We start from the raw sequence: 72,089 nt of genomic DNA on the forward strand, positions 1-72,089 counted from the left end.
TCAATTTTCGTTTAATTAGGTTTTTTATGTAAAATTATGCAATTTTTTTTGTATATTAGATCAATAGACTTTTCATGCCAAAAATCAATTGCAACTTGAATTCATTTTCCTCTTCACTTCTTCGATCTTTATTAGCAACAAATTAGATTAAACTTAATATCTTTGGGTTGTGTAACCGATCCCAATATTATTGTTGTTCTTTCTGGCCGGATTGTGCTAGATATATTTATTTATTTATTTTACAGGAAAAATTGAAGAAAAATCTCAAAAATGGGTAGAGGAAAGATAGTAATCAAAAGAATTGATAATGCAACAAACAGACAAATAACGTTCTCAAAAAGAAGGAGTGGATTGTTGAAGAAAGCTCGAGAACTTTCTATACTCTGTGATGCAGAACTTGGAGTGATCGTCTTCTCTAGCACCGGAAAACTCTATGAGTATTCTAGCACTAAGTAAGTAATTAATACAAGAATATAATTTTTTTTGAATTTTTCTTACATGTTGCTATAATTGTTTAATATATACTCTCTCCTATTCACCCAATATGTGTCATTTGACTTTTTACCATTTTTTAGGTGGTCAAATAGAACTATATGTGAAAGAAAAAAGTATAGTATTTCTAAATTTTAATAGGCGTAAAGATATGAAAAAGTTAAATTTAATAGGAGAAAATTGATAAAATTAACTTTCTTAAAATAAAAATGAGACATTTAAGGCGACCTAACCAAATAAAGAAATGAGATTGTTAGCATGAATAAAAGGAGTATAAGTCTAGGATAAAAATTAGGGCTTTTAAAGTTAATTTTGAATTTTGTTGCATGCATATTTATTTATTTATTATATTAAATCTTATATGGTTTTGGAGGTAGGTTTTATATATGTGATCATAAATTGATTATGTTCTTGTTTTTATCAAGTGATACTATAACATTCTGTTTGATTAATAATACTAATTAGGCGGTAATGAGAATAACTTTTAGTGTAAATTCTCATGATATATATCATGTCATTACCATGACAATGAAAGTTTGATTATAAAAAGGCTTTTTTATTCACAATTTTTCATTATCATCTAATATCATATATTCAAGTGGTAATGTATTGGAATGAATTTTGTGAAGAAATTGAGCTTGTTGAATGAGAATAAGTATGGTCATTAAATTTATCAAAAGATATTTTACCATAATTATATTAATATTTAATTTTCATTCCCACCATCTAGTACCGGTTTACCAAACGAGGTATAAGTAGTATCCCATTTAACATCAAGTGAAATCTTATCATAGATTCAACTCGATATTTAAAATTTATAAAATTAACTTTATATAATAATTATCCTAGATGATTAGAAATATTTAAATTCAAAGTTGTTAAACTCTTCTTGGAAGGCAGCAAAACAAAAACTCTAGTTTTGGAAAAATCAACACCCTAATTTTAATGTTTAGTTGTGCTGTATTATATGGCTAAATGGTAATCATAACAAATTTAATTTGTTTGTTTATAGTATGAGATCGTTGATAGAGAGATACCATGATAATACATATGATTATTATCAACCATCAAAATCAGCAGATGATCTTAAGGTACGTATAGCTTCTCAGTTCACGCTCTCCTGTCTTTAATTTGCTTCCATCCAGTTAGCAAATCTAAGGTAAACGGGCATGCTAAGAGCGTAGAGATGTTTAAAATAAATCTGACAATTTAATATTTATCCGATTTTATAATTAAATGTGATTTGACATAACTTCAAAATAAAGTTAAAGTTACGCAAAAATCAATGTTGACACAAGATTCGATTTTGAACGTACCCGAAACATTTAACCTGAAATTAACCTAATGATTCGAACGAACACCTCTACAAGAATCATTACATTTCATTTTCGATTAACGTTTGGTAGCAAATGTTATATTACTACAATGACCTGTTTTGTTATTGGTACTAATTGCTGGTATTAGGAATGATTTGTAGTGTGAATTTTTATTATATGTATCATGTTATTCCCGTTGTAATGAAAATTTGGTCATAAAAAAAGTTTATTTCACAATTTTTCATTACCATTTTGTACGATATTTCCAAATGATAATGCGTTGGAATAAACTTTGTGAAAAAAATAAGAATGTTAAAGAATAATAAGCATGATGATTACTTGTGAAGGGATATTCTTAGCAAAATTCTACTAACTTTCTATAATAATTCTTATCATTTAATAGCAATTACTATATCAGCAGTTAGAGTATATCATCATAAGCTAACTAAAGATTGTAGCCCCATATATGTAATATACTTTCACGTCTCTTTATATGATTTGAACATAAGTGTGAATGCAGAAAATTCATTACTCATACTCAAAGCATACATAAAAATATTATTAACCGAATCTCATCAAACGAAGTAGAATTTAAGGAGACGGATGATCAAAGGTGTGAAATCTTACCTCTTGGATATATATTTTTTTTCTTTTATCAATTCTTAATAGCAAATGCAATTTGGAAGCTAAATCCACGTAAAGAAGTATACATATTTAGATTTATTTCATAACTCTATATACTTCATATTTTACTATCGTAACTTTCCGCGTAAATATACAAAATATTTAAATTTAATTATTAATATTAACTTCTTATAAATAGCAAATTGATATTATATCTTAAAATTCAGTATGTATTCACGATAAATAATAATTTATACTTATTGTGATGAATATATTGCTTAGTATTAATGGAAATAAATATTTACTAAGTACTCTCTTCATTCTTTAAAAAGTTCCCATTTGTCATTTCGGGGTATTTTAATTGTTGTTCCTATAAAAAAAAGTTTTCTATTTATATCATAAATTTTAGATAAAATAATTTTATTTATCCTTATTCTAATATTTTAATAATATTTATGGTCCTTACATATCTTCCACTAACTTCATTGTAACATTTTTATATTTCTTATTGTCTTCATATGTTTCACACTAATCTTTTAAATATATTTTTTATTAGTTGTGGTCCCTATTTTTTCACTAACTTTCTTTTAGTATTTTTTTTTAATATTTATGATCCTCACTTTTCCTCAATCAAATTTATTATTCAATAAAATAATAATTCATTATCTAAAAGATTCTATTTTTCTTATTCCAGTAAATATTTTTATGAAAACTTTATTAGAAAACTGAGCGAGTAGTTTGTTGAATATTCATCTTTTACATACTTGAATATTAATTAAAAAACTATACATTTTTATAGATTGAAAAGAAATTAGCTAAGGTTTCTTGTAGACAATTTCTTGATTACTTGATTAATTTTCAGTTTTGGCAAAGCGAAGCAGCTCGATTGAGGACCCAATTGCAGCTTTTAACACAAAGTCATAGGTAATACATTCTCTGATTTTAAATAATTGTTACAGTTATATATAATAACTAATGTTCATATAATCATGTAAAATTTTATTTAATTTGTCTTAATGTATATTTTTAAAATACTAATTTTTATATGTTTTTATCATATGAAATTAAAATTACATATTTGAAAGCGTGAAAAAAAAATAAATCTAACTATTAAAACCAGATGAAGTATATTAATGTAATAATGTTACCCTATCATTATTAAAAAACAGATGAAGTATATTTTAAAAATAATAACTTTTATTTTTGGGTTGTTTAGTTAGGTGAATTACAATTAAAAAAAAAACTACATATATTCCATTACATCGATGTCGTTAAGTGGCTATCACTTACAGTCAAATTCAGAAATTAAATGTACGCAGTCTTACCTTATTATAAATTGTAGGCAACTGATGGGTGAAGAACTTTCAAAGTTGAGCATCAAAGACCTTCAGAATTTAGAAAACAATCTGCAAACAAGTTTGAAAGCCATTCGGATTCAGAAGGTCTGCGACCTCCCATATACTTGCTCAATATAAATATACATAATAATCCGTACTTTTTAATTTGCAATATATATTTTTATTTATTAGCTCTCAGTCTCTCACATTCAAAAATTAAAGAGAATTAGCAAAATGAGTGAGACTTTTGAATATATGCTATACAACAAAAAACATCTTGTCCAAGTTTTAATTTCTTTAGTGCTAATAATGGACCTGTATATACGGGGTATTTGAAATGACAAATAAAAATATAATAGAAGGAACTAATGACATATAATATAAGATTATTATTATTATTAATTTTTTTTTTTGGAAGAAAGAAAGATTTCATTAATTTCAATCCAAGACAAGTAAAAACTACAAGAAGGCAAAGTAAAGCCTCAAGAAGAAATTAATTTATTCTAACAAGTCATGATATAATCTAATAGCCTCAGGGTTGAGACCTTTGAAACAATAGGTAATATTAAGCTTGAGCTCCTTCATGACGTAGTAATGTGCATTTGCCAAACACAAGTATTATTATTATTATTATTTATTATTATTATTATTATTATTATTATTATTATTATGGCAAATAAAAATTTCCAAGAGGGGCTTACTGACCTTGGGTTGCCCCATACGGCATTCACTAATATTATATGGTCAAATTGAGAACATTTAGCACACCAAATTGGTAAGCAGTCATAGTGTACAACCTGTGTGATCAGAGTATCATTCTCATTGAAAAAGAATAACTCCTCTGGAAATCCATCCTCCACATTCATAACCACCAATACCCTAGCAAACATCATCCTACTCTTTGTAATAGTAGCATCATCAACCTTAAGCAAAGTACCAAGATAACCAACAATAATGCGCAACATATCCTCCGTCCAATACCTAACATCCAATTTAGGTAATTTAACTTATAGAGGAATCCTAGTAAGGCTAGACTTCTCATAAGAAATGAAAGATGATCAAGGTTTAACAATGAAAGGATTCTTATCAAACAAAATGTCGTTCATATCACAAGCTTTTTCCAGATGGTCCTTATGCAAAAACTGAACCAAAAACATTCCCCGATTAACCATACCTATTTTATCAATCTCCAAGTCATTCCAAATCCTCCTTACAAACCCATCTATAACATAAATGGGGGGATTAGCACTAGTAACATAACACACCACAGAATTCTCTCAGTACTTAACTTCCTCCTTCACATCAGCCTTAGTAATTTTACCATAACACGAGAATGAGAAGAATAAGAGCCATAAGAAATACCTGACTTACATTGGGCATAAGCACTTCCCGAAACCCTTAAATCGATCGCCAAGTTAAGCACATTACAACCAGAACCAGAACCGGTCTTATTCTGGGTGGACACAGTACCAGTAGCCTTCGAAACGCCATCCATAGCACCACCAGGGCCACCTCCGGTAGGAGTGGCTGAACTGGACCCACCTCCCTTTAATACCGACACCCAGCTAAGACCCACACAGTTATCGGCCACCAGAACAAGTGTATTTGGATTCACCAACCCCGGAACAAATAATTTCGAACCAGACAAGTGCAAACAGGGAGTCGATGAAGAAGAACCACCCTCACCATCACTCTCACGCGAAGAAACACTCAGAGACGGCTTCCTCGGCACCACCTTCACCTTCGCTGGCCTATCCCTCCTGCCCATGGCTGGAAGAAGGCACAGTCACCCCTTACCGAGAGAAAACCAAGAGAGATTATTATTATTATTATTATTATTATTATTATTATTAGTATTATTATAATTATTATTATTAGGGAAATTCCATGTGGTAGCATCATGAAATGCCAGTGATAGCACTTTTGTAAGATTTTTTCACATGGTAGCATCTAGTTTATACACTATCTAACTGTCGTAGCATTTTCCGTAAAATTCTTGTTAATTTCCGTTTAATTCATCATTTTGTAAGATTTCTCCACATGGTTGCATGTACTTTTTCTCTCAAATATTTAATTCACCATTTTAACGCTTAATTCGCCGATTAATTTATCAACGCCCTTAAATGTTGTAACGATTACATAGATATGTATTAGTGCTTGAAATGCACCTTTTGAACTTATGAAATGCACCTTTTTAGCTTATAAAATGCGCCTTTGAATTATTTATTAGTGTTTGTAATGTACCTTTTGAACTTTATATTGTCAATAATTTGAATGAAAATAAAATTATTATTACATTTAAAGGCGTTGATAAATTAATCTGTGAATTAAACGTTAAAATGGTGAATTAAACATTTGAGAGCAAATATTGGATGCTACCATGTAGAACAATCTTACAAAATAATAAATTAACAAGAATTTAACGGAAAATGCTACGGCAATTAGATACTGCATAAACTGGATGCTACCATGTGGAAAAATCTTACAAAAGTGCTACCACTGGCGTTTCATGAAAACTAGATGCTACCATGTGGAATTTCTCTTATTATTATTATTATTATTATTATTATTATTATTATTATTATTATTATTATTATTATTGTTGTTCTATTTCATAGAAAGAGACTTTACATGAAGTTGCTGGGGAGTTGAGCAACAAGTTGAGCACCCACACCCTTTTAAATACTAAAAGCTAGTCTGTGAAAAATGTAGACCCTAGATTATAATAATAATAATAATAATAATAATAATAATAATAATAATAATTATTATTATTATTATTATTATTATTATTATTATTATTATTATTATTATTATTATTATTATTATTATTATTAATTCCACTTGGTGCAAAAATTTCACTTGAATTTTAGAGGTGGTTAAAATTCAAACTTGTGACCTCTTATCACGTTGATTTCTGATACTATGTTAAGAAATCAACCCAAAGCTTATGTTGATTATATGGTTGAGGGTTCTTGATTTATATGTTATAAAAACTTTGTTAATTAGAGCCAAAATACTAGGAGTATTTACATATTTTATATGGTATGTATATATAAATTAATTATTATAGAAATTTCTTGTAAACATAAAAACCCTATAGATAACCTTTCTAAAGGAGAATTCATAAGTTTGTATGATATCGAGCCTAACCCAGTAACTAAAATTATACACCCTCCTATTCATAGATAATGGGACATTTGCATTTTTACACTATCTAATGTACTTATTCAATGTTTAATATCTCTTATTATGCATAACGAAATATTATAAAAACTAGATATTAATAATCTTTGCATTAAGACGAATTAAATAAGATTTCACTTGACTATATTCTAATTTATAGATTAAGAATAAAATACAAATTAAGAGTAATAAGTGGATAGTGTCAAAAACTAAATGTCCCATAATCTATGAATAGAAGGGAATATATTCTATTATTTTTTTAGTACTCATTAAAAATAAAGATGAAAAGATTCAAAAAAAAATACTGCTAACAATTTTAAAATTGGCAGACAATCCATGTATATGTTTATATACAAGATATATGTAATTTATACGTACGTACGTATTCTTATATATGAAGGATATTGAAATGTGCATGCAATTGGCAGGTTCAAGTATTGGCTGATGAGATCAATGAACTGAAGAGAAGGGTCAGTCTTGAGATCAAAATTTATTAAATTTAAATAAAGTATAAAACATTTAATTTCTGAGTATATTAATTAATTACCTTACTTAATATTATACAGGAAAGCCTCATTGACCAACAAAATGTTTATCTTCATAATAAGCTTAATCTTGCGCAACAAGGAAATATGTATCTCAGAAAGCAGGTAATTTCATATCATTATATCGACATTAATAAATTATATAGACGTTAATTTTTTTTAGTTATAGACTAGACTAAGAGAAGAGAAATGAGATTAGGTAAGAATCAAGTCCAAACTTATTCTGAAAAGTACTTAATATTTGCTCTCAAACTGAGACAAGACGTAATTCTCTAATCGTAAACTTTATTACGATTCTTATGTGACCAAACTGCGTCCAACATTTTTTGCAACCACTTCAACTGCGACCAGCAGCTAGAGTCATCGATTGGTCGTAATAATGACCAATCTATGACCAAAGCACTAGTCACAGTTGGAGTCATCCGATTGGTCGTAATAATGACCAATCTATGACTAAAACATGAGTTTTCAAATGACTTTTAAAAATATGAATTATTAAGTGAATATAATGATAATTTGATTTTTAAACGGATAATGAAATTTATTATTGTCAATGACTGTAATACGAGTATTATTAAATAATCAATATTTTCAGTTGAATCAAGCCTATGAACAACCACTCAATATGTCAAGCAGTGTACAAAGAGAATGCCGTGTAACACCGCTTTATCTTGAGCTCCAACCACAATCAACGAAGAATGATGCTTCAACAAGAACTATCAAGCTAGGGTAACGTTTTGCCTTCGATAAGAATATTGTATTTTTTCTTTTTTAAATCAAACCAAAACAATATTTATTACTATTTAATTTTTTGAAAGATCTATGGATAGAGGTACAGGTGTGTTAACGAGTCGAATTGAGAGTAAGCCTGATCTCAATCTTGTTTCGAGCCAAAAAAACGAGTTAAATTGAATTGAGTTACAGTCTAAGCATATGTTTTTAAGTTTCGATTTGAACTTTAACTTTAATAAAGATCAATTGAGTTAGCTTTGTATAAGTCGAGTTTAAGTAGCTTAATAAGTCCAACCGAAAAGTTTGTGTACAAATTAGATACAAAGGTGTTTGTAAATCAATTTTTGCCCGTTGGCTGTTGGGTAATTTAGCTAACTTGTTTGACCAATTAGCTAGTAGCATTGGTTTAAAATAGTTGTTAAGTTGGTTCTATAAGTCAACTATCATGGAATTAAATGTTTGGAAAAAATTAATTGTGATTGTTGGTTGTTTAATAAGTACAATGTTGGCCGAAAATCAAATATTCAAAAAGTCAATAAAAAAATTACTTAAAATGAACTTTTAATTTTAGTTTAAAAGTAATTAACTTTTTGAGTTGGGTTAACAAACCATCCAAAAGCCAAACACAAACTATATGAATGGGGTTTTGATAAAATATGATCCATATAGATAGATATCATGAATGTGATTTGATGAATAACTTGCATTCCACGATGAACAACTTATCCTGCTCTCAAACAATTATATGTGCTTTCTGTATATATATGATGACCAAATTATGTTTGAAAACAAAATCTTTATTTCCTCACAGTTAAGGCGTATATCTTATAACATACTCCCTTCTATTCACTCTAATAGTTAACTTTTGACATTGTTCATTAATTACTCTTAACTTGTATTTTATTTGCCCTAATTTACTATCAGCTTAACTATTTATTTTATAATAATTCAACCTTTGCCCTTTGTTTGCTATCAGCATATCCTATCAGTAAGTCTGGCAAAAGCTGACCCGACTTGTTAAACCGACCCAAACCTAATCCGAAATAAATGGGTATGGGTTGAGACTTTTGACCGAATTAATCAAAAGGGTCGATTCGAACTGATTTGTTTATTGAATGGGTTAAGTTTAGGTCAACATTATAAACCTGAAACAAACCTATATAACAACTTGATTCCGTGTTAAATCAATAATTATAACCTAAACTTAATTCATTTAATATTTTCTTAAATTTCAAAGTAAATACAAAATAAACAACTTAAAAATAAAAAATTTAAAATTGAAGCCTAAAAGAATTAGATATAATCAATGTTAAAAACCTTAAAATGACAACAAAAAACAATTAGCGGGTTAAGTGGGTCAAAATCAAGCCGATTTGATCTATTGCAGGTCGAATCAAAGTTGTGATTTTCGATCCAATTAACTAAAGGGGTTGGGTTAAGGTCAATGGTTTTCTGACCTGTTTATATATGACCCGAACACGAACTCGATCCAACCTAATCTATTTGACAAGCCTATCTATTAGTATGCTGACAGCAAACTAAAAGCAAATGTTGGTTTATTAAAAAATAATCTAAATTTAGGATTATTCATAGCGAATAGGTGAAATATTGAGAATCCAACCTTTTTGATTATTCATTAGGAAAATTTACCCGAGAGAATCCAACCTTTTATTGATTTTCCTACAATAATCCCAACTTTTGAGTAGCCATAGTAATCGGAATTTAGGTTCACTTAGCTGAGAATAATATTGCCCAAATAATGACTGGTTTTTGCAAGTTAATTGCCACACAAAAAATAAAATAAAAAATATTTTATATTCAAAGTTAAGATCAAAAAGTAAACTTACTTGATTCTCTTTTAAAATTTTTATAAATATTTTGATTTTTTTATTATTTAATTTTGTATCTACATTTTTATTTTATTATGCAAAATGATAATTGTATAGGTAAAAGGTTACTTTGGTGCATTCTTGCAAGTACTTTCTATAGTTGAAATTATTCATGATTAATCAAAAGTTTGGATTATAGTAGAAAAATCATTAAAAAGTTGGATTTTTCTAGGTAATTTTTCCTTATTAATATTAATTTTTCCTATTTTTAATCTATAACTTATAAATAGTCAAGTGAGATCTTGTTTAATTTGTTTCAATGTGAAGATCATTAATTAATATCAACAATTTTTTACAATTTTTAAATGCATAATAGAGATAATAATGATAAAATTATTACAGTGGCAAATATGCCCAATTAAATGAGACTATTAGGATGAATAGAAGGGAATAGTAATTATCACTTGGCTTAGACAAAAGTTATTATTTGATTCTTGAGATTCTTGAATGTTGTTGCTATAAACTTATTGGTTTTCCTATGAACTTATTATTAGTGACTCTTATATGAGATTACCCTTTTAAACTAGAATTAATTTAAACATTTTTATGATATTCCAATCCAACTTGAAAATGATCTAGATTCAAAAGATAATTAGATTATCAATGTTTGATCTATTTTAAATTACGTGTCATTTTTAAAATATGAAAACTTGACATGGACAATTAATTTTGATTAAAATGATATTCGAAGTAAATTTTTTTTTTAATTAAAATAGTTGACATCATTTTTTTTTTCTAGATATATCTACCCCTGCATATATGCACATATGTCTCCATCACGAGCATGAAATCGATCCTTTCAGAAACAAATCAAAGTGAATATAGATAGATATCATGAGCACACATTTGTTGTGTAAATTGGTAAAAAAAAAAATCAAATTTGGTAAATTAAGTCAGATAAAAAAAAAATCACATTTCAAAGAAATGGCCAAAATTTGGTAAAAAAAAAAAAAAATACATGCCCCTTGCAAGACACATCTTGTATTTTTACATTGCAAACTCTTTTTCTGAAAACTAGGCCAACCCTACAAAACTAAACGCATTATACTGTTATCTACAGATTAAAGGTAATCGAAACTAGATAGGCAACGATGTATGTTGCTTAATCGAACTTAAATTAGACGTGAAAAAATCGTTGCACAATCCAAAAAACGTGAAAAAAACAAAACAAATAAAAAGAAAAATACATTCATTTAATTAAATTGTTATCTACAAGACCTAGGTTTGATTTTTACTAGAACCAAATATATAATAAATAATACTTTCGTATTGCTTTTTAATTAAACACAATTGAAATATATCAAATCTTACCCTGCTTTGTGATTAGTTATAGATTAATAATTAATAGTCAAACTTTGGTATTTACAATAGTTAGATCTATAAAAAATCGTAAAATACTTATATTTATTATAATGAATCATAATACACACTTTTACATGCATATAATTTTGTGTGCTGTGCACAAACTCTGCACCAATTGTACAAGTTCACGGATATCAGACACACTATAACGTATAACTATAACGTATAAGTACGATCATATATATATATGTGAATATTATACCACCCATATACGCTACAATTCACACCAAGAATAACAAGCTATATATGATAGTACATTAAAAGAAGTCAAGGTGCAAAAAAAAGCTGCTAAAGTTGCTCAACTAAAAATAGAGCCAATTGGTTAACCATAACATTGCCATACTTGCAGACAACTAATTAGATGGTAAGGTAGCCCATAAAATAGGCTAATTAAGGACATAAGAAATATGTTGGGTTCTCTAATTAGTACTATAATTAATTAATTATATACAAAATTAAGGTTATGGGGTCCATAATGACTAATAAATAATGCTTAATTAATCAAATTATTATGAATATAATTAGTTGGAAAGTTGCATCAACTTTGGCCAAAACATAATGGAGGCAACTAAAAACAAGTGGGTTTAGGAAAAGAATTATTGATTATTTTAATCTACAGGAAAATTTCCCTGATATAGAAATAATACTATAATTATACTAATTTTATATTTAGTAAGTCCGAGGTTTAATTAGGAGTACTTGGCAATTATTGAAATATTAACTTCATAAAAGTGCATAGTTTTGCTACAATTAGTTTATGTATGTACTAAGTTGTTTAGCCAATAAGGTGAACCAATTTACTTGAAATTCGACCCAACAAATTCCCTTCCTTTGGACTTTGGATCACCTACAACTTGCTTAGCTAAGTGCTAATTTTCTATTGGGTAGAATAGATCCTAGCCTTATTTTTTGTCCAAAGGAATCATAAACTTGTACTATTGAGCATGGTGAATAATTTAAAAGATGTTTATTTTCAATGATAAGAACATTTGATGAGGTATTAGAAGGGTAAAAAGCTTTGATTAGATTGATAAATGTGGTTATGGTACTAATAAGTGATTCAATCGATAACTTATTTAATGTCTTTTTCTGAATTAAATAAAGTGTTATAGTGAACAGATGCTGCTTGTTTAAAGGATCTTATGTGCTATTATAGTTTTGTAGTTTTTTTTCCTTTTATTTGTGTTTTTGAAGTTTCATAATAAGCTTATTCGTGGTTTTGATCTACGTGCCTGTCATTGTCAATTGTCAAAGTCATATACACGTAAGATAATTATTAGTGCTTTATAAAATTTGGCCGTCCAGCTGTCCAGTTTAATTAGAAGGAATCTAATAGAACACTTATTGATATAAATTAATTATACTTTATTGTACGTCATTTAAGAGAGTTTACAAACGGTCTCCTTTTGAATATGTCAAAAGCCAACCAATAAAAATATAAGTAAAAATTTATAAATATATATGAATGCTTTTAACATGAGGGGAAATAAACACTATATATACAAAAGTAAGAATGTACTAACTACTTTTCTTGATATAAAAGTAAATAAGCATCTCTTATATAAATATATTTAATAATAAAACTTAAAATAAATACTTTATGAAAAAAAAACTATATAAACGTCATCTTGCTCCAACTTTTTTTTTGTATATTTATTTATACATGGCCGCTACTTTTATTTATTACTTACTCTAGAGATTTTTATTGAATGTAAGCCATGAGGATACTTTTCTTACTAAATAAAGTACTTTTGCTCATTGATATTGTCATATATTGAGCATCTTTTATCTCTACATTATATATAATTTTTGGATAGCAACACAATTATTTATTAACATATTCCCCTTAGTTACCGGCCACATTAAAATTTTATCCTAATTAAATTCAAAAACAATAATGAAAAAAAAAATTATTAGTGAGACTCTAATACATATATTGTCTAGCTTCTTTTATTAGGTAAAATAGGATAAGGAGAAGTAAAACCAACCTAAAACAAAAGTAACCTTTTACTTGTCAAAAAGTGGATTAAATCTTGTAAAATCATTGCTATTGTTATATTTATGCAAGAAATAAACATGAAAATAATTAAGTTCAAGATAATACATATTTATGTGATTTAATCAATAATATATATAATTGATCATTACTCTACTTTCATATAAGATAAAAAAAAAAAGTGAAATGATTTTAAATTAATTTGAAATGATGGGATTAAATAATAACAAATAAAATTATAAGTCAAGAACCAATAAAAAAATAGATAAAAAAAAAAAATTCACCTTTATATTTAGTAATCCAATGGTAAAAAGTAAAAAAGTCGTTCAAGTGTTTCTCTCAATAAGTAATCCAATGATAAAAAGTAAAACTTTTATCTTTTGACATACTTTTAAGTTTCAATTTCGTAAATTATGTATATTTCAATTTTGCACCTTCCAATTTAAAAATCCCAGCTAGGTCTTTCGGACTACTGTTTTTCTCTTAAAGAGTGAATTCTCTAAGTAATGAAGAGGAAGAAGAGTACTATATATAATACTTGTGCTGTTAGGAGAGTGATTAATTTTCTTGCATCTAATTGTATTTCATAGAGAACGTCTTAGTAAATAACGGTTATTTGTGTTGTTAGGAAATCACTCTTATGTGATAGGATTTAAAAACGGTTATTTGTGGTTAACAAATCACCCTTATTTGATACTCCCTTCGTTTCTTTTTGTTCATCCTATTTAAAATTTTACACAGTTTTCAATGTAAATTTTAAACCTCAATATCTCTAAATATACATAATAAAAAATTATAAAAAATACATAATAAAAAGTATACATTAAGACGAATCTAACGAGATTTCACATGGATATATTTTATCTTCTAAAACATGTGTCAAAAACTAATTAAATTTCTCTCTCATTAAAGTGGAATATTTCAAATGGGAAAAATATTAAAGAACGGAGGGAGTAGGATTTAATATGGTGTGGTTAACAAATATATATAATACTAGTGTTTTTTTTTACTCTACTGAAAATTTTTTATTCTGCTGAATTAAACTACTTATTTTTGCCAATTGTTATTTAAAAGAAGAAAATATAGAATCATTTCACCGACCTTATTTTTATATTTAAAAATTAACTAGCTAGACTTATTTTTGCTAGATTGAGGTTATTTTTATCCACCTAATACTCTTCTTTTCTCCATCAATTGATCTCAATTAAATATCATTTTGTTTTAATGTGAAGAAATTAGTTCTCTCTCTGTCAATATGAATTTGTCAAAATTTTCTATTTCGATTTTCTCTCACTTTTATCTAATTATATCCCCCACAATCTAATTGTCTCAACTATTTTGTAATGAGTGTGCAATGGTGTGTTGTTGTAAATTTTTGATAACTGAGGGAATATATAACTTTTTTCGGGATTAGTATTCTCTCTTATTTTAATTAAATGTTTCATTTAATTTTGTATGTTTGTTGATGTAATATTTTAATCTTAAATATCTTTTGTTTTGCTTAGTAATTAAAATTATAAAAATTTGACATTAATAAAATTTACATTAAGACAAATTAATTTAACAAGATTATATTTAACTATTAGTATATTTCAACTTATAGATTAAAAAAAATTACAAACTAAGTTTGATTCATAAATATATTGCTAAAAAAAAATGAGACGTTTAATCAAAATAGGGGTAGGAGTGGTTTTTGATTGGCCAAGATTTACTAACAATTTACTTGATTAATCGATGACCAACTAATGATCATGTAACACATGCTAAAGTAAATTAAGAAATGTATTAGTGGACTTTTCTCTTACTAATCATCCATTAATCCGATGATAAACTCCCCCATTTAGCAAAGAAAAACAAATTTGATTGGATGCCACCAATTACGTTTCGACCATTTACTCGCCCGACAAAAACATGGTTATGCCTCCATTTCCCTTTTTTTAATCTCATCCTCTTACCTTATTTTAAGGATCTTTCTCTGACCGTTCTACCCAAACCCAACCTTACATTACCTTCTTTTTATTTTTTGTTTTTAGATTTAATCAATATAATCATGATAATTGATGTGTTTGAAGTAATAATATAATAATAAAATTAAAGCAAACTCATCTAATTTGAAATAATTTTTTTTTTAATAAACAAATTAATTACCAATAAAAAATAAGTTTGACTTTTGTTAAGTTATAGTAAAACTATAAAATGAATTGATCTAGAACTTAAATAAGTTTTTATAAGAAAAAAGTTTCGTGAATAATAAAAATTTTTGGTAATTTTCTTTTAATAATAATAATTTTTGATTAAACATGAATAATAATAACAATTTAGAGGGTTTTTTCCTATAGAATAATATCAAATTTTGTTTAACTATTAGTTTACCTAGCTTTATTTTCTTGTTAAATAACCTACTATAAACAAAAGTTTTATTATTTTATACAAATATTTTCTAAGTTGGTATTATTTTTAATTAATTAAAAATTAATATTATTGTAGAAAATTCAGTGAAAATTTGTATTATTTACGATAACTTTTCCTATTTTACGCTTTATGCATCGTTTAAATTTTTATTTTACAAATATTATAGTCATAATGTAAAGAAAAGGAAATAATGGAAAAAACCTAGAGTACATGTGGAAAAAAGACATTTTATTGGGGAACGAATTAACTTAAATATAACGGAAAAAATCTGGAATACATATGGAAAAAAGACATTTTATTAGAGGACGAATCAACTTAAGTATAAGGAAGTTTAAAAATCAAAATAGTATAGAAAGTTATGATTTTAAAAAGGAGAGTGAGTATAAATATTATACTTGTAAAACTTGCTATGTACATTACAATTATATATGGATATTATTAATTATTTATGTTTATTATATATTGCGGCTAATTGATAAGAAAAAATATAGTCAAATGAGATATTATTTGAATTGTCCATTATGATATTAATTTTCTATGATTATTAATTTGCCATGTTTTAAAAAATAAATTATCAAAATAACGCAATTGATTGAGCAAAAAACCATATATAATATAATTGAATTGAGAAAATATATTATTATTATAATCTACATGTTTTCTCCACTTTATTTTCCAGCCCATATGTATTGTGCTTGAGTAATTTTTTTAATTAAGTTACGTTAACCCGAATGTATTTAATTTCTGATAAAATTTACGAATATAGAATTATTAAAAATATTAATGGTTAATTAAAGTTACAATACCAAAATCTAATGTATTTACTAATTTGAGATGAAAATAAAGGTACACACGTATTAAACACGGAAAAAAGTTAAAAGCCAAGAATACTAAAGTATATTAAATTAATTTTTGTCTAAAGGGATATTTTGCCCTTAATTTACCCTAAATATAATATACTTTTTGTGGGATATATTTTGTGACATTTAATTTAAATGTTACTACTTTAAATTTCTAATGATATGTATAATGGATTTAGTGATATTTTTTAGAATCTTTAGCCGCATAATAAAAATCATACTAAAGATTTTCGTGACATTGTATTTAGTAATGTTTTTCAGAAATGTCAATATAGACTATAGTGACAGTTACATATGTCATTAAAAGTCAAATAAAGTATCACTAAATTATTTTATAGTGAAATTCAAAATAAAAGCTAACAATTATTACACTAAAAATATAAATTAATGAATTTTTTTCAATGTCACTAAATATATGCCACTAAAAGTTAATTTTATTTTAGTGTTAAAAATAAAAAATAGAGTATTAGATCTCATTTTAAATTAGCTAGATTAAGTATTATTTTTTCTAAATAAAATTTTAAATTCGATTCTGAACTGATTTTCATCTTCTCTCGCCTTAGTTTGTCAAAATAAATAGGATAATTTATTTAATTAGAAAGCACCAAACAAATTAAGAAATACAAAAAAAGTTACAAGTAAGGAATCACGTTGTAATTGGTGTCGCATATTTGATGCCAAGATTTGCTGGTGATTCTCTCGACACATGTCAAACGAATAGGAAAGAGAGTGAGTAAACTGTACAACACTCGCGCGAGTGGGGGATTCCAAATCCGGTAAGCGGTTTTTAGGGAGCTTTATTAAGTACTAAGCGCTCCTTGTTTTAGGTTTTAAACATATTTTAATCCCTAATTAGTACCAGCATTTCTTTGCGTTTTTTCTCAAATTAGTATTAGTATTAATATTAGTATTAGTAATTCATTATGTACAAAAAATTAATTATGAGTTATTATTGTAATATTGAGGATTTTTCATTTTACCCTTATGTAAGTAGTTTAATTTTTTGACTATTTTATACTCACTCATATTCATTCTAAGTGATCCATTTAACTTTTCACCATTATTTAGGTAGTCAAATGAAATCACATGTGTAATTTAAAAATATAAAATTTTTAAATTTTGATAGGTGTAAAGTAGGGTTAATAAGTGTAAAGATGTAAAAAAGTTAAGTTTAATAAAGATATATTATTAGTAAAGTTAACATACCCAAAATAAAAATGAGACATTTTTTATGATTTGACACAATAAGAAAAATTTACCATAAAAAATGGGACGCTCAAAATAAATAGAAGGGAGTATAAAGCAGAAATTTTCTTTGTTTTTAAGGGTTTAATATAATTTAATATCTAATCTTATCATCCAATAACAAAATAAGTACCAAAGTTATTAAAAAATATGACCCCAAGGCACAAGGAGAATTTTAATATTACATTTTAAAGAAAAAATTAGAAAATGAAAAAAAAAGAACTTAAATTTTAAATCAATTGCTATTCTAGGTAATTATAATTAATAGTTATATAATTCTATAATTAAAACATTTCTAATTTGCTACTTAAAATTCATTTTATATGCTCATTTTCAAGCTCTCTGAGTACATTCCTTAGCAGAATTCAATAGAAAAATCTACAAAATTGATTGATCGATCATCCAAAATTTTAAAATTTAATTAATTAACAAAAGGTTAATAGTTTTGTCAATTTGATAATACGACATACATATAATTATTAAATTGAAAATATTTTTTCTAAAAAATGATTAACCTAAATTGGTATCTAGCTAAATATAAGTCTCAGAATATATTTTAAGTTACATTTATTAAATTAAATCAATTTTATTAAGTTTAATATATTTTAAAAATTAAATATTTACTTTTAGAAATCCTAGTGTGCCTTTCCTTCTAGCTTTTTAATACTTCATTCATGGTCCTTTAAGGTTATATTATCATCCAAAGAGAATGTAAGTAGTGAATTAATTAAGATCCAAAATGTGTGGAGATCACCTTTTAATTAATTAAGTAACAAATACAAAATTAAAATAATTTAATAATATTTATTACATCTAGCTAGAATGAAGTTATGAGATTTTCAATATAAACAAAAAAAAAAGTAGAATATGTACAAAATATAGATTTATTGTTTTTATTGGACAATTTATTTATTTTTTTTATTTAGACTTAGACCAGAGAATCTTTATAAATAAGAGTAAGAAAGATGTATCCCTCTCTATTACTAATTAGAATTAGACCCATATTATAACTTACAATAGTGAAAGAAAAATTCATTAACCAATAGACCAGCTAACACATGATTCTCGTATAATTGATGCTAATATTATAATTATAATATCTATTTAAAGGATCTAATTTGTTGTAATACTTGTAAATATTCTATAACTCTAATTATTAAATTAAAATTATTACTTTATTTCCTGATCAAGTAAAAATAAGTACTAATGATGGATGTTATTGTAGCCTTCTATTACTAAATGATAATAAAAAAATAAAGAAAACAGAGAATTATTATTTATATAATACTAATAATAGAATAATGAATACTACTACTTAAGATAACAAATAAATTTCTACAAAACGTCAATAAAAGAAACACAACAAAAGCTTCATCTGAGGAAAGCTTCTTCTCTTAGGTTTGTTCCTCATCATCAAAACCTGCTTAGCAAGTATTAGCAACTCTTATAGTAAGTCAATCTCTTACCTATTTTCTCTCTCTAGCTAATTTTGTCTTTAATTACTTCTAAAAGTAAATAATATTAATATTTTTTCCATCTATAATTAAAATTATTTTCTTTTTTTATTTCCTTTTTACTTTCTAAATTAGGTGAATAAAATGATATATATCTAGCTTCATCCACATATTTTTCTCCGTTTTTCTATATAATCTTATAATTTCCATAATTTTTGTTAAATATGATATGATAACACTAATTAAAATATCATGCTAGCTAATTCCAATATTATTGGATTTTGAAGAAGATATTTTTTTTTGTCAATCCTTCACTTTAATTTTATTTTTTAGCTAATTAATTTGTGATTTACTTCTATATATTTTGTTTTAGGGGAAGCAACCTAAGATATATTATTAGCAAAAAGAGAAGAAAATATGGGAAGAGGGAAAATAGTGATCGAGAGGATAGATAATTCAACCAGCAGACAAGTAACTTTCTCAAAAAGAAGAAGTGGATTGCTTAAAAAAGCTCGAGAATTATCAATTTTATGTGACGCTGAAGTTGGTGTTGTTATATTTTCTAGCACCGGAAAACTCTATGAATTTGCAAGCACCAAGTATGTTTTTAATTCTTAATTGATTAATCAGCCGTTAATTATTGTTATTTTTTATAATTATTTGCATAATATTTGTAATTGTCCTGGTCCTTATTATTATTAGCTATGTGAATAGGTGTTACCGATGAACTAGTCCTGAATTAAATCATATCATAAGCTAGGTTTGTTGATTTTTTTGTTTTGCTTTCAATCTTGTATTATGCGTCTCACACACCAATGAAGGATTATTAGAAGAAATTTGTTTTTATGATCAAAGAATTTCATAGTTGATGATGGTAGAATTAATTTTTTAAATTTTAGGGTTTTAGAATTCAACAATTAATTACGTTTTTTGTATTGTAATGCAATTCTTTATAAAGAAATTTATAAACTGGTCTAAAGATGTTTGATTTGACGGAAAATTGTGATAATCAATGATAATTTTTTTTATTTGATTGGATGAAAACTATTAAACTAAAGAGCAATGAGGGAAATGGAATATGGTAGGAACGAGAAGGTGAAGAAAACAATGTACTCTTAACTTGGTTTGTTTTAGTATAGATATATACTACTCTACTAGAGTATGGTAAGATTTATTCCTACCTACCCTTAAACTTAGTCCTCAAAGAAATGACACAAAGATAAAATTTTGAAATAATAGATATTTTAGTAAGATATTGCAATTTGCATGTGGAGTCATATCTAGGATAATCATATATTTTTATATAGGAAACAGAAATAAATGTTCGTAGATTTTATGAGTTGTTTGGTATAAACTTTTTAATATCAAGTAAGGGATTTAATTACCATTACTTTACATTTTTTGTTTGGTATGATATTTAGGTTAATCCAATCCCTTTCTTGAGGGTAATGGAGGGTAATGGATACCCTTATATTGTTACTACTCATTTATGTCATGTAACAAATTTCCTTTCTAAGATCAAGTAAGTATTTTCCTTATATTTTCATACCAAACAACATATAACTACAACTCATACTCTTACCCTTACTCCTCTTTATCATTTCCCTTTCCATTACATGTTATGTTCCCATACCAAACACCCCCTTAATAGAGTATTATAAATGGGTCGAGACCAAAAATAGTAATGAGATAACTCAATGGAACAAACCAAAATAGTATATAGTATTAAGTGTAAAATCATGGGCCAAAGGGAGTATGTTAAGAAAAACATCACTCAAAAGACATCATAAAACAAGAATGAAAATATACAATAGTTGTTGTCATAGTCATCGACCCAATATTCCTTACAAGTCGGATTTTCGGGGAGGGACAAAGGTAGTGAACAAACCATAACCATACTTCCTCCATGGAGAAGGTAAAGAGGAATGTGCACATTGAGATAGTCTCCCAAATAGATGGGTCCTGCATAAAAGAGAGGTGAGTGACATACAACTAACCTGAAGAGGCACCTACAACTTCTAGCTTGTCTTGTGGGATTCTAGATCAAACAACATCGAATCGCTTGGATTGATTTCAAATATATTTCTATCTAAATACGAAACATCACACATTCAACCCCAAATCATTTATGGCATTCTTCTTAGTTAACAAAAAACCCTAATTAAAAAGATAAATCTAAAGGAGAGTCTAAGATTAATTACGCCCTTCCATAGTTTGTAAACGATATAGCTATTGATATAGACAAGATTTGATCACAAGTTTATTCTCTTAATAATTTTCCTATTTTAAATAAAAGAAAGATTTGAATTAGTTCGAATATTCGACTTATAATCATTCACACATACCCTTGCCCTAACCTATGATATCGTAACCTTTTACCGATTGGTTAGTCTTAGAGCACTAATTTTAATATATTATTTTATTTAATATTTGAGGTTTCTTATTTTTAAGAATTTTATATAACTATCTATGTAGAACATGATAATTAACCCAATATGATCTTGAAAATAATAAGGCTACTAGCAAGCAATCGACCTTGGAGGATTACATCTACTTGTCCATTGTTAGTACTAGTGCAATAAGCTTGTCGCACATTGAACATCATATCAATAAGTTAAACTCATATGATCTCGTGAGTAATATCGATAACAATGTCAAAGTCTAATCGTTAATGCATAGTACAACCTTTTTGCCCTTCCTGTGAAACTATATTACGATGTGGATTTATTCTCCTTCTTTAATCTTCATATTATTCATTACTCTTGTAATCCAAGTCTTCTTTAACCCACATTTTCTAGATCTATGCTCCTCAAAGTTTTAAATATTAACTTTCTAATCGACATATTTTTTTTTTTATGTTATATACACATGACCAAACCATCATATATGGTTTTCATTCAATTTATCTTTAATTAATTTTTACAACTCTAAGGCTCTTTGTTGTGCCTTCATTTGTATTTTGTCAATTAGGGTATATCCACTCATCCCCTTAATATGTGTATCACAGCTACTTTGTTGTTTTACAATGCTCTCTTTTGATCTATATTACAACGTGGATTTGTTTGTTAAAAAGCTTATTTATTACTTACATGTGAGTTGTGCCACATCAGAGAAAGAGAATAATATACTATCAATTGGTTTTAGTAGTGAACCTCCTTTAGGTTTATATGTGTGGGTTATCTCTTTTCCTCTTTGTTTCGGTTGCCCAAACCCATTTTCTAAAATTTTGTCATGGTATCAGATGCTGATTTTTTTATTAGGCCTTTATGATTGCGTATTTAACCTTACCAATAGTTAAAAAGGCTTTCAATTGGATGTGCATTTCCAATAGGCTTTATAATCCTTTTAGTGGACTAAAATTCTAAAGTAACTCACATGTGAAGGGGTGTTAAAGAGCTCATTTGTAACCCATATGTGAGTTGTCCCACACTGAAGAAAGAGAACTTCTTCTGAGTAAATCTTCTCCTCCTTATTTGGGTTTTTCATATCCATTTTCTAAACACTATCAGTATCAAAAAACGATACATTTTCCCTTTAATCTTAGTGGGCACACTGTAATCACATAATAGTTGTAATCAAAACTCTCCATTTGAGTCACCCACACGTCAAGGTAATTGAAACACACTGAGATAGAAGTTTTTTAAACAAATTGTTATATGAGGTTGTCTCACTGTAAAGAACGTCTCATACATAGGTTAAATATCATAATTAATAGAAATTATGAGCATATAAGCTCTTTGTTTCGAAGCCGTCTCACGTTTAGAAGGTCTCTCACAAAAATAGTTGCTAGTTGTATCTAACTTTACCCGACCTTCGCTATGGTCCTTTTTGCAAAACAACATTTCATCTCTTAATCGACTTCGTTAAATTTTTTTGATTCCAACGCATGTCTTCCTCATTTTCTAGTTTCATCCATGCAATATTACGGCACACAACATGCATCTTAAAACGTATCCCTACGTAGATCTTGTAATCTCAACTAGGACCAAAATGAATCTCAAAGCAAAACAACGATGAAGAATGATTGTGTTTAAAAAATCTTCTGTATCTGTTTGCTCCTCCACTTGTATTGACATTGGTTTGTAGTTCTACATAACTATATATGTTTATATACTTATTGTTAAGATTATTGATAAATTTTAAGAAAATTAATCACATATATTAGTGTAGTTAGAAGAGGACGACACATCACTCCTTTGTGATTGGTTTGTTGGGAATCAAATAGTACAATATACTACTAGTAATATAAGCTTTGACATGTGAAGGTTGGAGTGCAAGAAATCAGTCCATATATCAAGTGTAAGAGTATAGAAGACCTTTGGCATATACAAAAAGGAAAGGCAATAAACAGCAACACTGCCATGCTATTGAACATTGCTCGACCCGCTGCTCGCCTGATAGGTGGGTCGAGCGAAAACAGTGACTGCATTTCGTGACCTGCTGGCAACCTGTTGTTCGCACTTGTTACTGCCCCATTCTTCACATGTATTTCCCCTATAAATGCACTAGCCTTAGGTCATAGCTAACGGCACCAAAACCTCATTATAGTGAGTTACCTTCTTTGTCTTAAGTACACTCCCTAATTAGCTTTTCTTCTCCTTACATTATTCTCCATTGTAATTCCTTCAAATTTTGTATTTCTCCTTTAAATACATTAATATTAATCCTAGGCTAAATGGTAGATGTAATCCAAGATTGGTGAACCACCTTAATATCTTAGTTTTGATTATTTCTTTATTATTGTCATTCATCACGTACGCGAATATTTGATTTTTACACTAAAATACAACACAAACCATTCACTTAAACCTTATTTTATGATCCTTGAGTAAGATTTATACCTCCCCTTTCACTTATGTAATTAAGTACTTATATATTTGTCATAACCCACCACTGTTTTTGTCATGCACTTTCTCCAAATGAATAAAAATAACGTGAAGATTTATTTTGGAAATCCTTCTACTTTAATGCAAATATAGGTAATTAATTTGTGTGAATAGATGAATACGGCCTAAAAAGTGATAAAAAAATATTAAAAATTGAATTAATACATTAACAAGTGTACAAAAGTATATAAGACACATATACCGGAGAAAAGGGTAATAAAATTAGTCTTCATAATTCGAAGCTTTAGACAATGGTGCAACTCTATTGCTTTTGTAGTCGCTCTGATAGCGTAATTGGGCTCTTACTAATACAAATTAAAATTAAACAATACAAAAAGTGGATGTTTTAGTACAATGATGTTTATATGGACAGTAATATGATGTTATGAATGGCAATGTTACTTGCAGCATGAAATCGGTGATCAAAAGATACAACAAAATGAAGGAGGAGAACGACCACAACCCTCAACTGTCGTCTGCTGCTTCCGAACTCAAGGTACGCAACCAATCGTTGTGATCATAATCATAAAGTGGTTGTTTCCAATTGAACTTTGATAGCATACATCATCTGAATGATAAATAAACGATGAACATGATTTAATAAACCAGTTTACCATACTGCATTTTAAAGAATAAGATTTTCACTAAGATTTTATTTTTGTTGATAAAATCGGATTTGAACTCCGATCAGTTTAAATCAGTGCTGATCATTAAAAATAGTTTAAAGGATAGAAAACAATAAAGAAAACACAGCCTAGCATCAAAATCAATCCAAAAGCAGCACTTGGTTCCTAACGAACTCAATTCAGACAGATATATTATAGTTGAGCTACAATCACACGATTTACACAAACACTAAGCTAAGCTAAGCCAAACCAAACCAAACAAACTAAGCTAAGGTAGGTTCCTCCATATTCTTAATTGTTGCACTTCTCTTTTAAAAAAAACTTACATAAAAAGAAGTGTAACAATCTCAAAATAACGGAGGATAGTATGTCATAGTATACATCATCTATTCAGAACAAGTATCTCACTTCATTTCAGTACTAATCCTTGAACATTTTCTCTCCTTTACATCTACCTTTCCATCTTGCTTTTCCCCCCTCTGAATATTTATATGATACTCTCTTCCTAAGCATAGTACAAAATCTTAAATGCTGTCACAGTGGTGATAATGATCACAGACTCTAAACTCTCAATAGAATTTAAAAAAAAACTCAAGCTCAGCCGAGTCAGCGAAAATTATTTCCTAAAGGAAATGGAACCAAAGGGGAAGAACTAATTCGGGATCATTCAACTCAATTGCTCATTTGGGATTAAAGTTAAGTTTGGGTAAAGCCTCAATCTTGTGGATTTTCATTTGGTGCAATCCTATTTGAAAATTCAAGAAGTATAATAGCATTCAACAAACAAGGGTAAAAGTGGGAGAAAAAAGTAGGCAAGGGGAATGGGAAACAAAAACAAAGAGCCATAATTTTCTAATCTCATGTAAAATATCTGCTGAGAGAGGGTTGGATCCTTGGATCTCTTGTAGCTGCTCCATCTTCAGTCAATTATCCGATTCGAGATGTCGATATGTACTTCTCAACCCAAGCTCCAGCTTCATACATATAACACCATCACAAGATCAAGGACTCCTTCAAAAATCCTATGTCCAACAAAACTAGCCTTTTCTCCCATCAGAAATTCTACCCGTCTTCAACAAAAAGTTTGTTCATATGAACACAAACATCTTTGTCTTTACCAAAGTATCACTGCAGATTCCTGCTTAAATATGGCTTCAATAAACCACCAAACGCATAAAACTCCGTCCCTCTGAGTTTGCTACAATTCTTATTTTTGTTCGTCCCACCCAGCTTGCTACATATAATCTCATTTACATTTTTTCTCTTTTCAAATTCTGTTTTATTCTCCCAACAACTAAACTACTCTTTAATATTTGTGTCGACATACTAAGAAGGTAACTCGGGAAGAGGAGTACAAAATAAGTCATTTAAACAGTAGTACTTACAGCTTACAAAACACGAGCTTCAATTCTTTTATGAAGTAGCTGTAGTATACTCCCTCCATCCTTAAGAGTTTGCTTCATCGTGAGCGAAAAACCCTCAAACCCATAAAGTGGGGGAGCAAACTTAAAGGAACTGATGAATAAACATAAAAAAGCTCCTCCGAGCAAGTATAGCTTATCATCTTGTGTTTCATTTGCAGAAAACACCTGCAACTCAGACACTCCTGACGGTCCTGCAACAATCACAAACTTTCCATTAAAACATAGTTCGTTTATAGGATAACAAGACAGATAACATGGATTCAACACAGAAGTAATATGAAGTATTTATAATGCAAGGGGTCAGTAGGAAGCAAGGTCCTCTGTGGAAAAGCAAACAATAACAAATCTTTGACAAGTATAAGCATAAGCTCAAGCTTAACGAAACATATCATATATATTCATGAGTTTGTCTCTTCGACAGAAAGAACGACAGTCCAATTTTGAGGAATCTCTAAATCATCGTCCATTATCCACTCATACAAAATTACTTCTTATTCCTTCTTTTCCAAGTTACTCTTCAACATAACATTACTTCAGTAATTGCCTCAGCACCACCAGCACAATTAGACAGTTCCTTGCAAGACTGGGGATGTTAGTATCTTACCCCACAAAATCGAGACCATTGCCAAAAGGAAGTAAACAAGGTTCCCAAATTCATTTAGACAGCAGAGATTCATATTCGTAAAGTAAGAAAACTCAAATTGATAAATTCACCTTAATCTCAAGATTAGAATTAGGTGACAACCCAACATTATTTCTGGACTTGTACACAAGAGGTTAAGGGTTCGAATCTCAACCACCCCTCATTTAAGGTGGAATATTCAGCATAAGAGGAACTCTGCTGCACCCACACTCTCGTTTGAGAGAGCCTGTTAAAGTATATAACATATCTTGGGGCCTCAACCATCCGTTTGGTTCCTTGACAAGAATATCTCAAACAAGGCTTCTATAAAGGAAAAACAGAATCAAGCAGATGGAGTGATAACAATGCCTCCGTGTCCAGTGAGATCTTTAACATTAAGATTACGGCTACCTTTTAGGATAAAAGTCGTCAGATAAATTTCATACTGATTTTACTTGGTATACAAGTGCAGTGAATTGATGGACAAGTGACAGATTAGAATTTTCTCGTCTCTCCTAACGATAGCTTACCTTATAGCAGAGCCTTGTTAAGTTCAAGCTTAACTATTCAAATACGGACAAATCCCTAAAATCCATAGGTTAATACATCAATTAACTCAGGTAACACTCCGAGAGAAAGGTCTTTCTCAACCACATAGGCAACAAAATTCCTCTGAGCAAGGGCAATTGGCCAATAAAATGTAGTAATTTCCTATTATAGACTCAATTTGGCACCATAATTTAGCCTCTGTTATTCTGCTACCAATCCATTTTGGGTTCTGTTCTGTTCTTCTTACTAATTTTTGGTCTTTGTCTATGTGTTGCATTTTGTTCATGTTATAATAGAAGGATGTAATACCACCACCAAGAGCGATAGTTCTTCTTCAACAGGATCACACGCCACCTAGATTTCTCAGAAACAAACACAAGCAATGACATTACTAGGAAAGAAACGACAAAACAGCAACCAAAAAATAGAGCGATGACAATTTCGATATTGGCGAATATATTGATAAATATATCAAAACCCAAAACCAAACGAAAATTTGTTCTTGACAAAAACTCCAGTTTTCATAACATCGTTGTACAAGTTCCAAGTAACAAAAGTTATATATTACAAGGTACAGAAAGTAACAAAATACATTTTTTCAAGAAGGCACTAACAAAAATAACTAGTCAAGCCCGAGAAGCGTCCAAGTCCAAGATGCAAGTGTAAGAGTATCCAATAAATGAAAGAAACAACCCATCAAGATCTACATTCATAATCTAAAGAGACAAAAAGACACCACAATACGGGCTATAGTTCTATATTCCTCTTGATAACTACAGAGTAAAGAGAGAGACCACTATCATGGGGAAAAATCAAAAAGCGTACCCATTTTACTACTCAACCACTAGTCTACCACCAAATGTTTCCACCTTGTCAACACCATGTCCCATTGATACAATGAATTGCACTTGCCTAATATGGTGTACAATGCCATATAGACACTCTAAATTCTGACAATTAGAAAACAAAGGGATAATAACAACATTCCATCATCACAATGCCATTAAGTGGCTCTCATCTAGGGTTGTTTCCGATTGACCGTTGGTAATGATAAAACTAACAAAAAGGTTGTTTCCGATTAACCTTTAGTAGCACACGTCATGTACAACTTCACATAAATAAGAAGTGCACATGATTTATTGAGTTATTTACTTTACTCCAATATAGTCCGAAACCAAAGAACGCTAGATCTTTGGCCCCATCAAGACAATATACTAATTAATTTTACCACAATACAATCAAAGTTCCAGTTGAGGGGCTTTAATAGTATACCACAATTACTCTAGGCACTAGACTCTACATGTGTGAAGTTTGTATTATGTAGCCCTCCTTGCTATGAATCATGGATAAACCGGGATATTTAAGCATTTAGTCTGCCGATTTGGGCATGTACACAACTAGTACACTAGAAAAGTAGATATAGAAATTGCGTGAATAAAGTATTACTATCTGTTTAAGGGAGAGATGACTGACGTTAAGCAATAGCAACACTTTGACAAAATATCAAAATTTTAAGAGTTCCACATACTTACCTCCTCAGTTTTATCATTTAGTCCTTGCCTTTGAGCTAATTCCCTCGCAGTCTCTTCCATTCTCTCCCCCATTATGTGATACCTTAAAAGTCACCCTTTTTCCTTTGATATTTTCCTTTTGTGTTTTAAAGGCTTCTTTTAGTAACCTTTTCCATCGCAAACCAGTCTCTTCTGACTTCCTAAGCAGATTTTAATGCTCTCAGGTTAATATATGTTCCATTCTTGATGGAAAAGTATGCTAGTTCAGGATTGATGATGAACTATACACCTAAGAAGATAAATTAAGCCAAGTTTTCATAAAGGAGAGGAGATGATGAAAAACAGAAAAATATAACTTGCAGGTCCAATATCAATATGAAATATTCTCGAGAACCATGATCGCTTTCTTTTCCTTGTTTACAGTTTTGGCAACGAGAAGCAACAAACTTAAAACAACAGCTGCAGTATTTACAAGAAAGCCACAGGTAAATAAAACTATGATCTTCCAAGTTCGTGAAAAACAAAATTAAGAAATTTCCAAGAGAGATCGGCATGCAACTATTTGCACAAATTTCATTTAATATTTGAATAAATGAATATTCCAGTTGAATAACAGCAAGAGGCATCATGATCTAATCCCTAAATAAATCAAATTCTCACATATCCCAGCATCAATTCCCTTAATTTTCTAGATAACTCTTATAGCAATGATCTTAAAGAAACCTATCTCATTTTCCTAATCTCCTTATTCTTCACATTTACAAATGCAACAACAGCTTATGATCCATTTCTTATTTTGAAATTCTGCATCTTTGTTTTGTCAAATTTGTAATATAAATGCAAGTTGAAATAGAAAGTTTGAATTAATACCTAGTTTTTGAATCAAGTATAAGATTTTCCACTTTGAGAGACCATTTCATTCCATATTTCTATAACCCCAATGTCATTAATGGCTCCCACCTATGGGGGTTTGAGGAATTGGATATATACAACCTTATCCTCGTGAATTAAAGAGGTAGTTTCTGATTGACCCTTGGTACATCATCACATGAATAATAAGTGCATATAATTTAAAAAAAAAGTTCAAGAAGGGTAATTTGGATCAAGAATTAAAATTCTGGTTTTCCATAAACACATGATTTGGATCTAAATGCCTGGGTTTCAGTTCTGAGTGTCGAATTAAAATTCAAGTTTCCAAATACGACTATGAGAAATAATGAAAATTTCTATCTGTCCCCAAAAAACCAATAAGTCAAATGCAAATCAAAATCCACCATATTAAAAAAAACAACAGTAACAAAGCCACATATTAAAGCTGCAAAAGATACCAGCTCCAAGAGGGTAAGAAAGATACTTCATCAACTTGCAGTAACCTTTGAGTTTTATCATGCAAATACTTCCCATGTACATGCAGAAAGTTGTGTTCATATCTTTGAGAATCCAGTTTAATAATTGCAGACAACTTATGGGGCAAGAACTTTCGTATTTAAGCATCAAAGACCTGCAGAATTTGGAAAATCAATTGGAAACAAGTTTGCAAAGTATACGAATGAGAAAGGTCCAAAGTATTCTGCTCCAAAAATTCAACACCCATCAAACACAAACAATACCCGAAAATTTGGCCTCTAAATACAATACAACAACTAACATTTATGCTATTTTTTGCAGGACCATCTCCTATCGAACGAGATCAAAGAACTAAACCAAAGGGTCTCTCCGAAATTATATCATCTACTAAATTTCTTTTTGAAAACTATGACAAATATGCTAACGGCTGCTGACATGTTGCAGGGATCTATTATTCATCAAGAAAATATTGAACTCTATAAGCAACTAAAAATCGCACAACAGCATCATTCGGAGCTGCAGAAAAAGGTATTAATCAAGGGCCTTTTACGGCAAACGGACCAATCGACTAAACAATTAAATCAGCAATAAAAAAACCAAATCAATTTTTTTATGACTGTACGTGCTTCGCTAGTGAGTCTAAGAAAATTTTTCACTCTCAGGTGTGTGCAGCAGAGGAAACGAATCAAATAGAGCAACACCCACATATCTCGTATAATGCTAAAAACAATTATCGTTCGAACACGATAATCAATCTTCAGCTAGGCCAGCCAGACCAACAAAAGAATGAAACATCCACCAGAAATATGCAACTCTGGTATTTTGTACTCCTTGAACTTTGTATCTTATCATTATTATCGCGGAAAACGTGATGAGTAAGACTGAACAGACCAGTTCTTTCTTGTAGCTTGCAATAACGGCAGTGAAGCTGGTCGACTCCAGTGCCACATCAAATGCTCACGTGGGGATTACGATGAGTATATTTACTTAAATGGATGAAGGTGCTTGTAAAGAAAAAAGCATTCAGAATCACCCATATATTTGGTATGATTTGATACATAGACATAAATTAGTATAGCTGCTTAATGACCAACACTAGTCGCTTGTAATAATGGCAAACATATGTGCTTGACTGCTTGTTCAAAAAGGTGTGTGACTGTAACTTAGAATAGCATATTTCACCAATTCAAATAAATTTCTAGCTGTGTGATATTTCCTATCCAGAGACCAGATTTGTCATTATGAAGTAATATATTAGGCCTATATGTTTCAGTTTAATAAAATTCTGCAACAGAAAGCACTAATCCCGGTTTTGTTCATAAAAAAGTCGTTAACAGTTAACCCAATGCCAAGTGGCCCCCGCCTAGGAAGTGTTGTTTTGTTCATAAACCAACAAAAATTTAAGTTATTCTCATACACAGCAGGAAACTTTACCATCATTCACTCATCACTTTGTACCTCACATTTTTTTAAATCTAATCTAAAACCAAAAGAACTAAGAACGATGGGTTAGAATGATACTAGCCTACAGAAGGGCCAATATAACCACCAAGCATAAAAAGTAAAAATAAACAAAAAAAATGAGCAAAAAAATTTAATTGTAACATATGTACATATAGTATCCTTATATATCGCTTAGTTTCTTAATTTAAACGGAAACAAAGTCAGTCCAAAATCCAAATCTTTGCAAAAGCTCTCATTTTAGTTTTACAGACTGGCTTCATCAAAGTTTGAGCGTAAAAATCACACAAAAGGTTTTCACAAATCATTCCATTAGGTCTCTAAACTATTGATTAGCAATATCAACCAAAAGGAAAGATTATCTACAATATAAGAGGACGTAATAAGAAGATCATAACATAATAAATGCCAGAAGCCCAACTTGGTCCACATGAGTGAAACCTGCTGCAACATTTTAGTTCTTATTTCAACCAGAAATATTCCATATGACGCCAAACACACAAAAACACATACTAAAGGATCCTAGGAAAAATAGCAATATCAAATACCAAATGAGAACAATATACCACCTGATAATGATCATGGATGCCAAACAAACTCAAGGCCAAAATGAAGAGCTGCAATTCACAAAGATAAAGCTCAAGATTCAATGCACGGCTACTATAACATTAATAGGGCGTATATGTGAAAAATGTGGGTCATAGCACAAAGCAATCATATATGGGATCTTGAGTTCTTCAAGAAGGAATAGGAAATGTTAAAAAATAGAGAATAGGTGGAAGTTACATGTTTGGTAACCACAAAATACAAGTTTTACTCTCTTAACCCAGCTGCCATAACATCTCATCAAACCCTCAGCCATAACATCACAAGAATGAATCTTCTTCTCAATTATCAAAAAATCCTATTTCCAAAAAATAGAAACCCAATGCTCCTACGTATAATTCCACAATGACAATTGTTCAATAGCAATCTTTTAACTTCATCACCCTAGCCTTTTTACACCATATTTGAGCTTGGTGGCATTCTTCTGCTACAACACCTTCCCTTCATTTGCTAACCCATAAGTGACAACTAACAAGCTACTTTGTCTTAAATGATTCATTCTAAAGATCAAAGTTATACAAGCGTAATACTATGGTCTCCATCACACTCGGGGCATCATACATAATCTATCTGAATACAAGTTGGATCGGATTATCCAAAAAGGGAATACTAGCAGTGAAAACAAGAGATAGTGAACATAGACATAGAGCAAGGAAGTTTACTAAATAAATGTTTCAAAATAAAATATATGAAGGCATGTGGATAGTTTGCTATTGTCCGAACAAAATAGTTAAGGTCTATTATAATATAATCCTTAGAACCAAAAGTGAGATCAAAGACTAAAAGATTAAAAAGGTAAACTCAAATGTGAGCAAATCCAAAATTGTACAAATAGCCAAAAAAGAAAGAAGAATAATGAAGTGTCACATGTCAACAACCATCAAACTCTTCACAGCAAAAATATTATACAACACAACTAGAACTGTTCAAAACAGACCCGACCCGAAAATCCGACCCGGAATCGAAAATTATTCGACCCGAAAAAATGTAAGTTTTTTAGGTTTACCGAACCGCAATTACCCGAACCGATACTTCACTCGAACCGTTTGATAACCGAAAAGGGCAAAATCGAACTCGAACTGCAACCGAATTTTATAACCGACATATAAACCTTAACCGATGTTACCCGAACTGAACAGTGATCGACCCGAGTCAAATCCGACCCGAATTATGCACGTAACCGAATGTAACCTGACTAAAACCGATTAAGATCGAACTGTTTTTAACCCGAACTGATACAAACCCGAACCGATTGTAAATTGAACTGTTATAAATCCGAATCAAATTTTCACCTAATTTTAGCAAATTAAGTCCAATTTCAGTTTTCTAATAATACAGAAAAAGGAAGAACACAAGTTCTATACAGAAGAGATTGCATACAGAATATATATATATATATATATATATATATATATATATATATGTATGTATAAACTAATTGAAATAAATTGATTTGCCTATTAAGGCTGGCAAAAGCTGACCCGACCTGCTAACCTAATCTGAAATCGACTCGAAATTAGCGGGTTTGGGTTTAGATTTTTGACCCAATTAATTAAATGGATCAACTCAACCTGATCTGTTTATTAAATGGGTTAGGTTAAAGTTGAATATTTAAACCCGAAAAAAACCTATTTAACCCATTTATTAAATTTAAGACGGATCAACATTTGCCAAATACTTCGTAAAACTAAGATAATACCAATTACCATGTATTGAGGGATTTGACAGCTGAAGATGACTTTCAATAAGAAAGGAAGTTGTCCCACATCGACTAAGGGATTTGTCAGCTGAAGATGACTTTCAATAACAAAGGAAGTTGTCCCACATCGGCTATGAAAGATACTAATAAAAGAAAAATCCTTTAAATCACTTCCACAGATCTCATACCAACTTACGCAGCCACGCAGTGAGCACAAAGCGAACTATTCTTTCGCCTTTTACTAAAGAATACCGTGTGCTCGCTGCATTAAGTGGCATACGTTTATTTTTGGAGGAAGCCTTTAATTAAGGTTAAATGGGTCAAATGACCTCAAATATATGAATTTAATGACCTAAAAAAAAGTAGGTTAAATGGGTCATTAGCAGGTTGATCCGATCTGCTACATATCAGGTTGGGGTTTCAATTTTTGACCCATTAATTAAATGGGTCAGGTTCAGGTTAAGGGTTTATTGACCCATTGATATATGATCCGAACCTGAAAATGACCCAACCCGACCTGTTTGACACCCCTATCTGCTATATCAAATAAAACAATTGGTAATTATTTTTTGTAAGTAAATGAGCATACATCAATTAAAAACCTGACTATTAACTTATTTCGATATTGATCCGATCAATAGTTATCCGTAACCGATAACTACTCGAAAAATAAAGCTCGAACCCGATCTGTACCCGAAAAAACCGAACCAATTAGTAATCGATGACAACCCGAGACCGATTGACACTCGACACGAACTTCAACCGACACCGAACTGATGCTAACCCGATAGCTTGAATAACCGATCTCTAACCGAATCGTGACTAACCGACTCGACCCGAGTGTGACCCGTTGTAACACACAGCCGAAAAATAACCGATCCAAAATGCAACCGAATCGAATAACACCCGTCCGAAACCGACCCGATCAACCGAATGAACACATCTAGAGTGAAACTAATCTACGTCAACAAGGATAAAGAATTCACAATTGTCGGGAAGTAAATATTTAGGAAATAACATTATTCTGTAATTATTCTCTTTTATTTAGTTTCCTAAATTAGTTTACCCATTCTTATATAAATAGGGGCAATTGGTTTTTTTTGATCAATTAATACAAAATTAGTATTTACTGACCAAAACCTATTTTTCCCGCATTATTATTTTCTTCAACAATGACATGCTAAATCTTTTTTTTTATAAAAATATAGATTGGCCCTTTATAAATGAAAAAATATGTATTTAACAATTTCCAAGTCTTAAAATTCTAGTATAAAGACGGCAACACTTCGACACAACGTAACAAATCATGAAAAAGATATGCCATGACTCAACAATCAGTGAAGTACCCAAACAAACAATCATATTTCGTCAATAAAATAATATCAAGATAGATTATTATAATCTCATACATAGTTCTTTTGAGGTTGTGCAGGTATTGCCTTATCTGGAATGTGGGTGCATTTTCAAGTTGCTAACATCACCTTCAAACTTTCAGAATTTAAGAGTGGCTAAATGCAAGCTTGATTATTTTGACGTATTATAGTTGGAAAGCAATCAACCTCCTCAACCTCCAATTATAAGATCTTTGTTTAAAAACTTGATATTGTTTAGAAATTGATATTTGTTGGAAATGAAATGACCAAATTCTACAAAACATGGTGAGTCTCAACGTGTACATTGGCATTTCCATTCTTATCAATGGAATACAAAAAGAATTAGTATCCAACCTCCCCCCCCCCTTCATTATTTGGAAATAAACATTGTATACATAGTTGTAAATAATGTATCCCTTGATTTTTAGAGCATTACAAGAGAAGATGTATGTAATTCATAAAGGGATCGAATTTATGTCAAGTTATGAAGCCAACAACATTGAGTTTTCCTTCTACCAAAAATTTTATGTTTATGGTTATTCATTAACATCCCTCCAAATCTCTACCTCATCACACTTGTTATCCAAACAAAGGTTCTTTTATCCCTCTAAAACCCTCCCCTTCCTTTCCCTCTATTTTCCTCCATCCATACAAAGTGTAAACAAAATTTTAACAACCCAATTATAAAATCTCGAACACTGCTTACAAAATGACATATGATCTTCCATTCTAAACCCACGCTTGACGACCTATCACCATCTCCATGACAACCTCTTTTCTCTCATTAATTCCAATAAACCTCACCACCTCAACCACTACCCCATCAACCAACCAAACTTCATTTTTCCCAACACCAACCACATCCTTCATCAATAAACATTCTCTTTGTACTCTTCAAAGACGAATATGATTCCAATAATACCAAAAGTAGTTAAGGAAAGCTTGAAGCCATCACCACCAATTCCATATTTTGACAACTTCAAGTAAGATTTACGTAATTTGAACCTAAGTTTCAAACACAAAAAGATTTTCCCCTTGCAAAACCAATTTCTCGATGTCATTTAGTACCGATTTCCAGTGGATGAAGATGTCACGATGTGAGAGTGATTTTGAAACTATGTCTTCGTGGTAGTTGGGTTGACCAAGGTTCTTCTTCGATTTTGTAGCTCATCGTAGTAGAAGTGGTGGTGGACTAGCAATGGAAGTGGATTAGGCAGGGCTACGATAGTGTGTCCAATACATGCAAAACTCGCCCCTTTAGTGAACTTTAAGCGTGCTTAACACAAGGAAAAAGTTACTTTACCTTGGTACAGACAAGGCAAAGTGATAAAAACAAAGAGTATGAAAATTATGTGTGTGCATGTTTTTTTAGCATATAGAAAATTATGACATAAATCCACTGGTAGATGACAATGTATACAAACACACAAGGGGCACTAAGGCAATTGGGTACTCCAACTTGGGCACAAAGGCCAGGCACGTGGTATTAAACTCAAAAATATGGTGTTTAAGACAAAAGACATTGAATGTGGGAAAAAATTTTGGTTGCACCTTTTGTCCGCCTAAAGGCCACCTTTCTACTATTGTGCACCTTATTGAAATCAACTTGCCTAGCAAGGCAATGTTGCCCCTTTAACCAAAATACTGAAGCAAGCAAATAGTGGTATATAAGTAGCCAACTTGCCTAACGTTTTCCGTACGAAAGCTTCCAACCGCAAACCGATACAACGACCCGTGATCCGCGCTTCAATGAGAATGACATTGCCCACTTCAAAACTATCCATAATCACGCATATTCATTGTTTCTAATAGGGAAGACTCATACATTCACAAGATATTCCTTGCCTCCTATGTCAATTTCATTTCTTATTTAATTTAAACCCTTTTAACTCTACACAAGTTATACCCTCACTTGGTTATTATATGACAATGTTCACACATAAAAACATGTACAAAAAATGCATGTCGTTCCTTATCACACAAATTTGAGATAATATGAGCTAGTTAGCGTGAAAATCGCAATAAAAAAAAACTCCATCATTAGTCCCTCACTAAAAAAATTCCATTTTTCCCAAAACTTCCATATTGAATTTCAAACACCTCTATAAGTAAAAACTAACAGTTTCTTCATATATGCTCACCCGTCAATATTAATTACAATCAAAAAACCAAAAACAAAATTGAAAAATGGGATATTGCACTTGATGCCACTTACTAGCAATTTGCATACCATTATAAAGGAAATGGAAGGTCCACACATTTTACAAGATTTCACTCCCATACACTTATTTGTTGTTGGTAAGGGAAATTTGACCGAGAAATTATGGGAAACAAAAATAGAGAAGTTACTATATTCATCATCCACAAATAAATCGGGAAAAAAATTGCATGAAGTTGTGAACATTTGGGCTAATTGGGACTTCATCAAATAACAAGCAAACCAAGAGGCAATCACAGCAATATAAGGCATGGACACTTACTAAGCTAGATGTGTGCATCGATGAACAAGCTACAACTAGTTATTAACACACCACTCAAAAAGTATCAATCTCATGACCTAGTCAAGATAATGATACCAATAAATATAGTTGTATATGCTACAACTAATTATTAACACACCACTCACAAAATATCAATCACATGACCTAATCAAGATTATGATACCAATACATCAAAATCCAAAGCATAGTATGCAATGAAAATGTTTCCATGAATGCAAAATGAAATCATCTATGAAATACAATATAAAATCATCTACAAAATACAAATCTCAATGGAACAAGAAGCAACTTGGATAACCCACTTGCATGATGATAAAAAAAAGAACACATACTAATCTCAAGGAAAACAACTTGCAAAACCCACTTGCAGTACAATATCATTACTACCTAGATCAAAATGTTATGGCAACCAAATACAGTGCAAAAATACCAACTAGGTCAGGCCGGGCGGCTGCAGCACAACCCACTTGCAAAAGCACACCAAACACACAAGTAGGAGTTATTCTAACATTTACTCGAGAACAAACTCATCAAACGTAATGAATCCACATGATTCATGCATCAAAGTACTTAAACCTAAATATGAAAAAACTATACCTTCATTGATTAAAACCCATATCACATAATAAGAGTTATTATAATTTACAACATCATGGAAATCAAGAATAACAGCCATCATAATCAAAATTGTAAAAATAGATATCAAATAATTTTAGTTTAATACTGAAAGAAATGTAAATTTTACCATAACTTTAACAACCCATTTTGATAATTACTGCCAAAGTCTCAATCTTTATTCTTTACCTGAAAAAAATGGGAAATGTTAAGCATGGGTGCAAAAGAATATAATGAAAAAAAATTGTTCATTGTATTTAGGAAAGAAATAAAAAGAATTACCCATCTTCGATGAAGGAACAACAAGTCTAAAAAAGAATTACCCAATTATCCTAGAAGGAAGATGAGAAGACATCATATGACAAAACATGGTGAAGAAGAAGAAGAATCCAACGCCATGGAAGTTGGGAAGAATAAAAAATTGAGGAGAAAGTACAAAATACTCCATTGATTACTGAATATTTTAATGTGGGAAACTAGGTTTGGAAGGGAGAGAAAAATATCTAGAGTCACTATGCATAAAAAAATAATTTCATCCAGCAACTAGCAAGGTAGTTTTTGTTGTGTGGGGACGGAACCATGGTTGAGACTTGAGAGAAATCAAGGGCGTGTTATACTATATAGGAATCGGATGGGTCTATCTATTACGTTGTTAGGTTGGTGTTTGATTTAAGTCGGTGTTTGATTAGCGATCGTCTTGTATTGGTAATGGCAAAGCGAATTATCGACTTATCGTTGAGATTTAAAAATTTTTTTGATTTAGAAAATTTTTTAAGTAAAAAGTTATATTAATTTAATGTAAATTTAAATATAATTTATATTTTTTAATTATTACTTAAGGATTATGATATTTGCAGTTTTTAGAGCTGTACATAAAAATTAATAAATTTTATTTATTATTAATAATTTTAAATTTTCAAGAGAATCTTATCTTGAAGTTGGAAAATAAATAATTATTTTTACTTTCCAAAAAAGAATAAATGTTAAAGTAATAAAGTATAATTAAATTTTGATGTTTTCAAAGCAAAAATTATAGTATTAAATTACATTAATAAAATACAAGATTCTATCTTATATACAGCTCTTAGGGCTGTATATATCATTTTCCATTAATTATTATGTCTTAATTTTCAAGAGATTATTTTTATCTCTCACTTTGAAGCTCAAAATAAACGAGACAACCTTATTTGTAAGGTTAAGATCAGGTTTGGCGTTTCGGTTTAAGTTGTGTTTAATGGGTTAATTAGCCCAAAAAGTAGTAGTTTTAGTTAGCATCATATGATTGCTCACAAATCATAATATTAGAGCAAGAGCAAAAGTGTTTTTATCAATTTTTTTTATCACACGGTAGATTGAGAAAAAAAGAAAGTCTATAGGTCTATGCCAGTGATTTGCAAACTTTTATAATACTTACTATTCCCACCTACAAGTCAACTGTAATCATCACGAAGTGAACACTTTTCAGCAAGTCAACTATAAGCCTTAATAATCTTCTTATGTTCATTCCTAGGCTTTACTAACACTAATGACATGATGTACTTGATCTTCATGAACTCTCATATTATGTCACAAAACTATTTAAGTTCATCATTATCAAAGGCGATAAGCTATTTCACCAATGCGCTCAAGAATCTCGTAGGGTCCCACGAACCTAGGACTAATTTACCGTTCTTCCAGAATCTCATTACTGCTCTAATTGGTGAAACACGAAGGAACACCTTATCCTCAACTTGAAACTCGATATGTCTATGTCGATGATTTGCATAGCCCTTTTGTCTATTCAAAGAACTCGAATATCAAACTTTTATAATACTTACTATTCCCTCCTACAAGTCAAGTATAATCATCACGAAGTAAGAACACTTTTCAGCAACTCAAACTATAAGCCTTAAGAATCTTCTTCTGTTCATTCCTAGTCTTTATTAACACTAATGACATGATGTACTTTATCTTCAATAACTCTCATATTATGTCACAAAATTATCAAAGTTCATCTTTATAAAAGTTGATAAGCTAATTTACCAATACGCTCAAAAATCTCCGCGGGTCCCACGAATCTAAGACGAATTTACCCTTCTTCCAGAATCTCATTACTGCTCTAGTTGGTGAAACACGAAGGACACCTTATCATCAACTTGAAACTCGATATGTGTGTGTTACTGATTTGCATAGCTCTTTTGTCCAATCAAAGAAGTCGAATATGAAACTTCGTTGGCCTACTCCGCAACAAATGGTTGGGATAATAGCAAACATCATGAATTTTGACCTTCATTATCACCACAAAAACAATGACTCCTGTATACGAAAGAGCATAGTAGAAGTGAATTACCACATGTATCAAGCTAAACAGACTCGCTATTCCCTCTATTCTTGCATTTGCTCTTGATTTGTCTAAAATCTAGAAATTACCTTTTCTATAATCTATTTACTCATTCACTTTCACCGGTTAGTTTTCTGTATTGCCTGTTATTGAGATGGTTTTGTCGTAATTTTGTGTCTACGCATCATATGCAGACTAATGAACAAGGAGACATTAAAATAAAAATGCTATTAATATTGCTTTGTGTAGTATATAACATAAAAGAATGGTAGTCATGATGGTTTTACACATGTAGAGGTGAGTGTACGTTCCACCTTATACTAATATCCTATATTCATTGCTGCTAAAGAAGTTATTGGTCCTTGAATGTCGAGAAACTATGAGCTTGTATTTAATAGGGTTTTTTTTTTTGAGAAACTGAAAATTTCCTTCACAATCAATCATTTTGACTACGATGTCCTTAACCTCATCAGATGCCTAAATATGGCCAAGAATAAGAAATTTTAAAACTTAAAAAAATTATCTTGAAATAAAAGGTTTTTAAATTAAATGTACAACACTTAATGTAAAATAAAAGGTTTTTAAATTATTGTCATTTAACACATGACTAATTAATGTAAGATTCAAGTCACACTTCTTTCAATGCTGCAAGCCAAGCATGCTAGTGTGCTTTTCTTAGCTTTCTTGTCATCCTATCGATCCATTCTCAAACTCAACACATCTTACACAGTAGTGGTTTAAAGTAAAAGGTTCAAATTTCTTCTTGCATAATGGTTGAAAGGACTTTTAATGAAAATAAAAAGAAATTCAAAAGCTGAGAAAAGGTGATGGTCAAAAAATTTGGAACTGGTCGATTCTAATTGTCCTATAGCCACCTCTAATCAGGAATGTATATGGCCATTATGGGTAAGATGGATTGAATAAAGCATTACTTGGTGACTCATCTCCGATAATCCATAATCTGCCTCACTTGTAAATCCATTTGATGTTCAGATGTACTAACGTAATTGGATAAACAAAAAGGACAGAGAGTAAAATGCAAATAGTGCAAACTTTATTCTGTATTATGTCAAACTCCAGGATAAACCAAAAACTAGCTCCTAGACTACAATTGTAATTTGTGATGTTGTGTAGTGTCTACTGTTGTACTCCATTGTGAAACACACAATACATCATGTACTAATGTCAAGATAATAGTTTCAAAAAATTAGAATATATTTGTTCTCATTTCTGACCATTACTATGATTAAAACATCTATTTTAACCATGACTAATATGACATTTTTCAACAGAGCCATTATCACAAGCAGGTGTGGAGCCATATACAAAAGTTAGGGGGGCAAAATTTATGAAGCAAAATTATTATTAAAAACTTGTTGCTAAGAATGGTAGTCAAGATGCTTATACACATATGTAGATTTGAGTGTCCAGTTCATCTTATACTAATATCTTGTATTCGTCACCGCTAAAAAAATTATTGGTTTTTGAATGTCGAAACTATGAGCTTGTATTTATTAGTTTTTTTTTTTCATTTAGAAACTGAAAAATTTCATAGATGCCTGAATATGGCCAAGTACTAGTAAAAAAATTCTTATTTGTATCTTGGTTTTAAGCTTATTTGTATCTTGTATTGAAGGTTACTAATAAGAGGGTTACAAATAATACATTATTTGTGTTTTTGGTTTCAAATCAAAGATACAAATAATTATTATTTGCATCTTTAGTTTGAAACTAAAGATACAAATGTTTTTTATAAACAAAAGATACAAATAAGTTTTTTTTCAATAAATAATATAATATATTTGTTATTATTAATTATTGATGATATAGATCAAATAAAAATAATAAATGTAACAACTAATTAGTGTAGATTAACAAGGATTTATAGATTTATTTGTATCTTGGCAATCGTTGTTTGCATAGTGTAGATTAAGAAATACTAATTAGAAACTACAATAACTAATTAACAAAAACTAAGTAGAAATCCGCTACAAGCAGCAGCTACCCGCTGCATCAGGTACAATCCCACATCTATTGACTGCAGCAGACTTCAGCAATCAGCAGCACAGGTCAGTTCATAGGCGATACTAAACAGCCCTCAATCCATAATGATTTTGTACAGATCTACACCACTATGATCACCAGTAGCTGTTCAACAGCAGCCAAGAGGCCCAAGAGATATACCTTTTAGGCTTTTAGTATCCTGTAAGATTCACCCTCCAAATCAAAAACCAAAACAGCTGCCTAAAATTGGTGTAATAATTTACACACCCAGCAATATACAAAACAAACCTAACCAAAAACCAACGACATCACTAATATTAGTCTTAATTATTAATCGACAGAGTCATTAAAGTGGAAACACCTTCCCGATAGCCACATCGGTCGCCAAGAAACTGGCAGTGTACTACGACACCTGGCACTTTGGCTTTGAGACTAATATAACTACTTATATTCCTGGTAAATCATTTATTCATTTCTAAATTAATACTAATTAGATTTTTAATCTAAGATTTCATTAATGTCACGAATATTCTAAATTTCATTACTTCCTAATCAATTACTTAAGATAAAGGCACTTTCATTTGCATCCAACTAAAACAAATAGTAATCTTTCACAATGATGTAACTGATTGTATGTCCGCCAGTTTCCGTTGATATACCATGGCTTTGATGGAATGTTCACTACCATTGTGCTGTTATTTTGAGCATAAAAAAATAGAATACACATTGCTAATGAGAAGGTCCTTTACAGATTGAAGATGAGGTAAGGTTTTGGTGCACTTAGAGTCAAATGAATTTGAAAGGAGTTGTTGGCTTGTTTTTAGGTACAACTTTGAAGTATATTTCATGATAATCAGACATTAACTTTATCTTTTATTTACACACATTCTAAAACCTAAGGAAATATAACATTAGTTTTGTTTTATTTATATTTATAAAGAAAGAAATACACAAATGTGAGAATGAAGGCTTACAAAGAAGGTAGACCAGAAGTCCAGCAAGATATAAGCAAAACAATCGTGCATATATCAGATAAAAGATATAAATAGAGAGTTACAAATGAGACTTTTTTTACTAGTGGAGAATAAGAAATTTTAAAACTTGATAAAAAAAAATATATCTCCAAATAAAAGGTTTCTAAATTATTGTACCACTTGGTAGTTGGTACTAAAAAAAGAAAATCATCTGAAAATAAAATCTATAATGTGAAAATGTATGCTGCAATAGAAGTAGCTGCAAATGCATCACTGGATAGTAGGTAGTGTCGTTTTTTCAGATGCATTCAAGGCAAGTAATATAGAATCAAAGTATTAATGTTACCACCCCAACTAATCTAATATTTTTTTTCACCAACTGCATTAGTAGTAGGTTATTTAATTTTCTTGACAGATTTTTTCAATTATAATACAAATCTACATGATTATAAATATACTATGAAAGAAATGAAAGTATATTATAGCTTTATAATCCTATTATTGGTGGGCAATAACATCCTTAGTATGAAAACAGGCTAGAAGGTTGCCTTATTTTCCTACCTCTTTTCTAGTGTGATTTAGTAACTGTCAAAAAAAACTATTATAATAAAAAATTAGTCTGTTTACGGAACTTGCTTCAATAATGTACTTTGACTTTAAATTATGTATTTTCCTTAACAAATTAGATCTGTACTTCATAAAATTAATAAAACTTATCAATTTGGTAGCATCCTTTGATGACCTTATCTAACCTACCTACTCCTAGCTCCAAAGTTTGTTTTATAGTACCCACAAAGTTTAATCCAGCCTGTTTTTTCTCAGAATTCCTCCATGTTTCTTCAAGTATTTGGCTAAAACTAATGGAAGCAAAAACAGTGGTTAGTCTGGTTTTAGCAGCCATGCTAGCAAGCACGGCCTTTACTTCCAAGTCCCAGTCTCTAGACGAGATTGCCAATAACAGACTAATGAAGTACTTACCGAGTAAGGAAGTTGAACTAAAACTGTCAGATACCCTCCCCACACGACCCACAAGACTGCTGCAGAGGCTTCGCAACAAGCGAAGAACACCAATCCACAGACCACCGGCTCCCATACGGGCTCCAGTACATGCTTTCATGGCACCTCCATCACCACCCTCTTACCCACCGCCATCAACACCCTCTCCTCCCCCTCCAATCTATGGGTGTTATTGGGGATGTTAATGCCAACTTCATGTGGATAGCATCATATCCTTATTTTCCCCAAGAATTCTGAAATTCTGTGTCTTTATTTCAAAATTACTCAGTATTTCCCAGTACTTTTATCTCTCACTTTCGAACAATAATGAAAGACAGAGCATAGTATCAATTACTACTGCTGGCATGCTTCACAAACCAGGCACATCTGTGAACTTTTGTGACAGGAAACTCGAGCTTCTAAAACTTTCATCTTACCATAGTTTTGTGCTGATCACTCCTTTCCTTGAATTTCTGTTATGTCTTCATTCATTTGATTATGTCCTTGTGCTTGTAAATGTTTTATATTTTTCTCCAAACTGTTTTCCCCATATTTATGATAAAGAAAACAATATGTACAATGTAAACTTGGAAGTTTAAAATGCATACTTTTCCTCACAAGCCTCAGGTGAATTTAATATGTCTCCATCATTCCTTAAGAGCAACACTTTTCCGTTTTTCCCATTATGTGACAGGAAATGGGAGTACATTTTTTAAAAAGATCAATATGTATACAGTACACTTTTAACTCTAGATTGCATGCTTATCCTCGCAATCGGGCCTCTGCATAACCTTTTTTTTCTCCATCCATTTTTAAGTGCGCCATTTCTCTCAATCAAACTCTCGCATCTTTGGGAGAAATGTTGAGAAAATAAGAAAATTCGTGTACAGATTCAAAAATACTAATCACATTTCTTTCTAGTGGTATTCGTTAACAGAATAATCAGATAAATCGCTCCACCAACTAAAAACGGCCATGCGCCACCATCCAAAGAATCAAGAAAGAGCTCTCAATCTGTCAATCCTTAATAAATCTGGACCTAATAAGTTTTCCCGTGTTGAGTCAAATTAAGCCATAGGCTTCAATCCTAGTGGTGTCCTTCCGTCAAGTCTTTTACATTTCAGCCTTGCGACTTTACTCACCCAAGAACCCAAAAACTTTGATTTCTCATAAGGTGTCTACAGCGTCCTAAAAGTAACATCCGTTGATCCCTAGTCGACATCGTTTATAGTTGAGATTAAGAGTCTAGGATGATATGTGATCATCTTCAAGCTCCCAACTTTTGTTCTTGATGACTGAAAACATCATTGGCAAATACTTTCGCAGTTATTCGTCTTTTATAAATCTAAGAATTTCACCTTTGACTAAGAAATACAAATGCCCACGACTGTCCATGTTAATCATTACTTTAATCCCAAAGGCCAAACACAATGTGACCAGAATCTTATGTTATCCCATGCTAATGTATACTAAGCATATGCTTGCTGTGAGCACTATAATTTTCTCAAAGTCACTTCACATCAGCAATCCATACCTAAAGCCTAAAGAAATATACAATTCTGTCAATGTCAACCATAACAAATGGTAAAACATTTTTTAAATGGAAGTTGAAGCTGAAATTCGCCTAAGGGTGAGATGACAAGTAAGGTGGGACCAATTCAATGATAGAGTACTTGTTCATGATTAAATTGAGAACTAATTAATTTAGGAGGCCAAATTGGCAAATGGCAAGAATAGAACTCTTCCAAACTCCTTGGGTATATAACATCACAAATTCTTTATTCTGCTACAACATTCCTTTTGTTTCTACCAGATTTGTCGCAAAAAGAAAATGGAGTCGAAATATTTGGTGTGTTTCGTGTTGTTCCTATTGTCGACTCTTTTTATGACACAAACTGCCGTCTCTCAGACACCAATGATGTCTCGCTCTCCACCTCCGCCTAAGTATGCTCCATCACGAAAGACCAACGACAATATCGTTCGAGCATTCTGACCTCTCCAATACCGCCCAAGACATCTGTCTACAAAGCAGATATTCAGAGAATGGTCAGTGCCATATCAAGCTTATGAGCGTGTTCCATTTATCTTGTTTTTTTATCTACTCATTGTTCTTCGTTTTGGTTCTTTCCCCCATTGCTTCATTTCATTTCATGTGCAATACAACTGCATTTTGGTTTTAATATCATGCATACACATGCTAGCGTGCTTTTCAAACTAGTAAAAAGCTCACAAATTATGTGCTAATTGAGTCAATTCTTAGCTTTCTTGTCATCCTATCGATCCATTCTCATACTCAACACATCTTACATTGTAGGTGGTTTAAAGTAAAAGGTTTAAATTTCTTTTTGTATAATAATTAACAGGATTTTTAATGATAAAAGTTGAGTAAAGGTGATGGTCAAAAAAATTTGAACTGGTTGACACTAAATGTCCTATAGCCACCTCAAAATGGGAATGTATATGGCCATTCTAGGTAAGATGGATTGAATAAAGCATCACTTAGTTACTCATCTCTAATAATCCATCATCTGCCTCACTCGTAATCCATTTGATAATCATATGTACTAACGAAATTGGATAAACAAAAAGAACAGAGAATAAAATGCAAATAGTGCAAACTTTATTTTGTATCGTGTCAAACCCTAGGTGATAGCAACACCAAAAATTAGTTGCTAGAGTACAATTGTAATGTTGTGTACTATGACGATAGTACTCTATTGTAAAACACAATACATCAAATTGTAATGTACTAATGTCAAGATAATAATTCTGAAAAAAAAAAAGAATATGTATTAAAACATCTAATTTGACTATGAATAATCCAACATTAGGGGGGCAAAAATATATGAAGCAAAATTATAATTAAAAACTTGTTGCTAAGATGACTTGAACCCCTAATACATTCCCTTGATGAGATAACACGCAGCCGGCTAATACACTCTATTCCATATGAGATGGTCAACCAGCCAGTATTTGAGACCTTCCCCAGACGACCCACTAGGGCTTTTGTGAACACGTAACAGAAGACAAAGATTGGCAAGATTGCCAATCGGCACACCTCCCGCTCCTAAGTCAGCTCCATTTCACAATGTTTTCTCCCCACCATCAACACCCTCAACCTTTCCTCCCCTCCCCTCTATGGGTGTTATTGTGGATGTTAAGGCCATCATATACAAGGTTATATGTCCATTTCCTCATTTTCTCCAAGTTATTCCTAGTAACTCATATGTACTGTATAACCCTAGTATTTTTCTCAGTCTTGATCAATCACTCAAAGTCAGAATCATCTTGAAGGCAGAAGGAAAGGTTTAAGGAAACAAGTTATTCCTGGTAACTCATATAGTCATATGTACTAGTACCCTCGGCCCGTTACACGGGTCTATATTGGACACAAGGTGAAAGTAAATCCACTTTGCACTTTGATTATAGGACAGAAGTTCAAAATTGCAAGTTACTAGTAAATATAACAGCTTTTAGTTCTTCCCTCTTCAATATTTGTGTCCATTTCCATTTTATGATACAAGCTTGTTATGTTGATACCTAAATGATGTACATTCAGCCCATAATGTCTGCAACTACCTACAATCAATCCATTCAAGTCACTCAACTCAAAAGTAATTTTTCATAACTTCCAATCAACCAAAACAACTGATCCCCATCTACTTACCAACATAAAGATGGAATTTTTCTTCCTACATTCATAATACTTGGATAACATCAAACTAAATGGTTGCAACACACATTTTCATCAATTTTATTCTTCATTGGAGTAGAACGTGTGTAAGCAAATTGAGTTAATGAAAAATTAGTTTAAGTCCTTAAAATCAATAAGGTGGGTAAGAGGAAAATTGCAATAGTAATAAGAAAAAAGAAAGGTACATTATCTTCAAGAACAGATTTTGATGAATCAATAGAACCCTCAACCTTAATCCCAATTCTATCTGCCATTTCTTAGCCCTAATATGTTACTTAAACAAAACCGAAAATACAAACAAATTTCCAACATTTCTAGACCACGGAATAAACTGAGTAAGCCATGAAAAGAGTTAAATCCAATGAAAAATAGAGAAAGAAAGAAAAGAATACAGAAACTTAATACTATGGGAAATAGTTATTTGTGTAAAAAATTACTTGGTTTTGTATTCATAAAGGAAAACTTTTTGGGAAAATAGAATTAAGTTCAACAAAAAATTCTCAAATCCAATTTGTTTTTTTCTCTCTCCTTATTCCATCCATCCATTCATCTTCAATGCTCCACACAACCTCATTGCTCAAACCCTAGATCCCATTTCTTTACACTTATTGTTGTCACAACTCCTTCCATCATCATTCTTCCTTCAATAAACCATCTCCATTATTTCTAACTCATCAATGGTAGCAAAAAAGATGACAACTAGGAGAAAAGAATACAACAATGATGAAATTTAACAAAAACCAGAAAATTGTTGTAAGTTAAATCTCACAAAAATTATAAGGCAAAAGAAGCAAACCTTGGCCCTCATTAATTGCAAATAGATTTTCTTCCAATTCTGCAATAATTAACTGCACACTCAAATTTGGAATCTTAATTTAATTCGCATAACTTGTTTTCATGACTAAAGAAAAATAATTAGATTGTGGTATAATGGTAGTTCCATAAGCATCCAACCTTATTGATGAGACGAGTGTGGTGAACAACTCCAGAAGTATAGTTTTGGAGGCCTTCAAAAGGATAAAGCTGACTGTAAACTTGAGAATATCTTGTAGCATCATAAGTTAAAGGATACTTTTAATGTTCCATAATGAACAACAATCTTAACAGATTCAGGATATGGCTTATGTCATTACCAATCTGAAATGCCCCTGCAAAACAATAGACCATCATTAAACAACATATAAGTGCATCCTAGTATTCTAAATCAAAATCAAACTGTTGTTATTATAATAACATTATCAACAAATGCCAAACAAAAGCTGAAATGCTGAAGGTTGTTGGGGCAACGCAGTAAAAAACCAATTCTCAAACCCTACAATAAATCGTTAATATATACTCTACTTATAGCGGCGTCAAGAGACTTGTTAGCGTACTTGATTCATTATTACTGGCAAATCAAAATTAATCAACTATACAACTGCATATTACACAACCTTATAATGTAGCACGTATTTTAGGATTTAGTTTTCAATTTCACATTCTTCGTTCGAGCTATTTTTAACATAAATGGATATTTTTATAAATTAAGCTCAACATATTTAAGTACATGAAAACATAAAAAAAAAATTGTTAAGCATAGTAAATCAACTTGAAAAATTAACTGGAAAAATCAACATGATTTTAGTACCCAAAAATTGCACTAAAGGATATAGTTCTACCTACAGTTAACTTGAAAAATTATCCGAGCACCACCAATTACATTCATCCGTCCTTATGATGAATGAACTAAAACTAGGTAAACCTCCACCACCACCATATGAACACGGAAAAGTATAAAATGAAATTCTATTTGCAAGAGTTTGTTAAAAAAAAAAAAAAAAAAAAAAAAAATCTCAAAAGGTTGAAAAGAGCAAGCACATTATCTAAAACAACACCTTTGCAGTAAGACATGTGACTGTGTTGCCATTGATACTTCTCAAGCACCCTTTCAGGCTCTTGTTGCATGAAAACAACGGTTCATATAGGCCTGAAGCAAGAAGATGTATCAGAAGATTACACAACATTAGAATATGCACTTGTGAATTTCAAAGCCATATGTTTTATATGATCTACATATGTCTAATACATCTAACATATAAGAGCAAATTCACTTTCTTTTATAGTAAAATGGACAAAAAAATCGCGAGCAAATAAATATTACGATCTGAAAAGTTAAATTCCTATTCCCTAGTGTCTAAAATACAATCTGCTCAATTATTATCCCATAACCATGAACCATGGATGAAAAGCATAAAAAAGTAGGAAATAATTTCAAAAGAGCAAAAAATCAATAATGTAATTGGAAACGATATGATAGTGACGGAAGTCTATGGTTTTTGTAATACCATGGTCCAAAGTATTGGGCTTTCCAATTTATAGTGTGTCGTGCTTCACTCATGCCAACGCCAATGTCAGTCGATGAACATATACATTGATATATTTTCAACCGTAGGCTACCAATTTGACAATTCTTCTTAAAGAAGGTACCATAAGCCAGCTGCAGCAGTTATGCTAAATTCCTTGCTTATTTCATCACTGAGTTCTGGATTTGTCTCCGTATTCACTTCCTGATATATAACGTAATAAACATGAAAAGAATCAAGATTTCAAAGAAGAAATGAGAAGGTATGGTGATGTAGCAGACGGAAGTTTTTGGCTAGGAAAATGCTTAAAAAGCTGCCAAACATTGTCAAGAAAATGATGTTTATCAGTGTTGATGCAGAATTAAAATCTTGGTCCAGTCCAAAACATACCATGTACTCCACATAGAAACCTTAACCAAGTTAAAGTTAAAGGGCTTATTCAAATACTCTTTTGCCATATCCTTTTGAGTTAAAAATTTGAAAATTCCCCTCATTTTCAGCTCTTCAATGCTCATTTGAAATGGCTGGAATCATGCTGTAAACATCAATGTCCAATGAAAAACTACACATGATAGCATATGAACAAGTCCTTTGAGATTTTGCAAAGAACAATCATATTACAAATAATTATAAGCTTAATTGTAGGGTAATTCACATTGTTTCACAGGTCACCAGAACTTAATTAAAAAAATTGAGGAAGCAGTTGACATAGTAAATCCTTATAAAAAGTAAATGCACTGCATCAAATTTGTTACAGCATTTTATCAATTCTCTGTAACCAAATTCTTCACCCTTCTAGAATAGACTTGCATATTGGGCTTAGACAATTGCCTATCCATGACACTTTATCTTTGAGAATATGCTCAATTATCAGAAAATATGCTTCTTGTGACCCAGGAAGTTGACCTATTTAATCTCTCTACATACTAGTGTGATATGTTTTGATCATAGTTAAACAAAAATCGCATAACTCTCTTATGTTGATGATTATTCCGGGAAGCTCACATTTCATGTTGATGTGAGATCTAGAAATTTAAAGTAAACATGCCTAATCAATATACTTAATGCATTTAAATCCAACAAGTCACCTTTATTTAGGCATTAAGATTCTAATATGAATGAGAATTTTGATTATTCATGCTTACTTTATATTTCTTAGTCTCACATGACTTGGCATTGTGCCTTTTGATCATCATATACGGAAATACTTATCATCATCATATTCAGCGTATCTCGCCCATAAGAAACTATGATCAGGGTCTGGAGAGGGAAGGAAGGCAAAAACTCATACCCATAAAGGAGAGCGTGGCCAAGAAAGAATAAGAAAAGTTTCTACAACGAACAGGACCGAGTGAAGCTGATACCATGATAGTAGACAACTTTAACTAATTTAGGCATAGTATAGAAAACAAATAACATGATCAAATATATCTTGCTTGAAAAAAAAATATCAATAAACTTACTTGTTTCAATAACAGTGAACGGGTTTAAATTACTTAAGGGCTAATATTTATATTTGATGAAGTAAAAGTAGATCATTACACATGAGAAATCATTAACTTGATTACATTTTCTTAAAATCTTCAAAAAAAAGTAGGTCATCACGCATATTTTCAAATAAAATAGATTTAACCCTGAAGTTTTAAATATTGAGTTCCAACTTTCAATAATCACAACTAAAATAGTAAGATTAAGATCATATGATGACTAAAACTCAATAATCATGTCATAGAGCAAGAGCAAAATATCAAGTGTAATCAATAATCAAAATAACTAAAACACAAATAATGAAAACAAATCACCATCATTAAAATGATCAAATCGTTCAAAAATTAACAACAACATTGTTGGATATTTAGAGTATAATAAGTGTTTTATATACCATTTACTTTGACAATAGTGAGACATATAAGTGTTACAACTTAAGTCCAAAGAAAAGACAAAACAAAGTAAAGGAAAAAAAGTGAACAGAGGAAAGCCACGACTCGTCGCCTATGGGCAGTGACTCGTCACTTCTCTCTGAAAGCTATTTAAGTAGGCAGCATAAGCGATGATTCGTCGCCAGAGTGCAGCGACTTGTCGTTTTTCTCTAGAATGCGATATTCATGTTTGGTTGATATACTTATGTAAGGATGTGTTCTTTCATGAAATATGATCAAATAAACATTTAAGGTCTTAATGTATGGTAGTAAAGCATGCAACACTATTATAAATAGTGGAAGTTGCATTAAGGATAAAGTGGTTGATCATAATCTCAATTTCTAATTTTGTGTTCATTCTCTCCTTGTTTTCTCCAAACTTTTCTCTCTACATGCATATGGTTATAGCATCTTGCAAACTCCATGATCATATTTTTGTTTTTACATCTTATTAATCCTCATGTTCCTTCACATTACTATGGTATATAGTGCTTATGTCATAGTGTCAGCAGTTGTATCTCAATAGCGTATTCTCGAAGTTAAACCCAAACACCGTCGACGAAATAACGCTATCTAGAAAACACAAAATATATGCACCTCGGTTTGGTATCGAGTTTCTGAAGACTTTAATAGTCTAAATGATCTTCAGGATTGTGTCGGTTTTACAAGGTTAAGTGTAGATTGTTTATCATAAGTTTTTATCCTAGTTGTTGTAATAGGTTGTTCATTCTTGTAACATCTTCATTTGGTTTAGTGCGTGTTTTCTCTTGAAGTGTATAAAACTTATACGACAAAAATCATTACAATGCACTGATGCGGAACGAATATCACCCTCAAAGGCAAAGCAAATTACACAAATTGTAATCTAAAACTGCAGCAGCAACAGCAAAAATGAACAGATTTCAGTACTCCTAGTCTAAATTAAGTTTCCAGAAATTGCGAACCAAGACAAGCATTACTTATTTAAAATTATGTAAAAATGACGAACACATAGCAACTTACATTGAAATTGAGAGAATAAAAATTCAACAGCGTTCAAATCATTCAATCATTCAAAAAGGTAACGAGAATTCGCAGAAATAAAAACCTGAGTGGAACGACGGAGGAAAACGGCAAGATAAGGCAAGGAAGGCGAAGGTGAGAGTTGAGAGATGAGCGCGAAGAGCCGAAAAAGCGCCATAGTTGTATAATGCAATAGTCTGCGTGTTATCTCCGGCGGCGCGAGTAATCGCTTATCGCCTCAAATGTGTCGTCTTCTCGATGCTACCGGAGTGTCAGGAATGACGACGGAATCGGAGCAAGGGATCAACACCATTTATAGAGAAGAGATATTCCCATTTATAGAGACTATAGAATAGGTCAGCCAGCAGGGTGGTTTTTTACTCCTTATAGTTGCTCTGTAGTGTCTGAGTAGGGATGGCAACGGGTCGGATCCGGGCGGGGTCCAGGTGGACCCGGATCCGGATCCGTTTTCAAGAGCAGGATCCATATCCGGACCCGGATCTGCGGGTCCAATTTTACAAGACCCAGATCCGGATCCGTAGGTACTGCGGATCCAGTACCGGATCCGGGTCCAAAAACAGGTCCTTTTTTTTTTTAATGTATTTAGATTGCAATAAAGCGATATTTATGGACTAATGCTAATAATACATATAATTTCGCAATGAATCACCCAAAAAAGTATTATACAACTTAAAATTCTCTTTAAAATATCCAACAAACACATTCAAAATTTGTTTAAGCTTCTCACACTAAGCCCGTTTCATACAAGAATTTGTTTAAGCGTTCTTTTAATAAGCTAAAGATAATGAAGTGATTATTTAGCTAAAATTTTATTTTTTAGAAAAAAAAAAAAGCAATAAGTGTAGATACTTATAAAACTTCCAATAATAATCATTCAACAAATATCCATATTTTACATATACCTCACAAAAAAATAGATTAGTTTCAACAATGCATGTCAGATCCTATTCTCTCTCTATCTCTCATATACCTTCTCCCAGAAAACAGAAAAGGTAGATTTGCATCAAATACCCAGATTCTTCAATGATTCTCCTGGAAGAATCAGATTCTGGATTTGCGACGATAATGCAACAAGTGTATATCCGTAAGTCGCCCCCACCGGAGAATGGAGATGGGTGCATCTCATCAATGTCACAACAAACTATGCACATTAAGGAAGAATTATCCTCGACTTTTTTATACCAGTTACATAAACAAAAAACTACTCCACATAAATCAAAAATTACCATTGAACTCAACATAAATCAACCATTAAACTCAAATAAATCAACATAAATCAACCACCAAACTTAAATAAATCAACCACTAAACTCAACATTAGACATAAATCAAAAGTAGTGTAGGAAAAAAAAAAAAATAAGGGTTTACAGTACCGTGCTGGGCTGCTGGCTGCTGGGAGTGGGAGGGAGGGAGTCGATACTCGAGTCGAGGCAGGGAGCGAGGGAGGGAGCCTGCGACAGTGAACGAGTATGGGAGACGGCTGCACTGGAGACGGTGGAAGCAGCAGGTTTGCAGAATGGCGCTTCGCTGTCTTCGCACTTCGCAATTCGCAGGAGAAGAAGGAGGGTACTGAAATTTCAAAGTTTGAAACTCAAAATGAAAGCAGCTGCTAGGGTTAATTAGGGGTTACTGTCTTACTGATATTAAAAAAAAAAAAAATTTAAAAAAAAAACGGGTCCTCTAGATCCGCGGGTCCGGGTCTGGGTATTTTTCCCAGAACCGGATCCGGACCCGTGAAATTTAACAGGATCCGGATCAGACCCGGATCCGACGGGTCTATATTTTTAGGACCCAGATCCGTGAAAACGGATACGGATCCACGGATCCGAGTCGGGTCCAGTACCCATTGCCATCCCTATAGTCTGGGTGATGTTTTGGCGGTTAAATGTTGCTTCCAATTCACGCGTCACTTTTTTTTCCTTTGTCCGAACTGACGGCTAACCGATTAAAGTCTGTATCTGTAGTTAAAACAAAACTAAACTAGAGGAAATATTTGAAAATCATAACAATTTAATAAAAATATTGTAAAATTTTACATAGCATCTTTTTTTCAAAGTTGATATTAATTACAAACAAATTGTTGTGAGAGACACATTAGATATATGGGTTGAATAGTCCAATTAATATAAATTAAATAAAAAAAATTGTGAACTTCTTGTTTTGAGGTCGTTTCTTTGAAAGACGGTCTCTCACAAGAGTAACTGAATATTAATTTATTTTTTTAATATATGATTAGTATATCATAATAAGGTGTATTTTCTTAAAAAATTTAAAAATATATATTTTTGAATATAAAAGTTACATAAGATTTCTAATTAAAGTTTATTATAATATATCTTTGTTTTTTTAAGTTAAAGTATTTGTTAATTAATAAAGTTTCTTCATTAAAATTTAACTTTCTAAAATATTTCATCAAGAAACAAAAAGTATATGATCAAAAAATATTTTAAGAAGAACAAAGAATCATTATGATAAGGTTATTTAGATTACCCAAAATGTTTTAAAAAGTATGAGAATTTTAATTAATACTTATATTAACAGCCAATTTTTTCATTAAAAGCATTATATATTCTAAAATTCAGTATCTATTTTATACTCTCTCATATTCTACACATTAGTCTCATTTATTTTTGTCACTATGCGCTTATCACTCTTTATTTACATTTTATTCTTAATCTATAAATTAAAACATAATCATGTGGAATCTTATTAGAGATATTAAGAGTTAAAATATTATATAGACAAGTGTAAAAAACTAAATGGAACTAATGGGTTAAATAGGAGATAGTAAGAAATATTATTATTCTATGCTGATAACATGTAATTACATCTCTATTTAAAATTTATATTTATATGTACTTTTATACTAACAAATTTGTACATTGTACGAGTTTATATACTAGTGACCTTAAAAGATGAAGTTAAACTATAATCTAGTTGAAATTTAACCTAATATAAATTGAACTTTTTTGTATAGTAGTCTGAGAAAAGAGAAAATTCAAATAAAGACATCGAGAATCAAACTCATAATCTTACATAGAAAAATTAAAACATACTTTTAATAAGACTCAATTCTCTTATCCCTAAATTAATCCCATTGAAGTTGATCTTGATGCATAGCTTAATGACCTAATCTTAGTGGAATTGAAAAATTGGTACACACTCTATACAAGACTCAATTTGCCAATACCCTCATCATAAATCATAATACGGTTTGGTTTAAATTATTTCATAAATAACAAAAAACATATGACAATTACACTATAATCAACAACCAACAAATACATAAATTTTAAATCTAAAAGCAACTCAAATTAATAAAACCATTATCTGTGTAGATGATGTCTAACATTTTTGCATATTTGTTAGTGTAACTTTAGGCACGCTGCCCCCACTATATGGAAAAACAAAAAAGTTGGGGAAAAATATGAAACATGCACAAGCGCAAGAATGAAAATATAACAGAAGTTCAAGGAAAGGAGTGATCAGCACAAACTATGATAAAATGAAAGTTTTAGAAATTCAAGTTTCCTGTCACAGAAGTGCACAGATGTGCCTAGTTTGTATGATGCTATCTAGTCCAAATGTAGTTGGCATTAACATCTCCAATAACACTTGAATTGGAGGGGAGGAGAGGGTGTTGATGGCGGTGATGGTGATGGCGACATGGCAACATGTATTACTGGAGAGCTGGTGGTCTATGGATTGGTAGTCTTCGCTTTTTGCGAAGCCTCTTATGCAGTAGGCATGTGGGTCGTGTGGGGGATTTACTTGGTAAGTAGTTCATTAGTCTGCTATTGGAAATCTTGTCGAGGAACTGGGACTTGGAACTAAAGGCTGTGCTTGCTAGCAAGGCTGCTAAAACCAGACTACTATTTTTGCTTCCATTCGTTTTAGCCAAATACTTGGAGAAAAAATAGGTTGGATTACACTTTGTTGGTAGGTTTTGAGGGGGTACTATATAACAAACTTTGGAGCTAGGGAGTACATCTTAAATTCTATGCTCACAACACGTCTCACCTTAAAAAAAAGTTATTTTTGATGTAGCTACTCATTATATGAATATGTTGTTGGAAATACTTTACATATGAGGAAGATTTCACATTCTAAAATAATGAGTTGTAGACTTGTATATAATACTTAATTCGTAATCTTTCTAATACCATATGGTTTTGGGAAAAAATAAAACTAATCATATGTTGTATATAAGTCAACACTCATTACCCGTGGGTTTTTAAGCCCGTTGGATGATTATGTGACGGATTGTCACAGCCGAACATATATCTCACCATAAAAAAACGTCTCATACAAGCGTTCCTCTCGAAGGAAACAAAAGAGAAAAATTTATACTGATACATATCTACTATTACAATAACTAGATGTTGATATATACTCGTTTCGGATTCACATAGTTACATGTCCTTCTAAAATTTTCATTCCTATTATAATGGGTCTTCAAATAAGCAATTACACTCTTTTATTCCATTAATTTTATTACACAATATTATAATACACAAAAAGTTTTCAATTTGATTATCACAATGTAGCAAAATCAAAGGAATAAAAAAGCACATATACAACCTTACATATGAGTATCGTACAATGAAATTTGTCCTATTTTCTTTTTTGTCTTTCTCATCCAATTTACTTAATTTTAAATTTAGTCATAACTTACAAGTTACTTTTTTTAATTTGCATTTAGATCTGATCTAATCTTTTTATCTCTTTCATTTATTTCTCTAATTTTTCTATAAAATATCACCTTGTAGTTTATTCATTGTTATTAATAGGAGTATTTAATTGTGTGTGAAATTAGCAAACATGTTTTGAAATTTAGCATGTACAATCCAAAATTGAATCTCACTTGATTCCATCATCAAAAAAGTTAATCCTCATTCCCAAGTGTTAATCGTCAAATTCGTATCAGGTTCGGTTAATCGAAAGGTCAATGAGTTTTTAAAAAATTATACAATAATTTATTTTATTTTTATAGAAAATATAATATATGTATTAAGAAAAGACAAAAATGAATATATGGCTTAATGTAAACAGAAAATAACAATTGACTAAAAACAATGACAAGTAACTGAAAATGTTGACATGAAATGCAAAACAGGTCAAAATGATCATGTTCAAGTTTTAGTCAAGTTGAACCTAATTTTATTCGGTTTTTTCGCATTACAAGTTATAATTTCCGAATCATAACCCACTATATTCCGGTCAAATTTCAAATTAATTTTAAGTCGTATCAAAATTTGAGATATATTACTCTAAATAATAATCAAAATTACTTGCTCATCCCGCAAAATATAATATAATATAATATAATATAACTGAAGAAAACATTTGGTCACACCGTCAAACACTCCAAGTAATCGTCAAAGCAGCAATTATACCCATTTGGAGTGGGTAATGGCCTAATGGGTATTAATTATAACTTTACTAACTATAGTTAATTGAAGTAGCTGTAAATCACATATAAAGGATAATGAAAAGTGATCCAAACTATTGACTTTTCATTGACTTATACAAGTACTTTGATTTTAGTATATTTAAAAATAATAAATCAAAGCACTAAAGACCTGTCACATTTGGTATTGAGTTTGTCAAATTTAACTCCAATATTATTATTAATACTATAAAACACCTAAAAAGCGTCATATAAATTTTTGCATTAGAATATTGAATAAAAATTAATTTTTCAAGTCATAGTTGTGCAACATAACTCATATATTAATAATTGATGAATAATATAATAGGTTATAACTCTAGAATATTGAAGTTATCTCAAAATTTTATCAAATTAAAAAACGGGTTGGTAGTCAGTTTTGTTGGAGTTGAGTTCAATCGAGTTTATATATAAGTCAGATGAAATAATTTTTGACATGTTTGATATGTTACATCCACACATGGATATTGTTGCGCCCTGTTCATCCATATACCTAGTATATTCACTCATAAAAGTTATGATCAAGATTTAAGAAGGGATAGAAAAAACAACATACCCTACCTTGTAATAAGAGGATGTGCTCAATGAGACAATCGACTTAATTATTGTTTCATGTTACGTTAGATTATAAAAGTATTAAAAGTATTTTAAGTAAAAAAAAAAAGAAATAGTAATGTAATAAATTGATCAATTTGTTCACAACCTAGAAAATAAAGCTTTAGTGTCTTAATTATATATATCGAGCCTGGTCCTTAGACCTTAACTATATAGGTGGTCCTTAATTTTTTAGGACTTGTAACTCTTTAATTAGATAAAGACAAATTTCATGCAACTAAATAATTAATTTATAGAATAATTTTGATTTATGTGCATGTATTTGTACATGCCATCTATCTTTCTCATTATTATGTGAGCATTGCATGTCTTTAAATAGTGATAGTGAAATGCCAACAGATTATTAATATATAAAAATATTAATATTTGTTTCTTAAGGGCTATGACCTTCTTAGCCAATGTATCGAATGGCTAAATAGAAAAAAAAAATAATTGATAAATAATTTTAAGTCAATTAAAATTTTAAGTTAAAATCTAAATGTTGCCGTTAATATTTTTTTATATTGTTTTTAATTATTGAGATAATTTTATTTTTAAAAAGCATTTAACATGCAATAACTAATTTAAACAAAGATTTCCTTTCACAACATTCTTATGTATTTGGCTTTAACAATATACACCTTGTCCTTAAAAAAAAGAAAAATCAATTCTATCAAGTATCGATAATCAAGTAAATCAAATGAATCAACTAATCTTTCTGATCCGTTTTCTTTTGTAATTTATTTTTTCATAGTATTGAATGTATGTTTTGAGCCTTGATATCTCTAACTATGTATTATAAATCTAAAAAATATGTGATAAAAAATTAATTATATATAAAGACGAATTAAAATAAAATCTCACCAAAAAATTAAAGGAAGGAGCATAAACTAACATTTGCAAGATTCTAACTTGCTAAATAATCTCATTTATTAGTTATATCTGCTTAAAATAAAATCACTAATTATTTATAATAACTTTTGAATTTTCCTATTGCTATGCATTTCTAGTGCATCATTCTTAATGATCATGCTAACACCGTAATATTAGGGAAATATCTTAGTGACTTATAAAAACATTATAAGAAGAGCAAACAGGTATTAATTTAATTATCTTTATTCTCCTAAGTACGAAGCTAACCAAATCAAACTCAAACAATCACATGATGCACAATTTAAGGTAGATATGCAAACCAGTGGGCTTAACAATCATTATATTTAGCTAATCTTAAGTTTATGCCTTTGCTTAACTACATGATTTTATTTTTAACATTTATCTATCACTTATTTATTTTACATCACATTAATTTATAAAGCAATTTTTCTTTGATAGGTCGAGATCAGAAGTTCAAGTAAGAATTAAATTTTTAATTTAATAATCTGAAAAAAAATGATACTTAATTCAAGTATAATAAGACTTAGTTCTCATTAATAAACCTATCTTAATTAAAACTAAATTTACATGGGATTTATAATTCTGGTACACTTTTTTTTGCTATTAAGAAATTAAATAAATTTAGTGCTCAATTTAGTGAAAAAGTCTAAGGAAAAAGTGACACAATCCTACCCACCCCTTACTTTCACTTTTTTGTTTCTTTTCACTAATAATATTTTTCTTGATTTTATGAATTATATTGGAGGTTAGATTATTTATATGTTCTTACTTTATGAATTAATTTTTATACTTTTTTGATTGGTTTTTATAACATAATGAAAAGAATAATCAAATCATAAAAAATTTCATGCTTAACTAATAACTAAAGTAGCATCATAATTCATATCATACATATTTGATAGATATGGAACGTGTAGAGTTTACTTTTAATTTTTAATTTTTATTTTTTTTAGTTGTTTGTTCAGAAGTAAAGTCAAAAAATAAAGGTTAATGAAACTAAAAAAATAAATAAATGTCATGATGAATCTATTTTTATTTTATATTTCTTTTAATGACCAAACCAATCACATTTTTCTAGTCTTCATTTTGAAACTTTTGTTTGGATAGTTTAAAACTAGTTTTAGAAAATTGATACATATTAAATATATAAACAGAAAAATGTGAATTAAGAAAAATTTGAATACCCTGTGTGAAACTCAATAAGTATATCGATTGCACTAAAAAATTCAACTATAAGATTTTACTAATAAAGAAACAACTATCTTGGATGAGACGGCCTCATATTGAGATCGTTAATTTGAGCCGGCCTAATTCGCGCGGATAACAATTTGGGCATTTTTTTTACGCATTTTTCAATTTTGATCTTAAAGGTATTAATTTTCAATATTGACACCTTTAAGATCAAAATTGATAAATGCCCAGAAAACTGAAATGGTGTTACACGCACGAATTGGCCCGATTCAAATTAACGATCTCATAATGAGAACGTCTCGTCCAAGTTTTTGTGATAAAAGAAAAAATTATTAACAACTTATTTTGAGAATATAAATGGTGAATAATATTAATATTAAGTTCTTATACTTCTGCAAGTTCAACAATAAATATTTTAGCATGATGAATTATTTTTACTTGTTATCAAGTTCACTTATTATTATTAAACTTTATCAATAATAAAGTTTAGTATTTAAATGCTAATTTATGAATGCCGGAGTAACTGATGGATTAACTTTTAAAATTTGTTACTCAATTGATTACTTTTTAAAGCGTGTGGTACTAACAAAAAATAAAAAGTAAAAATTATTTAGAATAATTCTATTTATTGTCTATTCACTGTGAATAATTTTGATTATTTTAAAATAATTCAACTCTTGTATATTATTTGCTGACAACATTCCTTTTCACATTTTAACCGACTACTATAAATACCTAACACCAAGGAGGAGTAGAGTATGACCGATGAAAAAGCATAAGCAGGAAGAAGAAGTAAGTGTAACAGCTAACAGGTACCTACAAACTACAGTAGCCAGTTAAAATGTGGAAATGAGTACCATCGGCAAATAATATCCAAATGTTGAATTATTTATAAATAATTAATTGTAGGGATTATTCACCGCAGATGGTAATAATTAAGAATAAAGTAAATTTATTAAATTGAACTAAAAGATTGAATAAATTTTGTGGGATATAAGGAGCACAAGTTGAAAGTTACCCACAAATTTTTTTCATGTCAAACCAATCACTACCTATATACGATAAAAAAAAGAAATTAATATTTCCCCTATTTAGGAAATTGAAGAGTTTTTGATCGTGAAGTGAATTTGAAGTTGATAAATTTGAGAAATTTTTATATAAGAATTTAAATGCAAAGATTTTTGAATTTCTTTATTTTTTTTTTATTTCAAAGCATAGTAAATAATCTTTTAAATATGATTTCTTCCCTTTTATTTATGATTTTCCCAGCATAACATATGAAAGAATCAAAAATAATCTCTTTATCTTAGTCATTTTAAGAACCTTTAGCAATTGTACATTGTTTGTTTCCATGCGTAATTTTTTTAATTAAAATTAATGAATTCATATGAGCAATAAAAAAAAGGAAAAAAAATAACATGGTTCATCTTTGTCTTTGTATATAAATACTGGTGATCAATGGTTTGTTTTGTAGTATATTTTATAATTATCCTCATTTCTTCAGTTAGTTAAGATCTGCTTCAAAGCTTTTGTTTTTTTTCTATTTATCATTATTCGGTCAATTTTCATTATTTTTTTTGGTTAACTTTCAAGTTCACTCACTTTGTTAACTGGGTTTCTATTATTTGTTGTTTTAATTAATGGGTTAATGTTCAATTTTTAGTTTAAAAGAGTTATTTTGTTTTACATTGAAATTTTAGAAAAAAAAAAGTTCGTTTTTTTTTTCTTGGTCATTTCATAAAATGGGGTGTTTTTCATATTTATTTTCGAAGAAAAAGATTTTCAAGATTGAAGATACTGACAGGGCAAGATCTGCTTCATGTACTTCAGGTATGATTATCTTTCAAAAGCTGCTTAAATTCCAGTTAAAGTTGCTACCTTTCTTAATGGGCATTTTTGTTCTTCTAAATTCATGTCAATTTCATAAAATTGCTTATGTTTTGCTACTAAAAATGGTGAAAATGGTTGATTGATGCAGTGAATAACAAGGGAAATAGTGTTTTGCATGAAAATGGTGAGTTTAAGACATTATTAAATGCTATTTTCTTTGTGAATTTCCTTAATTAAGAGTGTATTTTAGTGATTATTGATGAAATTTTGCATTTTTTGTAGAAAATTGTAATGGGAATTTAGGGGTTGCTAGAGTAAGTGATCAAACAATTAGGTCGAAAAGTCCAGCGAAAAGCTTCACATACCGTGAACTTTGTATTGCAACTGGAATGTTTAATTTTGTTAATAAGATTGGTGAAGGTGGTTTTGGGAAAGTTTTCAGGGGAAAATTGGAGACTGAGGAGGTAAACTTTGATCTTCCTGTAAAGTTTATTGTCTTTATTTTGCATTTTCATGAACAAATAGTAGAAATTTAGATGTTAAAATATGCATTTTTGGTCAAGATTTTAGTTATCAGCATGTTATGTCTATATTTTGCTCGTAAAAGTTATGATCAGGGTCTTGGAGGGGTATACGATGAGACTTAGACGACATACCATATTATCACCATGTTATGTACAAGGGCGGAGGAAAGATTTTGGAGTCCTATTTATTCTTGCTATGTCTTTTAAAGGGGATCCTTTAAAGATAAAATTTTTTCCACTTCAGCAAAAGTAATTCAAGGCATAATTTTTGTAATATTATATTACTTCGAATATAAAAATGGTTTACCAGACAAATCACTTAAAAAGTGTTAGCTCAAAGCTGGTCTAAATAACACTATTTAATATTTGAGGCGTCTTATTTCTGGGGCCTTAGACGGTCGGCTACCCCGGATGCCCTAAGAACCGGCCATGGTTATGTTCTAGCTTACTAATCTCAAATCCTACATTTTTTACCAGATTGTTGCTATCAAACAATTGAATCATGAAGGAGTTCAAGGCAGTCAGGAATTTATTATCGAAATTCTCATGCTTAGCCTTCTTCACCACCCGAATCTTATGAGCTTAAAAGGCTATTGCACTGATGGTGATGAAAAACTCTTAGTTTATGAGTATATGCCTAAGGGTAGCTTGGAAGATCATCTATTCAGTAAGCAATTCGGAAATATACATATATATATATATATTGGGATTATTATTGTATGTGTTATGAGTTGAACTTATTCTTATGCTTATAATATGCTTGTTTATTGTTTGTTCACAATTGTTGCTTTCGGATTACATCTTCATTTTAGATTCTAGAGACTAGAAATTAGTGTATGCTGCCTTTGACCATTTGTGCATTGTGCTAATTTGTATAGGAATACTTATTCAAGCTATATAACATTGAAAATGGTGTCAGGATGCTTTTCCCTTTTCTTTTTGTGGTTTTATTTATAAGATTCTGTGTTAGTACGGACCTATTAATTAAATCCAACAGGATACATTAAGATTTGATCAGTAGATCTTGTTAACACGTAATACATGACGTTTTATGGTTGGGTTTAGTTTATTATGGCTCTTTTGGAGATCAATAATCAATGTTATAAGTTAGAAAGGGATATCAATAATCAATCTTATGCATTTGGGTTTAGTATAAAAAAATGTGTGTTGTTGGTTATCCTAATGAACTGATCTCAAACTACCTTATTTTAAGTCGAGAAAAAAAAAGTGCTTTGTGGTTGTAAATGCACAATCATATTTCTATTTTGATTCATTGCATTCTTAAATGTAAGGCTGGATCGAGGATGTAATTTAAACGGTCCTGAGAGAAACTCCTCCATGTAAAGTAGCGCATTGCGTGCAACTGCAAAGATATGTGATTGATATGGTTCTTTATAGATTCTTAAAAGTTTTGGTCCTTTCTTCCTGAATAGAGGTTTCCTTTGTTCTGCCCTTGCCCCGTTGTTTCAAATTTTATTCTAAAGCTTGCTATTCGATTTAGTATGCTTGTTGAGGACCCTAGGTAACAAGAGTAACTATATGGGATGCCTCAACAATCAAGAGAGTTGGCAGCTCATTTTAAGGGGTTGAATAACGTTAACAAGAGTATGCACGTAACCCTTTCTAACCAACATCAAAACCTTCAAAAATAAGGAAATTATTCCGTTCACATATAGTACTGGAGTATATAGAAACCCAACTGTCTATCACGTCAAATGAAACGTGTTATAACCTATCAGTAATTGTTTCAAATTAGGTATGTAAATATATAGCCACAAATGTCCATTATGTCTCTATATGTTATTGAGAAATGGTCATCAAGTGGCTCTCAAAGAAACACTCCTTTGATTTACGAGTTATGGCGAGTTTTTTATACGAGTGACATGCCAACCTTAGAGTTTATGTGGTTTTTTTACACCTTTGCAACACGGGAAATATCGTTTTGTTTGCTATGAAAACCTTTACAATGCGGCCGATGTGATGCGATGCAGCCTTGTTTTTACACTATTTATTTATTGCCAACTATCGGACCTATGGCAACTTCAGCAATTCAATGGTGCCTTCTTTCTGTTTTTTACTTATTGTATATAGTATGCTCAAAATATTAAAGATCGCTTTTCGCATAATGCCTAAGATGATCATGCCGAGAGGCATTGGTTGTTGTTGCACTAAAGAGAATAAACTTTCGTTCTGTTTGAAAATTTATGGTGATATATTTGTCGCTATCACAAAGCAGAAACTGTGTATAAAGAAAGCATGTTCTGTTAATTGTTATTTCAAATATGTTTAGACGTAATGATGTTCTAACACTCTGCTTTACTTTGTCCACTGATTCCGCGTTCTCACTGTCATGAATTTGACTTCATACTATCTTTTCTTTTGATAAGGCAATCATATGGAGTTTATCTGAATTTGCATTATTCGTCCCTTCTTTTAGTGACCAGTGGGGGCAATACGAGGAATCATTTGGAAATTGGAATATTGAATGGAAATGACTGGTTCTGAGGGTCTGGGATTATGAATGTATCAAACATTACCTGTCTCGATCAAGCTAGTAGATACATGTTAATAAAGGTCTAATTATTCAGGATGTATCATTGGTCCCCGCCACATAGTACACTGATAAGAAATTCTGATCCGACCCATGTGGTGTTTTTCTTGTGCGATTAAGATGGATTTTTTGGCTTTAACAGATGTTGCCTTCTTAGGTTTTATTCTTTGGTCATTAATTTTGATCATGTGGGTCTTTCCATACACAATTATCCTTCATTACAATCCTTTTTGATGTATATGCATTTTGGATTTCAGTGTCGGACTGCTAATCCCAAAAGATTTGGGTCGGCTACATTAACCAATAGATCAATGCAGTCTTGACTGCTATAATTTGATTATTAGTTTTCAACTTATTGCTCGTGTCTTTTAACTTTTCTTAAGTATCCATATAATATTTGATAATTCCATTTCCTATTGAAATATTTTCAGACTTGGGCCCAGGGAAGGTTCCGTTGGACTGGAACACACGCATGAGGATTGCCGTTGATACTGCCAGGGGTATGGAGTATCTCCATGTTAAAGCCAACCCGCCTGTTATCTTTCGCGATTTGAAACCCGCGAATATATTACTGGACAATGAATTCCATGCCAGGCTCTCAGACTTTGGGCTCGCTAAGTTGGGACCTGTTGGTGACAGGACCCATGTCTCTACCCGTGTGATGGGAACTTACGGCTATTGTGCACCCGAATATGCCATGAGTGGTAAACTGACCCTGAAATCCGACATATATAGCTTGGGTGTTGTCTTATTGGAAATTCTCAGTGGACGCAAGTCTATTGATCCAAATAGGAGTCGCGCAGAGCAGAATCTAATTAATTGGGTAAGTTATCGTCTTATATATTTGTATTAAAAGTTGAAATTGTATACCTTGACATACCGTTGATGTTTAATATTCTATGTGCACACACATTTTAGCTGGCCTGGTTTTCTCGACCTCCTCCTCTCCCTTCCCTCGACAATTGAAGGGAACATTAAAAAACCGAAGATCTAAGATGATATGACGAGCGTTGGAAAGTAGGAATTGGAGGTTACGTTGCATTCCCATCATCCCTAAAAAGGATTCAATTGGGATCATTAATAAATATTTGTTGAAAGATGGTATAGTTATCATTCACATATAAACTTTCACCTTCACCAAATGACCGATAAATTTGGTCTTGTGCACAACAATACCCGCTAAGAGAGGAGAGTTGACTGCACACAAACTCGATTCCGTTCTATCCTAAAACCAATTGGTATTAGCTCATCAAGTATATATGATAGTCAACCTCTCTAATTTTTCGATGTGGGATCACAGTGGGTTATTTTCCAACGATGACAATCGTCTTTCTTTGGAATGGTCGTAACGTAACATTAAATGGAAATCTAGACAAGTTCAGATTCAGTTACTAAATTAAGAAGACACGTATATCGTTGTAATGAACTTAATAAACTTGTGATCGAGATAGAGGAAGTCTTTTATTGTCCTCATATGTCAACCTCTACAATCTGTCTATATATGCATGTCATACATCAATTTGGTTTCCCAGAATACCGATCATTAATCCAAGGCCGTAGTGGCAATAGAGGGTGTTTTAACCGGCTGAGCCCATTTATTAGTAAGTCACAAGGCTAGCGCACCGAGTGGGAGACTGATTCTTGCATGATGATATAATTATATTGGCCCATCATCATCCATCTCCTATAAGGCTCATCTATTTTACATGTATCCTTTTCAGGCACGCCCTTGCTTCAAGGATAAAACACGATATATTCAGCTGGTTGATCCGGCATTGCATGGCCGTTATCCCTGGCGCTGTTTCCAACATTTTGTCGCAATTGTAGCCATATGTCTTCAGGAAGTACCTGCTCACCGACCCCTCATCAGCGATGTCGTTGTGGCCTTAGAATACTTGGCTTCACAACCTTACTATCCTGAATCTTCAGGTTCAAGAAACCAATCCAAGCCTTCATCTTCACACCAAGATTATAGCAGATACTAGAACAAAAAGTCATACTAATGAATTTAACATAAATGTACAAAGTCGTGTGATTGAGGTTATATTACATATCGAATAAGGTAAAAACTTCATCGGGTATGTTTTTTTCCATCTTAATCCCATTGACCTTCTCGTGATCATCGAATGTTCTTTGTTGTTGCAGGTGGTAGAAACGTTTCAGGAGATTATCGGTTTTGTATAAAAGGCGTGTTCGTGTATATTGGATTGTTATGAATTATGATTTGTTCTTGGGGATACAATTGTTTCATTGTTGTGGGATATCTTATACATGTATTCAGATGTTTGTTATAGCCTTATAGAGATATAATTTATATGTCATATAATCATATGGTAAGTTTTAAATTAGGATGAGAAAGAGGTTTGCACATTGTGTTGTAAGAATTCTTGAAATTTTTTTATGAGGTGACGAACTTATTATCAAAACAGTGATTTTGATGAAGCGTGTAAGAATTCGAACAGTTAAAAAATTCGCTGGTCAAAGTAGGGTTTGATGCTTATTTGAAAAGGTGGTTTAGATTTGTAATAAGTCCATGGGTTGTGGCCAAGAAGAATAACCAAACTGGATGCTAATCAACTAAAATGGGCATTTTGGCTCATTCAAAAAATAAAGTGAGTTTTTAATATTTAAAGTGTTAATTTTAACATTTATTTTGTTAAACATTAAACCACTAAATTGAATATTTCAAGTGCAAAAGAATAGGTTTTATGAATTTAGTTGAGTTATTTATTTAGACATTATTGTGAAAGACGGTTTCTTTGAGAGACGCATTACATAGATGGGATAAATAGTCCAATTAATACAACGTAAAGAGGAAATAAAAATGTGGGCATCATATTTTGATGTCGTCTTTCCGAGAAACCGTCTCTCACAAGAGTAGTTGTTTATTTAGCCCTATTTAAAACGGTCACCCATTTTGGACTCTAACTCAGTCCAGTTATAAATTGTAAATCTGGCCCATTTCTTCACGAATAGATTGGAAAGCCCAACATATCCTCATGGTTTGGGCCCTAGACTGCCCAGAAAGTCTTGTACGAGACCGTCTCACCGTGAGACAGGCCCATACAAGCAATTTATTGGTAAAAAACATTAAAAAAAATAAAACGTACATTCACACTTGTATAGTAAATAAATTTTTTTAAATACATTGGGCTGACCCAATTAAAGTCGTCTCACAATAAGACGGCCTCAATGGAAAATTAGTAATATATTGCCACCTCAAAGGGGAATAAGTGGCCCAGATTTGGCCCAAATGTAAGAACCATAAGTAACTTCTATTTTATAACTATTTTTTAATAGAGGTGTCCATTTGAATATTTTGGCGAATTTCGGTAATATCTCAGATCGGGTTACTAAAGATGTAAATTTTATGTTGATGAGAATTTTAAACATAAAGCAATTTAGTTATTAGACTTATATAGTTAGTGAAGTGTAATAGGTAAGGTCTTTTCTTACACTCTTGCAACATGAGTTGAATTCCCACCACATATATGAGATTAACAGTTAGTCTTACATTTTTGTACAGTTGTACATGAACAAACCCAATTAAAATCATCTTACAATAAGACGGTCTCAATTAAAGTCGTCGTTTTAGGACAATCTCTTTCATTTTCATGAAGAATCTTTTGATTAATCTCAGTTTAACTTCTTCTTTATTGCCTCATCATTTATAGCAAGTGATAATTAATCTTCTAACCTTCTAAGTATATATGTGTCTGGATCGGAATCTTAAAATTAGGGTGATCCTTACATTGTGCCAAAAAATTTTCTCTAAATCTTGGAAAAGTGCATAGTATTAAATCATTAAATATATGACAACATTAAACAATGCTACGAATTGTTCACTTTCATGAAAAGATGAAGACATGCATTCATTTGATGAAGGAATGAAGTTTCCACAAACCGGATAATTGGTGATCTTTGCATTAAATGTCCTACTTCACATCAAATAAGGGGTTGGCGGGTCAAGGGACATAGCCGGCTCTACGCATAAAGCTAAGAAAAAGGGTGTGGGACTACATGAAATTGTCTAATGGTACACACATGGGTTAAAGATGGCATTTCTTAGCTAACTAGATTTCCTAGGGCGACTCCAAGTCAATGATCCGAAATAAATACTATAACATTTCTTACCATGAAAACCTCAAGTCCACAATTATTACACTCATTTATTGTTGCTAATTCTCAATCATTTGAGAAGAGACATTTATTCTTTTTGCATTTACTCTTATATTGAAGAACATTTATTACAATCTCACGCCATAAACAAACCTAAGAAAAATCCTCCAAGCTAATGCCACAATGCACTTAGGATTAGATTTCCTAGGTACTCATATAGTATATTCAATGACTTGATCATCAGAAGTGGTTTCCGATTTGAGTCAAACTTCATGCCCTCTAACATATTTTACTTGTGCAGATTCGGTCGCCAATGTAGTCTTAGTATAAAAATTGCAAAATAGCAAATACAAACCTCTCATCAAACAAACACTCTCCTAAACTCCCTAATACTAACTCACTTAGTGTCAACTTATTGCAACATAGATGAATGGAAATTAAGTTGGTTTAACACATATAAAAATGAGTATTCAACCTAAGTTATACTAATAGTATATATTGGACGTTTAAGTCTAGTTTAGGGAATCATTTTCATGGCTCATGCATAGTGTTTTACTACTAGAAATAATATTGTTTTCCAATTTCTTCGTTTGGCGGTTGAATTTTGAGATTATTAAAGAATCTTTATTGACAATTAGTAGCTACTATCTATTTATTAATAATACTCCTAACTTTGAGTCTTTGACCCTTATTTATAGATACACAATTAAAAAATTAAGGAAAAATTGATATTAATAATCCAATTTTTTATTTATTTGCTATGAATAATTTTATATTTGAATTATTTGTTAATAATCCAACTTTTGTGATAAATTTGTCCATAATATGTCGTATTACTAATAAAAGGTAATAATAGGATATGTTGCTAGCAGAATAAAATAAAGGTTAGATTGTTTACAGCGAACTAAGAACAAACGTTAGACTATTAGAAAATAATCAAAATAATAAATTATTTACATCGAATAAACAAAAGATTGAATTACATGTCAATTTTT

At 30.9% G+C, this 72,089-nt stretch overlaps 3 protein-coding genes, 2 long non-coding RNA genes and 1 other non-coding gene across 18 annotated transcripts; 4 read left to right on the top strand and 2 right to left on the bottom strand.

Annotated features, from left to right (window-relative positions):
• Nucleotides 1-270: 270 nt before the first annotated feature.
• LOC130826867 (MADS-box transcription factor 23-like) lies at nt 271-8,412 on the top strand. The gene is made up of 8 exons (XM_057692473.1): nt 271-452; nt 1,505-1,583; nt 3,295-3,356; nt 3,775-3,874; nt 7,384-7,425; nt 7,522-7,605; nt 8,096-8,229; nt 8,331-8,412. Exons 1-8 carry the CDS (start codon nt 271-273, stop codon nt 8,410-8,412), a joined length of 765 nt encoding a protein of 254 aa, XP_057548456.1.
• An 11,455-nt stretch (nt 8,413-19,867) lies between these two features.
• LOC130797484 (MADS-box transcription factor 23-like) lies at nt 19,868-33,707 on the top strand. The gene is made up of 7 exons (XM_057660088.1): nt 19,868-20,049; nt 24,745-24,832; nt 29,492-29,553; nt 30,527-30,626; nt 30,737-30,778; nt 30,860-30,943; nt 33,483-33,707. The coding sequence occupies exons 1-7, from the start codon at nt 19,868-19,870 to the stop codon at nt 33,615-33,617; spliced, it is 693 nt and encodes a 230-aa protein (XP_057516071.1). The 3' UTR covers nt 33,618-33,707.
• Nucleotides 23,781-39,321, bottom strand: LOC130797493 (uncharacterized). Of its 9 annotated transcripts, XR_009038871.1 has the most exons (6): nt 38,953-39,321; nt 38,801-38,859; nt 30,397-30,569; nt 29,090-29,357; nt 26,348-26,577; nt 24,183-24,904 (listed from the first exon to the last, which is right to left on the bottom strand). It is a non-coding gene; the product is annotated as an uncharacterized LOC130797493 (long non-coding RNA). The 9 variants fall into 9 exon arrangements; XR_009038880.1 differs by adding an exon at nt 32,446-32,493 and having other exon boundaries at nt 23,781-24,904; nt 26,348-30,569; nt 38,953-39,317; XR_009038877.1 differs by having other exon boundaries at nt 23,783-24,904; nt 26,348-29,268.
• Nucleotides 34,380-34,495, top strand: LOC130801353 (U5 spliceosomal RNA). The gene has a single exon (XR_009039569.1). It is a non-coding gene; the product is annotated as a U5 spliceosomal RNA (small nuclear RNA).
• Nucleotides 39,322-42,839: 3,518 nt separating the features above from the next.
• Nucleotides 42,840-55,551, bottom strand: LOC130797520 (uncharacterized). Of its 4 annotated transcripts, none has more exons than XR_009038885.1 (7): nt 55,316-55,551; nt 51,391-51,535; nt 50,983-51,204; nt 50,533-50,624; nt 49,613-49,806; nt 49,455-49,493; nt 42,841-43,193 (listed from the first exon to the last, which is right to left on the bottom strand). It is a non-coding gene; the product is annotated as an uncharacterized LOC130797520 (long non-coding RNA). The 4 variants fall into 4 exon arrangements; XR_009038883.1 differs by having other exon boundaries at nt 54,007-55,545; XR_009038886.1 differs by having other exon boundaries at nt 42,840-43,193; nt 49,455-49,506; nt 51,391-55,545.
• Nucleotides 55,552-63,103: 7,552 nt separating this feature from the next.
• Nucleotides 63,104-69,401, top strand: LOC130797535 (probable serine/threonine-protein kinase PBL21). 2 transcript variants are annotated; one of them, XM_057660141.1, is made up of 7 exons: nt 63,104-63,900; nt 64,049-64,084; nt 64,183-64,364; nt 64,902-65,091; nt 67,407-67,798; nt 68,697-69,037; nt 69,121-69,401. In XM_057660141.1, exons 1-6 carry the CDS (start codon nt 63,813-63,815, stop codon nt 68,958-68,960), a joined length of 1,152 nt encoding a protein of 383 aa, XP_057516124.1. In that variant the 5' UTR covers nt 63,104-63,812; the 3' UTR covers nt 68,961-69,037; nt 69,121-69,401. The 2 variants fall into 2 exon arrangements, with proteins under 2 accessions (XP_057516124.1, XP_057516132.1); XM_057660149.1 differs by lacking the exon at nt 64,183-64,364 and having other exon boundaries at nt 63,796-63,900.
• The last annotated feature ends 2,688 nt before the right edge of the window (nt 69,402-72,089 follow it).

Source organism: Amaranthus tricolor, chromosome 1 (genome assembly GCF_026212465.1).
Source record: "Amaranthus tricolor cultivar Red isolate AtriRed21 chromosome 1, ASM2621246v1, whole genome shotgun sequence".
NCBI lineage: Eukaryota > Viridiplantae > Streptophyta > Magnoliopsida > Caryophyllales > Amaranthaceae > Amaranthus > Amaranthus tricolor.

Bases quoted from the DNA above. Each gene is read 5' to 3' on its own strand.
- LOC130797535 (XM_057660141.1), top strand. From the start codon at position 63,813: ATGGGGTGTTTTTCATATTTATTTTCGAAGAAAAAGATTTTCAAGATT. The intron at 64,085-64,182 runs GTGAGTTTAAGA...CATTTTTTGTAG, and splicing joins TAGTGTTTTGCATGAAAATG to AAAATTGTAATGGGAATTTA. The intron at 67,799-68,696 runs GTAAGTTATCGT...TATCCTTTTCAG, and splicing joins AGCAGAATCTAATTAATTGG to GCACGCCCTTGCTTCAAGGA.
- LOC130826867 (XM_057692473.1), top strand. From the start codon at position 271: ATGGGTAGAGGAAAGATAGTAATCAAAAGAATTGATAATGCAACAAAC. The intron at 453-1,504 runs GTAAGTAATTAA...GTTTGTTTATAG, and splicing joins TATGAGTATTCTAGCACTAA to TATGAGATCGTTGATAGAGA. The intron at 8,230-8,330 runs GTAACGTTTTGC...ATCTATGGATAG, and splicing joins ACAAGAACTATCAAGCTAGG to AGGTACAGGTGTGTTAACGA.
- LOC130797484 (XM_057660088.1), top strand. From the start codon at position 19,868: ATGGGAAGAGGGAAAATAGTGATCGAGAGGATAGATAATTCAACCAGC. The intron at 24,833-29,491 runs GTACGCAACCAA...CCTTGTTTACAG, and splicing joins CTGCTGCTTCCGAACTCAAG to TTTTGGCAACGAGAAGCAAC. The intron at 30,944-33,482 runs GTATTAATCAAG...TAAGTTTTTTAG, and splicing joins ATTCGGAGCTGCAGAAAAAG to GTTTACCGAACCGCAATTAC.